This window comes from Saimiri boliviensis (genome assembly GCF_048565385.1).
Source record: "Saimiri boliviensis isolate mSaiBol1 chromosome 1 unlocalized genomic scaffold, mSaiBol1.pri SUPER_1_unloc_1, whole genome shotgun sequence".
In the NCBI taxonomy this organism is placed as follows: Eukaryota; Metazoa; Chordata; class Mammalia; order Primates; family Cebidae; genus Saimiri; species Saimiri boliviensis.
Genome location: NW_027412484.1, coordinates 31,824 through 92,414, shown reverse-complemented (window position 1 = coordinate 92,414; position 60,591 = coordinate 31,824). Strand labels below are relative to the sequence as shown.

At 42.2% G+C, this 60,591-nt stretch overlaps 1 protein-coding gene and 2 long non-coding RNA genes across 4 annotated transcripts; 1 reads left to right on the top strand and 2 right to left on the bottom strand.

Moving 5' to 3' along the window:
• Positions 1–7,226: 7,226 nt before the first annotated feature.
• Positions 7,227–16,086, bottom strand: LOC141583100 (uncharacterized). 2 transcript variants are annotated; one of them, XR_012515853.1, is made up of 4 exons: positions 15,784–16,086; positions 13,365–13,399; positions 9,421–9,521; positions 7,227–7,262 (listed from the first exon to the last, which is right to left on the bottom strand). It is a non-coding gene; the product is annotated as an uncharacterized LOC141583100 (long non-coding RNA). The 2 variants fall into 2 exon arrangements; XR_012515852.1 differs by lacking the exon at positions 7,227–7,262 and having other exon boundaries at positions 9,294–9,521.
• Positions 16,087–24,113: 8,027 nt separating this feature from the next.
• Positions 24,114–55,864, top strand: LOC141583101 (uncharacterized). The gene is made up of 3 exons (XM_074392469.1): positions 24,114–24,839; positions 53,213–53,287; positions 54,604–55,864. The coding sequence occupies exons 1-3, from the start codon at positions 24,774–24,776 to the stop codon at positions 55,246–55,248; spliced, it is 786 nt and encodes a 261-aa protein (XP_074248570.1). The 5' UTR covers positions 24,114–24,773; the 3' UTR covers positions 55,249–55,864.
• Positions 32,948–43,956, bottom strand: LOC141583102 (uncharacterized). Its single transcript, XR_012515854.1, has 4 exons — positions 42,412–43,956; positions 41,699–41,818; positions 37,533–37,699; positions 32,948–32,998 (listed from the first exon to the last, which is right to left on the bottom strand). It is a non-coding gene; the product is annotated as an uncharacterized LOC141583102 (long non-coding RNA).
• Positions 55,865–60,591: the final 4,727 nt, after the last annotated feature.

Genomic DNA, 60,591 nt, shown 5'->3' with positions numbered 1-60,591 from the left:
AATATACACTATATCTTCCATTGTAGACATACACTGAGGTGATTCTGAGTAACCGTCCTATCTGGAGTCACAGGCAAAGATTACAAAACTAACTTGTGCCACTGCCTGGCATTGTCTTTTCTGCTGCTGCTCAACGTAAACAAGAGCTGCTCCTTTGTCTTGCACCAGATGCAGCCGACACAGCTGTCCTCACTGTCCATCGGGCACCCAGGGCAGCTCTGCTGGAAATGCCCCCCTGCTCACCCTGCCTGCCTGATTCAGGGCCCTTCACTTCACAGCAGTCATAAGGCCAAATGGGAAGGGAACCCTGGGAAAGCTGTGTTGCAGTGCCATGTTGGTGCATCTGGAAGGAACCCCATGACCCCGCAAGGCTCCCCGCACTCTCATAAACAACTACTGGCCCCCAGCCTGCTTTTATGAATGTCTGAGTACCCAGGGAGCCTGTGAGTGTGGTGGGCATGGGATGATGCCACAGAAATGCTTCTCACACTGCAGGAGGTGAATGTGGAAGCTTCTAACTCATCAGATCAATTTCCAAACACGTGCAATGTTCCCAATGGGGAGGATCCAGGGCACAGAAATTTGCAGCTACATCACATCTCAAGGTTCCTATAAAAATAGATATTCAGATTAAAGGGGGAGACAAGGACCAGCAAAAGCAAATACAAAATGCGTGACTTAGGTTAAAGCTGTAACTTCTGCATAGTCCAGAGGCTTATGTAAGACCTTAACAGTGGTCAATTATTTCAAAGGTCAGATGTTTGCCCCTTCAAAGGGGACGGAACCTGGCAGGTGGCTTCTAAAAACCTATAAAGATATTTACTGTACTGTGTCTTTCTGACAGCACACTTGTAAGAGGTTTGCCAAAAAACAATCAGAAAAACACTTTTCAGTTTATCAGCCAGTTATTACAACAATAACACATCAAGACTTACCCATTAATGCTGGAAAATATAAACTGTTATACTAAAGCTGGATAGATTGAAGTCTGTGGTCTTATGCCTATTTCCTTTATCTGCACAATGAAACCTATAAAGATATTTCTTACACTGATAACTTGGAGAGCAAATGAGGCATGGAAAATGATGACAAAGTTTGCCAAAACCTTAGAAACTCACATTGTCTCAACTGCAACATCCTTGGGATTCTGGCTGTCATCCGCACTCCAGTGACAATGATTTCCCCAAAACTTTGAGGCCAGAAGCGTGGCTCCGAGGACAATTTGTTTCCAATTAGTAGGACAAAGATCGATGTTAGCATTAGTTAAAAGGCGTTCAATGTACACCTGCCAAAGAGAGCACTTGTCTTTGATTTCAGTTGTTTCAGTGTGGTGATAAGCACATTTAAGAATGAAAGACTTCTGATTTTGGCCAAAAAGTAAGTGCCTTTTATTCTCATGTTCTGCAAAGACTTTGCTCAGACAGAGCAAGAGGCCAAGTCACAGTCATAGTCAGATACCTCTGCAGCATACTCTGCCCACAGAAATTTCCATGCCAATTTCATTCACAGGGATGTGAGCATGAAGAAAGGCACCTTCAGCACCTTCACACTCATGAAAGGCAGCACAAACACAGGCCTGGTGCAGATTAAGGTTGTTCAGGAAACACTACAGTGCCATCCGCGTGCAGCGTCACACCTGGCTGGCAGGTAGATAGGAAATTTACAGGTGTGCCATGCTCGAATGTGTAGCACCCAAGTCATACTGAGAACACTGCTGTCTTCTCCTTTTCACAGCAACTCACCCGCTTTTGGGACACAGGCTTAGGAACTGCGGGTCAAGAGTGCCTCCCAGTGCCTGCTGGGCAGACAGCAGGACAAGGGCAGGTCTCTGTTGCTGAGAAACAGTCCCTGTATTCAGTGCCTTGATGAGAAACACATGTGAATGAATGGAGGGTCCTGCTCACAGCCCCTGTTTTCCATGTCTCTACAATCACGTCACGAAAACTTATTTATTTATTTTTTTTTTGAGACAGAGTTTCGCTCTTGTTACCCAGGCTGGAGTGCAATGGCGAGAACTCAGCTCACCGCAACCTCCGACTCCTGGGTTCAGGCAATTCTCCGGCCTCAGCCTCCTGAGTAGCTGGGATTACAGGCACGCACCACCATGCCCAGCTAATTTTTTGTATTTTTAGTAGAGACGGGGTTTCACCATATTGACCAGGATGGTCTTGATCTCTTGACCTCATGATCCACCCACCTCGGCCTCCCAAAGTGCTGGGATTACAGGCTTGAGCCACCGAGCCCGGCCACTAAAACTTATTTTTTTATACAACAGTATCTGCATTCAGTCAATTCTGGGGGTTTGAAGGCAGAGGGAGCTGCCGGCCTCTGTATCCTTGGGGTGCCTCTAAACCTGTCAAGCAGTTTGTGAGATAATCTCAGAAAGTATTTCAGAAAGTATTCTCTATCTATCCAATCTCTATCCTATAAAGAACTGGGTGACGGACTAGCTGAGGGACAGTTACTGAGATAAGCTGTGAGATGTTGCTACCTCAGAGGGTGCTCTGTAGAAGAGTATGACTCTATGCTACTTGAAATCTTTGTATCAAGGTGAAAGGAAAACAGTTCATTTTTAAGAGAGTTCATTTATTGTATGAACATTATCAGATTGGTGGCTCAGATCTGGCAATGTTCTCCAAAGTCAACTGTGTTTTCCAAATCACATGGCCCTTGAACATGACATGTTCTTATCAGAGATCCTGCTCCCTTTCTCCAAAACCCTGCACTGTCGGGCATCAAAGGAATAACCCTCCCTCCCAGGGTTCAACTCCACAGGACTCATGAGAGAGCACTGAAACAGCACTGGCAAGCCCTCAACTTCCTGTCACCTTTACTGGTAAGCCAGTGACCCGCTGACACTCATCGATACCATTTGCCCTCCTGGGTCAGTGAGAAAGTTTCTCTTTTAACATTGACTCTTCTATCAGCATGATGGATCCTATCCACTTTTGCAGAACACTGTTCCCCAAATCACCTCTTCTTGAAGACTTTCTCCCTCTCTGCCAGAGATTTCCCCCAATACAAATGTGTTGCCTGTTCCCATCCTGCTCTCCCCAGCTCCCCCACGACATCCTCTCATTTGCTCACAGTGTCATGCCCTGGTGCCAGCTCCTTGCCTCCCATCTCACCTTAACCAACCCCCCCAACCCCATCACTCACCTGAGACTCCTCTTGCTGAGGTCCCCAGAGCCTTCACACCCACAAACCAGAGCCCTTCACCCCAAGGCTCCACTCCCCAACCTGGCCCTAATCTTGTCCAGGAAATTGCCATTGGCCCAGCTCCTGGAGACTAATAGTTACATGTGAGTTACCCTCCTCTAATCCGTGCGTAATCCCTCCATGGCTACCTTCACTGGCAGGCTGCCTGCTTCAGGTTCTGGGCCGCCACGTGCCACGGCTCACCTGTAACAGCCTAGTTGTTACTTAGTCCTCTTCTCTGCCCCAACCCCTCTCCCAACTATGGACTACTCTCCCAAAGGCACTTGGGATAACTTTTAAATTAAGAACACTGCACTCCCCTGCTCAAGATCTACCATTAGTCCCCGCTTCAAACTGGAATAATACCTCGACTTCGTCCCCAGTCTGCAAGCCACAGGGCCCTGTGAGCGACGGCTCCGCCTGTGCGGCCGCATCTTTTCCATTCTTTCCTTCATTTCTCTCACAGGCGGGCTCCCTGCTGTCTGTTCCTTGAACACACGTGAAATGTGTTCATGTCTCTGTCTTGGCATTCAGCCCACTGCCTATAATGCCAGCATTCCTTATCATCCTCGCTTTATAGTCAGGTCACTGCTCAGATGTGTCCTCTCTAGAGAGGCTCTTCCTGATCATTCTGTCAGAAACAGCGAGCCCCTCCCATCACTCTCTCTGAATCGTGTTTTATCATTTTGCTATTTGCCATTACCTAAAAAAAGAACTGCTTTCCTCATTAAAACAAATGCCTCATAAAGACAAGGACTGTGCTCGCCCTGTCCTCTTCTCTAACCCAGTATTTAGAAGAGTGACACAGGATTGGCATCCCAGGGGAATCTGTTGAGGGAGAAACCAGAAGTCTCTCCTGCTGCTTTTAGTAGCAGTTATTCTGTGATAAGAAAAGCAATTGCATCATTTTAAAACATGACGATGATTAAACTCTAATATGTGTATTTACTTTGTTTGCATAGGATTCTCTTAAAAGATCTGATGATAACTTTAGGAACTTTTATTTAGAAACATGGCCATACGCTGTGTAGGAGACCAGTTACTAAAGATGCTTCATAAATAAGAAATAGCTTACCAATGCTACGATTGCACCTGGAGCTGTTAGTTTTGTGACTTTAGAAAGATCACAGAAATAACTGAAAATGCAGTTGCGTGTGGGATCATCCTCAAAAGATTTCCCTGGAATATTTTCTTGCTGAAACAAGAAGAAAGTCAATATACATATTCATTCAAGAAAACTTCTTAAGTACTCTTACGATGGGGATGTTAAAATTGGTGCCCACATGTCCCTTAGAATAATCTTGCTGGGATAATATGTCTTTTAGTTCTAAAAATATAAACGGTAGGATCTTAAAATATTTTTGGTTTTGTGTAAACATAGGTGCTAAGGTGGCCCCCTGTGGCTATCATATGTCTGCAGAAGGAAGTTTTTTTTTTTTTTTTCTGTTTTTTTCTTTTTGAGATGGAGTTTCGCTCTTGTTACCCAGGCTGGAGTGCAATGGCGCGATCTTGGCTCACCGCAACCTCCGCCTAGAAGGAAGTTTTTAAGTTTTGATAGCATTTAAACAAATTTAACTTTAAATTCTTTTCTAATTCCATTCACAGAGTTCGTTCATATTTGTTAGGACTACTTACAAATATTCTTATTGTTTGCTGCTATAAAAACTTATCTTTTAAAATGACACATTTTGTTATTTGGATGGTATGTTTATTCCCCTTAGTGCACAAATTAAACAAAGCTGTACGTCAGCTCTTACTCCAGTGTGACCAATTTACAACACTCCTTACATAAGATGATTAGACACAACTTAGTGAAGACTTAATGGTGGATGATTTTGACTTCATCATGAAATCAACACAACTTCATAAGACATAAACAGAACCTCAGAGAAAGTGATACTTACTGAAAGTGGATGTATTGGCTCATCAAAAATAGCCAGAGATCTATTTGCATATCTATAAAAGAAGAATGTGCATTTAAGAGATTAATTCAGGAATGGTTAATATCTTAGTAAAGTATCTGCTGGGAGTAGGGCATGGAGGGTGGAGGGAGATACTTCTTGTTTGCTTTGGTAAAATTTGTTCACCAAAACAGTTGTTGCCAGTTTTTCTCCTGGATCCTGGCCTTCAGAGGGTTTCTTGACCTGTTATTCATCAACACATCACGTTCTGAACTGGGAAGTCTTTTCTACATTGATGAGCCAGACTTGCCTTTAAATACTGACTCCCGCTAACAGGCAATGGTAAGAAGCTATGTCTATTTTTACTCCTCTAACCTCATGGTGGAGTGGAACACAGGAACATTTTAGGAAGCAGTAGTTGTTGGCAATAAGGATTTTAGAACTTTTTAGAATCCATTAAGATTTCCCAAATCTTTCTTTCTATACTTTATGTTTGCTGAAGTAGTTTGAGTTACAGACTTAATTGCCTTTTCATTTTAAAAGAAGGCAGTCTTTAATGGACTTCACAAACTAACACATTATGTGATCATTTAGGAAAGCAGTGGTTCTCCTAATGTGGTCTGTGGACCCCTGAGATTCTGTAGGAGACCCATGATGTCAAAACTCGTTGTTGTTGTTGTTGTTATTACAGGGTTTTGCTCTTTTCCCCAGGATGGAGCACAGTGGTACAAACCTGACTCACTGCAGGCTTGACTCCGTGGGCTCAATCAATCCTCCTGCCTCAGCCTCCCAAGTAGCTGGGACAAAATGTCCATACCACCATGCCCAGCTGATCATTTCTTTTTTGTTTTTTTCTCTTTTTTGATAGATGGGGTCTTGCCACATTGCCCAGGCTGGTCTCAAACACCTGATTCAAAATAATTCTCCCACCTTGGTCTCCTAAATAGCTGGGATTACAGGTGTCAACCACCATGTATGGCCCAAACTGTTCTTACAAGAATACTAATTCAACCTGAGAAGCTGATTGAAAATAAAACACACAAATAATTTATTACTTTTAAAAAGTATTAAGACATTGATTGCTTTCTCTCTGTTCAACACTTGTAATGACTGTTTAAAAGCAAACGTGGGTAAAACTGATGGTTTCTCAGTATGAATAAGGGCAGTGGTACCGAATTATACCAGTATTCGTTCCACTCTTCACGGCCCCTTGCAGTTTGTATCAAAGAGCATGTTTCACTGAAGAATGTCCTTGATGAAACAGTAAAAATTAATGATGTTACTAAATCTTGGCCTCTCTTTTTAGTATCCTCAGTAGAAAGTTCACATAAAGCGCTTCTGCATACTGAAGTATGGTCATGTTAAAGAAAAGCACTTGTGATTAAATTGTGAGCTGAACAAGCCAATTTTTCACAGTACACCATTTTTATCTGAAAGTATAACTGACTGTTATTCATAAAATTAAGTCAAGTGAGTCTGTCATTTCAAGGAAAATAACAAGGATTTGTCTATAATAAAGCTAAAACTTTCAAGCTAAAAATCTGGGCTTTGAAAACTCATACCTACTACTGTAAGTTTGATGGGATCTCCATATTTGAAGATATTTTTATAATGGTGGTGATACTAGTGAAAGTGAGTTTTTGACACTATAAGTAAACCAAGTAGCCAATGCATAATATTGTAACAGCCAGTAAGGGGACAGATCCATTTATTGTACAAGAAAGGTCAGTGACTATTAGTGAACGAATTCATTGATATGTACAATCCTCTTATAACTATTTTAATCAGTTAGCACTTCTGGAGTTTTGGTGGGGTTAAAGAATACCCACAGTAACCTGATAGCTTTATAAATACACCTCTTTCCTACTATATATTTGCATGAGGCTAGGGCAACTTTTTACTGCTTCTTTACAAATGAATTGCAAAGAAAGACATAAACAAATACACTTTGGAACCCTTAATAATTTAAAAGAGTCTTACGAACCAAAAAACCCACAAACGATTTACTGTAGCACTGTAAAATAAGCACTCTACAGCTTATAATATCTAGAGTTATGACCTGAGACCATGTTTCATATGACACAAAGTGATGAGCTGGAATAAGAAGACAGGTTTCAAAGAGCTCACCTGTGCTTTATGTTGTAACATATTGCCATGGTCACACTGTGGAGAAAAAAAAAGGTGCAAGAACTGATTTTATAATTTGTTAGGTCTGAAGATATATTTCCAAAGGCGGGGGAGGGAACCCTCTCAGTGGCCCTGAAATCCTGTATTCAAAACAATATCATGTGAGCACTTTTCTTTTGTTTTAGTCCTCTAGCTTTACAGCAAAAACAGGAGAACCAAAATACTACGCAAAAGGCTGATAGAAGACTTGCGTCTGCAGATGGATCTTAGGTATAAATGATGACATATTCTCCCTGTCATTTGCTCTTCTGCCCATAGAACCTTTCATTCTGTGCAAGTTACTTACATCTATGTGTACATATGCTTACATTTAGGTCAGACAGTAGTGTTTTGCTTTTTAAGTTGCTAGGCCCTGCATTTCAGCTGATTTAGTTCACCATCACCTACTCACCCATTTGTCATTATTTCCCTAAAAGCACAGAAGGAATGTGCTTTATACCAAATAAAGTAATTTAAAATCACCTATGCATGATTAGCAGAAAATTTATTAGTAAACAGCATAACGCATCCAAAAATCGATGACACTTGTAGCTCTCCTAAAATAAGCAGTACTAAACACACAGCGTAACACCACATCATACAATATTAATGACAGGTACTTCCGCATTAGTTTAAAGAAAATATGAATAAACAAATACAACTCTTCGGATGTATGTTACTGTGTTACAAAGACATCCACAGATGTTGTGTGTCAGGAAACAGGGGCTTTTCTTTGATAAGGTCTGTCCTTCCATTCACCCTCAACATTTAAAATGAGGCTCAGAATAATTTGAGAAGGCAAATTGGAGTTGTAAAAAGTAGGCCTTAAAACATTATTAGCATCTAAGAGAGATATTTTTATAGTGCTTCCAACAGTGTCATCTCCAAATTGTAAGATCACAGAATTTGAAGTTACATGCTGACAAGGACCACCGAACCTCACGTGACACTCCATGCACCGCCCATTTTACAGTTAAGAGAACCAAGGTTTAAAACAGATTCACCCAAGGTCCCTGAACAGTGCTCCTGTGAACTGCAGGTGTTCAGAAAACACTACGGTATGGTATAAATTGAAGCATATGCACACATAGATAGAAATGACTCGCACAGATGAAAGGCTTTATGGGTAGAAAGAAGAGCAAATGACAGGGAAAACATGTAATTTTTATGTTAGAACCATCACTTTTTCACACAAAGGAAGCAGTAGCCTCCACATTTGCTGCACACTGGATCACCCGGGGAGCTTTAAACAGGACCTCAATGTCAGCTGGAGACATTCTGATTTAATTGGTGTTGGGTATGCTTTAGGCATCAGGGTGAAGTCCGGTTCTTGCTGAAACAGAATTGGATCTAAATTATTGTTATGCATGAGAGAGGAAAGTCACATTATTAGGAGTATTAATGGCCATTTTTGATTAAAGTAGAAGTTACTAAGAAATTAGCTTAAAACTAGTACATTAGAGACAAATTTAAGCTTGTAACTTAGTCGTGTTTATAGACTGGAAAGTCAAGTTAGGGATAAGGACATTAATATTCTGAGGCACCACTTGTCAAACTGTTTTCTGAAAATCAACACTCATAATGGAAGGACATGTTAATAATATTTTCTGGACATCTCCATTGGAGCTGGCTTTTTAAAACAACTTGAAGCCATCTTTCAAGGGTGTTTTGAAAGGGCATCTCTGATTGTGGTCTATGATGTGCTGGTGCATGATGGGAAAATTAAAATGCAGATACACTATGGTGCCACTGGAGGACAAGCTGTTCCTTCTTCCAAGAGTAGTTTCCAAAGTAGTGCCCATCGTGCTAGGCCTATGGCCCATAAAGAACTACTAATTTTTCCTAGAAACATCCAATAAAAAGCACCTCTCCTGCCCATTAGGTTCAATACTGTCATAACAGAAATGCATCAGATAAATAGCCGTGCTTATTCTGGGATGGCTTATTTGCTAACTGGCTTTCCCTTTTACCACACAGTGTCTAAGATTAAAAAAAATCATCCTTAGGTCCTGAAAAATCCATATATCATTGACATCAGCTTCTTCAACTGCCTGCTGAAAAGGGCAACCAAATGGCTGAGCTAACAGCGGATGGCCCGCATGCTTTTAGCATACGGGGTCTGTCACTCAGCCCTTGGCAACCTCGTTGTACTCACCATCCTAATATTTGGCTGAGATCAGGCTTGCTGACTGTGCTGTTATCCAGGAATATGGTGGAACACGAGCTGTATTTTCTATCAAGATGCCATGGAGGTATCTGAAGAAGAAGGAAGATAGAGAAAGACATCACAGAAGGATAAACTTACCAAAGTTTGGGTTTTTTCCCTTTGTCACAATGTCAAACAATAAGGCATTAAGGTATTTTTTATACCCCGTGACCTGTCCGAGTGTGGTATCATGTGCAGCTCTATGGGAAACTCATTGGAGGCTCTTAATTTTCACAGATGATGTTTGAGAAATGGGTTATAAAATGCTGCCCTTGATATGACACTGATCATCAAACCTGGCAAGCCACTATTATAAATTCCCTTGATAAATAATGGGAAACATTTATAATGGAATTTCATGTTCTTTTTCTGATGCAGGAAAAAGCACTGAGATTTTCTATTTCTGTTATTCATTAACTGCAACAAAATATCATACATTAAATAATATTGACACAAGAGCATTTGATTGCAGTAAATGAAGACCTAATACTACATTTACTCCCTTACTAATCCTAAGTGTGTGCATTTAAGAGAGTGCGACGGAACCAGTGTGTTAGAGTCAGAGAGTGTGCATGCCAGAGCTGCTCAGTCACCAAACAAGTGAGGGGCCATAGGTCTCCCTGGGCCTGTTTCCTTGTGGGAGGATGGAAAAAGTACTGCTTTAAGACTTTCTCACATCCACAAATCAAATGATGAAAACGACTTTTGGAATGTAACTTTCACTTCATGTTTACATAAGATTGCTATGACACTTCTCAAATGAGAACTTCTGAGAATACTCTGCATTCATTTCAAAAGTTAATTGATTTCATTCTTTAAGTTATTTGATGCACATTATGGCACATTCCTGCCTCACTCGTGCTGCTCTCTGTCTGGAATATTTATTCCTTTCCCCCTTGTCCCAGCAAGCTTGACCTCATCCACCTTCTGGAATCCCTTTGCCTGCAGCCACACCACAAAACATTTCTGTTTTTGCGTACTCATCAGTCTAATTCACTGTGTGTTACATGATACAATGGCCTGCAGGGCATCCCCCTCATGAGAAAGTGAGCCTCTCCGGGAGAGGGAGAACCCCTTCTGTCCTACCTGCAGCTGCTGAGCACAGAATGTGGGAGAAATTAAGGAGTTCAATAAGAGCTTGGCCAATATTCAAGTCATTTACAATTTGGAAAGTAAATCTTCCTACAGATACAAATGAGTGAAAATTCATCCACAGTGCTATCAGAGATATGACAGTGAACATTTTGAGCTCTGTAGAAAATCAACTATCTCTAAAACACTTTCAAAATATGTATTCATTTGTTGAGAGTGCGATAGTCAATACGGAAACTGCCTCAATTATGTTAAGTAAATGTTCCTGCTGAGGAGGTGAGGTGGTTTACTCCTGTAATCCCAGCACTTTGGTAGGCTGAGGTGAGTGGATCACATGGTCAGAAGTTCAAGACCAGGCTGGACAAGATGGTGAAACCCCATCTCTACTAAAAATACAAAAATTAGCCAGGCGTGGTGCTGGGTTGTTGTAATCCCAGCTGTTGAGGAGGCTAAGGCAGAGAATTGTTTGAATCCTGAAGGCGGAGGTTGGAGTGAGCTGAGACAGTGCCATTGCACTCCATCCTGGGTGACAGATTAGGACTCCATCTCAAATTAAAAAAAAAGGAAACTGAGAGAGAGAGAGAGAGAGAGAGAGAGAGAGAGAGAGAGAAAGAGAGACAGAGAGAGAGAGAGACAGAGAGAGAGAGAAAGAGAGAGAGAGAGAAAGTGCTCTTGCCTAAAAATAATCCCAGTAGCCAAATGCCAATCACCAAATAGTTGAAAAGATCAACAGCTTTATTTAAAACCACAAAATACTGACTATTTTAACTGGAAAAAAAAATAACTCAGATGAGTTTTCCTTCTTCCTCTTAATATGCTTGTTTGCCTCATGTTATCACACTCTTCCATTAGGGTCTCCGCAAAATCATTAAAGACACAACAGGGTTGGATCTACTGCTAATCAGCCAGTACGAAAAAAAAGGCAGGGTACAGAGAAGATCTAGTGGTTGTTTATAAACCTATGCTGCATTTAAACATTGCTAGTAGCCAATAATCCAAAATATCCATAGAGTCCAACAGCATTTTGCTGCTTCAGATGCTTTGTACTGCAAATTCACTTCTTTCTTAACCAAAATCCAAGATGTTTTTGAACAACATTACTATTTGAAGGACCGAATTACCCTTTAAGATAGAAATGTTTTAACTCCAGCTGAACTCTTATGTTTCTTAAGCTATTCTGTTATAGATTACATTAACAGTGTTACGTGTGTATATGTGTATACTTTTGTTGTCTCAAAAACAAATATCGCATAAAAAATAAAAATGTACTGATTCAGATACTTTCATTCAAAGGGAAAGAAGGTATCCCTTAACGTCACTACTGTTGAGGTAGTGCAGCGTAATACTTTAAAATAACAAAAGTCAATTCTGAGGAAAATTCCATATATGAGAATAAAAATAACAGGAATAAGGCACCAAAACACAGACTAGTTTGTACAGCCTCAGGTGAAATCTGTCCCCGTTTTTTTTTAATTTAAAACTTCCTATCACTCACTGTGACTTCCACCTCCAAGTTCAAGCAAGTCTCCTGGCTCAGCCTCCTGTGTAGTTGGGACTACAGGCATGTGCTACCATGCCTGGCTAGTTTTTGTATTTTTAGTAGAGATGAGGTTTCACAATTTTGGCCAGCGTGATCTTGAACTCCTGGCCTCAAGAGATCCACCTGCCTCAGCCTCCCAAAGTGCTGGGATTACAGACATGAGCCACCACACCTGGCCCTCGAGATCACGGTTTTTCTCCCCACTTTTTATGACATCTTTTAGATGTTTTAAAAATAATTAATGACTTTTAGCTAACTTGAAAATTTCCAATACTTTGTGTGCTAACAAAATCGGCTCCATCTATGTTGCACAGCAATGGGACCACATGGCAGGTATGGAGTTTGAATAGAGTTATTACACAAGGCCTGAGTGGAAAAGTGTAATATGCTTATAATAGGTATAACTAGAAAATTGTCTGAATTAAGGTCATAATTATGTTCCATTAAACTTAGATTTACACTTACATATAGGTTCTAAATGTGGGTTAAATATGATGGATTGACCACAAATTTATTTTCTCTTCCATCTGAAATCTCATGAGAGTTAGTCATAAAATAAACATTATACACAGAATCAGGAGAGAGGATCGACAGCAGATGATTCTGAGTCAATGTTGCAAGGTGGCAAGCAGATAGAGGAGTGGTAACTGACATAAAAGCACAACCCTGGTGCCCACAGGGAGTGACTTGAACAGAAACAAGCAATCCCGTGTATTTTGAAGAACCCAACACAGTCTCCAAAATCATAGCACATGGTACCTGGGAAGGTAGGGTGAAACACAACAGAGCCAGCAAGGTCAATAGTAAGTCTGTGGTTAGAACCGCAGGTCCACCTATCCTCTCATCTTAGAAGGAATGTGGATGTGTATTCCCTGGATATATTACACCTGAAGGTTTCTGAGCTCAGACCCACCAGGGCTGAAACCTGGGAAATGGGAGCAAATGGCACACACAAAGTGAAACTCCACCTTGCTTCCCAACCCTGCTTCCAGAAAACCAGCAGCCATGCTTGCACCGCCCAGGCAATATCACAACCGATTTAAATTTAACTTAAATATCAGACAGCCTTAAAAATGGGCACAGTAAGTTAAAGACTTTCCTGCATAAATCTGACACTTAGGAAAATAGAAAAGAGTTAGAAAATTCACCAAAAAAGGATCATGCTAACAGCACTGGGTCCCTGTTACATTTCTCAGGAATCATGACAGATAGACGTTTAATTTAAACAATTAATTTCTTAACTTTTCGAAAGTTTACTTACAGAATATATGCGAAAGCTTCTCCTCTTTTCTTGCACTAAAAGTAAAAATATAACTAATCAATTTTGGTATAATAAAATACCATAGAATAAAAGTAGTTGCTAATTATCTGATCATCACTATATAAAACAAGATAAATCTGATTATCGCTATATAAAAAATCAATTAAAAATTTTTTAATTTAAACAAAATTTAACATTTAAATAATCTGGCATGATGAATCTCTTAGTGTAAAATTTGAAAACACAGTTTTACTTCTTGACCTAACACATATTCTATTACGTTCAAATGAAAGAATCCCCGTGTAGATAAGGAAAGGCAAAACAAATTAGGGAATGTCTGTGATTACATTTCAACATCGCACGCTGAAATGTAATCCCCAGGGTTTGAGGTGGGGAAGTCTTTGGATCACGGGGGCAGATCCCTCATGAATGCGTTAGTGCCATCCCCTTGGTGATTAGTGAGGTCCTGCTTTGAGTTCATGGAGGATCTTTTTGGGGTTTTGTTGTTGTTACTGTTGTTGTTCTGAGACGGGGTCTCACTCTGATGCTCAGGCTGGAGTACAGTGGCGTAATTATGGTTGACTGCAGCCTTGACTTCCTGGGCTCAAGTGATCCTCCCACCTTCCTCTCCAGAGTAGCTGGGGGTGCAGGCATGCACCACCACATCTGGCTAATTTTTAAATGTTTCATAGACACAGGGTCTCACTCTGTTGGCCCAAGGTGGTCTCAAACTCCAGGCTCAAGTGATCTGCCCATCTTAGCATCCCAAAGTGCTGGGATTGCAAGTGTGAGCCACTGCACCTGGCCTGATCTGCTGATTTAAAAGCCTGCAGCACCTCCCACTCTCTCTTGCTCCTTCTCTCACCATGTGAATGATGACTTCACCTTCCACCAAGATCATTAGATTCTTGAGGCCCTTGCCAGAAGCACATGCTAGCACCACACCTCCTGTACAGCCTGTAGAACCGTGAGCCAGTAAAGCCTCTTTTCTTTATAAATTATCGTGTCTCAAGTATTCCTTCATAAAAATGCCAATATGTGGGGCAGATGAGAAATTTCGCTAATAAAAACGTTTACCTATTGTATTTCTGAACCCCTATGCAGCAGTGTTTTCTTTTCTCATTCTACATTTGCACATAGCTTACTTTCATTACCAGGATCTAATAGCTGACAGCTCTAAGAACCAGTTTCTGGCCAGGAGTCAATCGTGAGATGCACTAGAATATCTGGCAGCATCCCGAATGACTTCTCGGTCATCTAGTCATACATTACTGATAAAATAAATGGGTCTTTACTCAACTGAAAGGTAGCCTACCTTAAACTTAAATGTCAAAATGAGTATGCCAACCTAACTGAACAGGGTATCCTCAGCACACACAATCATTTTGTTCTACCAATGTCCAAAGAATAAAAGCTCCAAAGAGGGACTTGGGCCACACTTTCTTCTCTACAATACCTCCTCCTTTGAAGTTGAACTGGTCTCATTGACACACATTTCTAACCACTGAAGTGACAGGGGCAGGGGATTGGTTTTCTTCTACTTCTGTGCATTCTAAGTGTGAGAAGCCCATGGCTCTTGGCAGAAACTGAGAAATTTAACAATCCTAACTAGAAATTACTAGCTCAAGTCAGACAAAGTCCTAACAAACTATGAAAATGTAGGTGAACGACCTCTTTCTCTTGTGCTGCATTAGTTCTGATGTTATTCTAGAACCCACAGTTCTTGTATTCTTGTTGTTAAAATTAACTGAAAAACACGGTGTATGGCTTTTTGAAAATAGAGTAAGATAACAGAACATTATGAAACATAAGCAACAGTACAGAAAAATCCTACAGTTCTAATTCTCATCCTAAAACAGGCAGGATATGGAAACTTTACACTAGTTTCACACACTAAGGCTAATATGGAAAACAGCACAGGGCATGTTACGTTTCTATTACATTGCAATGAAAAAGTTGTAGCATCCACTTGGATGTGACTGTGGTTAGAGCACTGTGAAAAAGGAGGCCAAAATCACAGATCCAATCTAGAACAATGGATTCTTTTGATTTGCTGCAGTGAAATCCAAGCTGTGGCCTAAATCCTATCAGTCATTATTAAAACATACTCTTTAGAGCAAGGGAAAAATGTCAAAGACGTATGAAGAAAATGGCATAAATCCGTGACTACTACACTAGATCATGTGGCCAATTAATTGTGTTGGTGAAAATGTCACCAAATGTGTAAACACAAAGTCTGTATGTTTCCAAAAACAGTGACAACTAAAGGAAATTATATCACATGTGAAAATAAGACAAGTAAATCTATGAAAAGTTGAACATTTTTAACTAATATCTGAGTTTCTCTAAATACTCTCTGTAATATACAAGACAGAAAATGTTTAGGTTTTCCTTGAAAGCAGAAATAATATTGTCTTACCACTCATTTGATACTTTCTCAGGAAGAGTGTGCTTGCCCTTGGACGGTCAGAAGGAAGACCTGTAGAGGAAGAAGAGGAAACAATGTCATAAGTGAGGTGAGTACAAAAGATTCTTTTTAAAGCGACATAGCCATTTTAATCACTTTTACAGTCTTGAGAAAAGCTTTTAGTAATAAATGTCAAGAAAATAAAGGCACCAATGTCCGAATTCTACTGGAGAATACAAAAATCACAGAATCTCTCCATGTATGTGGAGTAAAACTGGGCTGGGACTGGAACTTCTTTTTCAAACTTGCACCTAAATAAACGGATGCAACGTTCAGATGAATCACATATATGCCCTCCTCCCTCTGCTTATCAAATATAACCACCTTCCTCTAGGCTGCTATTACCAGCACATTTCAGGGAAAGTCTCAAGCACGAAGAGATGCTGTGGTCAATTCCTGTGGTCAGACACCAGCTCAATATTTCATATGTCTTAAAACAAAGAGCTGTCTTGGGCAAAAACAATTTTTTAAACAGACAAAGTCTTACTCAGTTGCCCAGGCTGGAGTGGTGCAATGGTGAGATGGAGCCAGCATAACTCACTGAAGGCTCAAACTCCCGGGCTCCAGAGATTCTCTTGCAGCTGGGACTGTGGGTGTAAGCCACCATACCTGGGTATTTTTTAACCATTTTTTTTTGTGGAGACAGGGTCAAATGAGACCTACCTGTAAATGTGTAATAAATCCTCAAAAATGAAATGAAGAGTCTATTTTGGGCTGTCATCAAACACTACCCATCTTCTACCTGGTGTGTGAAAGCACTCAGAGGCTTACTTTACGTCACCAAAGGACTTTGAAAAGTCCTTTCATGCTTTGTGTATAAAGGCAGAATTCATTCATATACTATCTTTGTTCATTCTTTCACCATTTTTTTAATATTCTGAGAGAACGATATCTTTCAGCTACAAAGTCACATTCACCATGAAGCTTAATTATTCTAACGTTTAAATAAATTAAGAGACCAACCAAAGTAAACAGAAGAGCTGTAAGACACTTGCTCTACAGCAATGAAATCTGTAGCATGCGTTTTCTACATGGAAAACTTAGCTTTCATCGAGCCTGGGGCTGAGAAAGGGGCCACAACTGGGCATTGGGGTAGGGAGGAAGAAAGAAACCACCAGACGCAGCAGGGAAAAAGCATGAAGGGTGGGGGCAGGGACGAGGCAGGGCCAGTCCTCCTGCCTGGTACATGGGTCTGGGAAAGCTGGCTAGGGGCAGGACGGAGGAGCCCGAGGCCATGGATACCTCGGGGGTAGGGGGAGGAATGAGACCTGGTATGAGTGTCAGCCAGAGGCGTGCCTGAGGGCAAACAGCATCATTCATTGCCTTACCTTTGGGCATCTCCTGGTCTCTCATGTGCTGCAGGTCATGGCCGTCGCCGGCTCCCAAATCCCGCAGGGCAGGCTCCACAGCAGTACGGTCTGGCGCTTTCGCCACCTCCCTCTCATTGATGTTATGGCTGCAGATCGGTTCTGCCCAGTGCACCCTGTGCTGGCTCTGCTTGTGTCTGGCATTGGGGAGCACCGTGATCTCTCTTCCCGGGCTCTGCTTCTCTCTGCCTTGGTCTGCACTTCTGCTCGACACTGCCTCATCGAGGTCATAGCTGCCGGACACCGCCCCACACAGCCAGCACGGGCACCAAATGGGTCTGGCACCGGTGTTGGACTTTTTCCTTCTCTGTTGGCCTGGACCTTTCCTTGCCACCGCCCCATTGATGTCAGAGCTGAAGAACAGATCCTCAGGCCACCTACGCAGACCTCGCCTGCGTCTGCCTTTGGGGCACAAACAACAACTCAGCGTGTTCCCCATGGGGCACCTTGGGTGCGCTCCAGCAACTTGGACCTTCCCTTGCTTCCCGGTCCGCACAGTTCAGCACTTCACCTCTTTGAAACACAGGCACGCTGGCAGGGCCAGCCCCTGGCTAGGGGGCCGCACCCCACTGACAGCTCACTCCCCGCCTCAGCTGCCTCCCCTGAGATGACTGGTCTGAAGGGAACCTGCTTGATTTAAAATGGGTCTAGATACAACAAGCCTGAGAGCGGAGATTTCGGAGAAGACAGCGCAGAGGGAGTACCTCCTTCCAGTGTTTTCTACCAACTGAAGGAGGTTGCCCTACCAACCACCAGAGTTCCAACCTGATGCCCAGGAACCAATCAGGCACAGTCTCCTCCACGAGGCGCCCTACCCACATTGTGATGGGGGATCCCAGGCACGTGGCTCACCAGGCCCCACCCTGTTGGCAGCCCCGCCCCTACCTTTCATTCATTGCTGGCTGCTGGGAGCTTTCAGGTTGCTCCACTGTGATGACGTTCCTAGAGATCATCACCTTACGATGAATTATATTAAAATGACTGTAACCCTAGTGAATGTTTACTGAGTGAATAAATTCTGTATTGTTTCCACAGCATGAACCAAGACCTTGGGCTGCCATGGGGTCCTGGGGCTGAATTGAACTCTGGTAGGGGCAGTCCCCTCACTCTCGATTGATCAGAAGGCTGCATGTGCTCTACATATTAGAAGTAACCCTGTGAACTGGGACGTCCAGACTCCAAATGATTAGTAACATTTGCTTTGAGTTTTTAAAAAAGCTTTATTCGTCTAACAGTTGGGTTATTAAAAGGTATCTCCGTAAAATAAGGCACTTTGGCTTTACTTTCTATAAACAGTTTCATCGAACACTGACTGTCACATCAGAAATCAATGTGTTCTGACTTGTCTGTGTTATCTGCAGAATCAGTTTTTTTTATCTTCAATTAGTCTTAGTGTGGTATGTAACAGAATCAAACGTTTCTATTATCTCAAAAACATGTTCCCTATTTGATTATTTTTTCATAGAACCCAGGTCTCGCCCTGTTGCCTAAGCTGGTCTCAAACTCCTGGCCTCAAGCAATCCTCCTGCCTCAGCCTCCCAAAGTGTTGGGATTATGGGCGTGAGCCAGCACACCAGGTCTGAAAATCTGTTTCCTAAGGAGTAATGTAGAATACATAACATCCTTAAATATACCACAGCCTTCTCCAACTAAGCCAAATTCTTTAAAAGTTCTATAATATTTAAGATTCAGTTTACTGTATTTCAACCTCCCCTAGAAACAATGTATTAAATCTTAGAACGCACGTGCCATAACCTCACTTTTATGACAATTAGCGAAATATTTCATGAGCTTGGTAGAATAACTTGAAATGAAGTGGTAAATAAAAAAAATTAAAATACATATCCTGCATTTTATTCAATGATGTATGTCAAAGATAGTAACCTAGACTAAAATATCGAATTCAATTAGAAGATATCTCAAGCCACAAGATTTAACAATAAACAACATTGGGTCTAGGTAACAATCCCCAGCTGGTTCTGGGAAGCTCTGGCCCTGTGTGGTACTATGCAATAAAAATAGCGTCTCTTTTCACATTCAGGGTTGGCTTATCCCTGAAGGTAGGATGGAGTCAATGTCACTGCACCTTCATGACCCATCGTATTTACCACACTTTACATTTCTTTCCTAAGTTAAATACACATCTTTTTGGGAGAAGACAGAGCACTACGTGATATGAAATACTAACCAAATAAGCACACAAAGAAAAACACAGATAAATAATAAAAACATTCAACTGCTGAAACACAGAAACATTAAGATATCTCAGTTTTCTTTTCCCAATGCTTGCAACACCCCCATCCATCACCGTATGAAAACATGGGAAACAGCACATAGTATGACATGGGAAAGACAAATCTCAACACAATGGAAAACAGTTTTAGAGCTAAACCTTAATTTTCTACAGTTTCAAGCCTCGTAGCCAGTAGGTATTTTTCCCGATCCTCTCCCTCCTTCCAATCTCTACCCTCCAGTAAGGACTAGAGTGTGTTTTTCTTCTATATGTCTTCACATCATTTAGCTCCCACTTACAATTGAGAACATGTGGTGTTTGGTTTTCTGTTCCTGTGTTAGTTTGCTAAGGATAAAGACCTTAGGCTCCATCTAGGTTTTTGCAAAGGACATAGTATTATTCTTTTTCCTAACTGCATACTATTCCATAATATATACATACCAAATATTCTTTATTCAGTCTACCATTGAGAGGCATTTAGATTGATTTCACCTTTCCTATTGTGAATAGTGCTGTAATGAATATACACGGGCATGTGTCTTTACCACAGAATGATTTCTATTCCGTGGGGTATATACCCAGCAATGTGATTCCTAAGTCGAATGGTAGTTCTGCTTTTAGGTCTTTGAGAAATTGTCACACAGTTTTCATCAATGGTTGAACTAATTTATCCTTCCACCAACAGGACATAGGTATTCCTTTTTCTCTAAAATATTGCAGCATCTGTTATTTTTTGACTTTTTAGTAATAGCCATTCTAACTGGTGTGAGATAGCATCTCATTGTGATTTTGATTTGCATTTCTCTAATGATCACTGACATTGGGCTTTTTCTCCTATGCTTGTTGGCCACAAATATGTCTTCTCTTGAAAAGCGTCTGTTCATGACCTCTTTTCACTTTATAATGTTTGTTTTTTCTTATAAATTTGTTTAAGTTTCTTATAGATGCTGAACATTAGACTTTTGTCAGCTGTGGTTTGCAAAAAATTTTCTCTTATTCTGTAGGCTGTCTGTTTATTCTGTTAATAGTTTCTTTTGCTGTACCGAGGCTTTTAGTTTAATTAGATCCCATTTGTCAATTTTCCCTTTGGTATCTTCATCATAAAATCTTTGTCTATGTCTATGTTGAGAATGGTATCGCCTACATTGTATTTCAGGAGTTTAATAGTTTTGAGTTTTACATTTAAGTCTTTATTCCATCTTGAGTTAATTTTTGTAAATGCTGTAAGGAAGGGGTCCACTTTGAATCTTCTGCATATGGCTAGCCACTTATCCCAGCACTCTTTATTGAATAGTAAATCATTTCTCCATTGCTTGTTTCATCAGTTTTGTCAAAGATCAGATGTTTGTAGGTATGCAGCCTGATTTCTGGGCTCTGAACTCTTTTCTATTGGCCTATGTGTCTGGTTTTGTACTAGTACCATGCTGTTTTGGTTACTGTAGTATAATCTGAAGTCGGGTAATGTGATGCCCCCACTTTTGTTCTTTTTGACTATAATTGCCTTAACTGTCCAGTCTCCTTTTGAAATTGAGATGTTACAAACCATTCAAAATATCAAGGAATCCAAGAGCTTGTTTTTGAAAAAATTAATAAAATAGATTACTAGCTAGCGTAATAAAGAAAAGAGAGAAGATCCAAGTAAATACAATTAAAAACAATAAAAGGTATATCGCCACTAACCCCAAAGAAATACAAACAACATCAGAGTATATTATGAACACCTGTATTCACATAAAATCGAGAAAAATTTGATAAATACCGAGGACATATGCACCCTACCAAGACACAATGAAAAAGAGATTGAATCCCAAAAAAGACCAATAATGAGCTCTGAAATCAAGGCAGTAACAGTTTATGAACCAAAAAAATTCCAGAGCTAAATGGGTTCACATCTGAATTTTACCAGATGTATAAAAAAGAGTTGATACCATTTCTGCTGGAACTGTTCAAAAAGTGAGAAGAAACTCTTCCCTAACTCCTTCTACAAGGCCAGCATGATCCTGATACCGAAACCTGGCAAAGATACAATGAAGAAAGAAGATCTCAGGCCATTATCCTAATGAACATAGATGAAAAAAATCTCAACAAAGGCCAGACGGGTTGGCTCACAGCTGTCATCCCAGCACTTTGGGAGGCCAACGCAGGTGGATCACGAGGTCAGAAGATCAAGACCACCCTGGCCAACATGGTGAAACCCCATCTCTACTAAAACACCAGAAAATTAGCTGGGTGTGGTGGCGCACACCTGTAGTCCCAGCTACTCGGGAGGCTGAGGCAGGAGAATTACTTGACCCTGGGAGGGGGAGGTTGCAGTGAACAGAGATTGTGCCACTGCCCTCCAATCTAACGACAAGACTGAGACTCTGTCTCAAAAAAAGAAAAGAAATACCTCGACAATATACTGAGAAATGAAATCAGCAACACATCAAAAAGTTAATCTACCATGATCAAGGAAGCTTTATTCCTGCAAGGCTGGTTCAGCATATGCAAATCAATAAACGTGATTCTTCACATAAAGAGAACTGAAACCAAAATCCACATGGTCATGTCAAAGGATGTAGAAAGGCTTTCCATAAAATTCAGAATCTATCATGTTAAAAATCCTCAAAACACTAGGCATTGAAGAAACATATCAGAAAATAGTAAGAGCCATCTATAACAAACCCACAGCCACCATCAGAGTGAATGGGCAAAAGCTGGAACCATTCCCCAGAGAACCAGAATAAGACTAGGATGTCAACTGTCATCCTATTCAACACAGTACCAGAAGTCCTGGCCAGAGCAAGCAGGCAAGAGAAAGAAAGAAAAGCCATCCAACCAGGAGAGAGGAAGTGAAATATCTATTTTCACAAACTATGTAACAACATGATTCCATACCTAGAAATCCCTTCAGTCCCTGCCCAAAGGCTCCTAGAACAGATACATAACTTCAGTTGATTATCAAGTCTCAGGATACAAAAGCATTGTACAAAAAGTGGCATTTTTTCTCTCCAAGGTTATGGAGAAAAAGGAACGTGTATATCCCGCAGGTGGGAGTGTAAATTAGTTCAACCACTGTCAAAAACTAGGTGGCAATTCTTAAATGGTATTCCTCAGTGGCATTTCTATACACCAACAATGTCCAAGCTGAGAGCCAAATCCATTCTGCACCCCCATTCGTAACAGCCACAAGAAGAACGAAATACCTAGGAATACAACTAACCATGGAGGTGAAAGATCTCTACAGTGAGAATCATAAAACACTGCCGTAAGAAATCGGAGATGATGGCTGGGCACCGTAACTCTTGTCTGTAATCCCAGCACTCTAGGAAGCCGAGGCAGGCAGATCACCTGAGGTCAGGAGTTCGAGACCAGCCTGGCCAACCTGGAGAAACGCCATGTCTACTAAAAATACAAAGTTAGCCAGGTGTGGTGGTGCATACCTGTAATCCCAGCCACTCGAGAGGCTGAGGCAGGAGAATCACTTGAACCTGGGAGGTGAACGTTGCAGTGAGTTGAGATCATGCCATTGCACTCCATCCAGCCTGGGGAAAAAGAGTGAAACTCCATCAGAAAGAAAGAAACAGAAAAGAAAGAAGGAAAGAAGAAAGAAAAGAAAGAAGGAAAGAAGTAAGAAAAGAAAGAAGGAAAGAAGAAATAAAGAAAGAAGGAAAGAAAGAGAAAAAAGAAAGGAAAGAAGGAAGAAAGAAAGAGGGAGGAAGGAAGGAAAGTTGAACGAAGGAAGGAAGGAAGGAAGGAAAGAACGAACGAAAGAGAAAGAGACCAGAGATGATACAAACCAATGGAAAAACATTCTATGCTCGTGAATGGGAAGAAATAACGTCAAAATGGCCTCACTGTCCAAAGTAATTTACAGATTCAATACTATTATATCAAACTACCAATTCATTTGTCACAGAATGAGAAAAGAAAGTATTTTAAAACTTATGTAAATCCGAAAAACAGTCCGAATAGCCAAAGATATCTTAAACAAAAAGAATACAGCTAGAGGCAACACACTACCCAACTTTTCAAACTATGCTGGCTAGCCATATGCAGAAGATTCAAACTGGACCACTTCCTTTTATCATAGAAAAAATCAATTTAAGATGAATTAAGGACCTACATTACAAAATCTAAAACTATGAAAATCCTAAACAAAAACCCTCCAGGACATACCATTCTGGACATAAACCATAGCAAATTTTTCCAGACTAAGTCTCCAAAAGCTATCGCAACGAAAACATAGACGCATGGGACCTAAGGAAGCGAAAGAGATTATGCTCAGCAAAAGAAACTGTCAACAGAGTAAGCAGACAACCTGCAGAATGGGAGAAAAATTTTACAAACGATGCACCTGACAAAAGTGTCATCCAGAATCTATAAAGAAATTAACACAATTTTAATCAGAAAACAAACAACTCCATTAAAAAATGGACAAAAGACAAGAACGGACACTTGTCAAAAGACATTCATGGGGTCCGCGGCGGCCGGGCAGGCAGGAGCCCACAGGGCGAGGCGAAGGCCGCGGCGGGGGTCGGGGGCGGGAATCGAGCACGGGGAGGGAGAGGTAGGCTGGGTGGGTGGGCGCGAGGTCCGGGCCGGGCGGGGCGATGCAGGAGGCGCCGCTCTCCATCCCCATCAACCCCAACAACTTCCCCGCCGAACGGTGGCGTCTGGTGAACAGCCCGTGGTAACGGTCCACCCGCTGGGACGGCCGCGGCGAGGGGCTGCTCATCCACCAGCCGCTCTTCGAGGTGGAGCTGCTCAGCCCGCCCGGGCCGCGGGGCGGCGGCGGGGCCGCGGGGCCGGGGCCGAGCCTGGGCTCTTCACAACCACCAACTTCACCAGCTTCGTCCGCCAGCTCAACGTCTCCGGCTTCCACAAGGTGGTGCAGGGTGGGCCGAGGCCGGGTCGGGGTCGGGGCCGGGGGGGAGGCGGGACGGCGGGACCGGCCCCTCCACCACTTCCGCAGCCCGCACTTCCGCCGCGGCCAGCCGCAGCTGCTCGTGCACCTCGAGCGCCGGACCGGCGCCAACAAGGCCAAGCTGGCGGCCGGCCTGGAGGTGCCCTGCCGCCCGCCCAGCGGCTTCCAGCGGTTTCCAGCGGTTTCCAGCGGCTGCGCATCACCTCGGCCTCCGCCTCCGCCGCCTCGGCCGCCGCCCCGACCCCGCTGCAGCACCAGGAGCCGCCACCTGCGCCGCAGATTCCCGGCCCGAGCCGCACGGACCAGGGGCTGTAGGACAGTTTCACCGGTCACTTCGGCGACGTGGTTTTCCCCCTTACTCCTACGTAACTTCATCCCAGGACCGCAGTACTTTTCCCATGAAAAGTTTAGATCGGACCCCAGTTCCTCGCAGAATATGGCAGAACTCCCTTGGAATGCACCCCGGACAAGTGGAGACATCGCCCACGTTTTCAGAGAAACGGTAAGGTTACAGAGCCATTTACTTGGCCTGTTCTCTGTGGAGAGGATATTTCCTGTTACAGCCCAAGTGTGAGATCGACTTTATGTTCCCCGCCTCCAGATCCTGTTTTGCTGCCTCAGTGGTGCGTGCCTGTTGTCCCGTCTGCTTGGGATGCTGAGGTGGGAAGACTGCTTGAGCCTGGGAAGCGGAGGCTGCAGTGAGCAGTGACCTCGCCAGTCACCAGGCGTGGTGACTCATGCCTGTAATCCCAGCACTTTGACAGGCTGAGGCAGGTGGATCACTTGAGGTCAGGAGTTCAGGTCCAGCCTGGCCAACATGGTGAAACCCCATCTCTACTATAAATTTAGAAAAATAAAAAATTTGAAAAATAAATTTTTAATAATAAAAACTATAAAAGCGAAAGTGAATTTCTAAATGACATAGTAGTTCATAAAATGTATAATTTAAAATTTAATAATATTTAAAATGTAGAGTTCCTGTAAAGGTAAAAAACAATAGTTGAGACAATAGGAAATTATAATTGCTTATTAGTATTTTAACTTATAATTTTCAGTGACTATAAGGTTTTGGTAAGTATAGTCAAATAACAACCTCCCCATTTTTTATTGGGAGAAGGAAACAAGAAAAAAGGGAAAGAAATCTTAGTTTTCAAATTGTTCTTTTTTTTTTTCTTGAGACGGAGTCTCACTCTGTCGCCCAGGCTGGAGTGCAGTGGCGTGACCTTGGTTCACTGCAACCTCGGCCTTCCCGGTTCAAGCAATTCTCCTGCCCCAGCCTCCTGAGTAGCTGGGATTACAGGCACGCGCCACCATGCCCTGCTCATTTTTTGTATTTTTAGTAGAAACGGAGTTTCATCATGTTGATCAGGCTGGTCGCAAACTCCCAACCTCGTGATCCACCCCTGTTCGGTCTTCCAAAGTGCTAGGATTACAAGCGTGAGGCACTGTGCGTAGCCCAGATTATTCTTTAATATAAGTTAATAGGCAAAGGCTGATAAGAAAATAAATTCATAAATGACAGGTTCGATTTTAGTTAAGGAAAAAAATAAGGAGACATGATTATCACCTGTACCTTTCATAAATCTAAAGTGATTGTTAATTCGGTAGTGTAAGTGGTCCTCAACTCTGAATTAACTGTGGGAGGTTTCCTTGTGTTACTCAGAAAGCTTGTTCTTTACTTGCCAGCCAGGTGCGGTGACTCACACCTGTAATCCTAGCACTTTGTGAGGCTGAGGCAGGTGGATCACTTGAGGTCAGGAGTTCAGAACCAACCCGGCCAACATGGTGAAAGCTTATCTATACTAAAAATACAAAAATTATAAGAAGAAAAGCAAGCATCATGCATCATTTCTTACATGCTAATTGTGTAAAAGTGCTATACGTTCCTTTATGGAACATGGCTTTTATATAGTTGATTTTTGTGGGTTATTTTTGCCTTTTGTTTAAAAATATGCATTGCTTTATGTCAGAGCTTGAACTTTTAAGTTTTAAACCACATAGTTTATGGTATCTACATTTGTCTTTAAAATAGTTTTCATAGAGTTCTCTGACGTCTAATGAAAACTGATTGCTTTTAGGTCTGCTGTATAGCTGTGGTATTAGGGTTTCTTTCCATTGTACTCCCAGGATAATCCCACTGTTTCTTTCCTTAATTTTAATTTTTTTTGAGACAGAGTCTTGCTCTGTCACCCAGTCTGAAGTGCAGTGGCACCATCTTGACTCACTGCGACCTCCGCTTCCGCGTTGAAGCACTTCTCTGCCTAGCCTTCCAAGTAGTTGGGATTACAGGCGCCTGCCACCACACCCAGCTAATTTTTGTATTTTTAGTAGAGATGGGGTTTCACCATGTTGGCCAGTCTGGTCTTGAACTCCTGAACTTGTGATCCACCCTCTTGGCCTCCCAAAGTGCTGGGATTACAGGCCTGAGCCACCATGCCTGGCCCTCGAATAACTTTCAATGCTTCTGTTTCTCCCTGGGCACATACTTTAGGCAGAGGGACTTCCCATTTTCCCTCCTTCTCTTTTCGTTTCTGTTTAATCATACTGGAAAGTGCTTTAGCTTGAGGTTGCCCCGCTCTGTCCAGCAGGTAGGCAGATACTGCTCCCTGTGGAGTCTTTTCATCATTCTTCTGTTTGGTGTTTCTCTTTTCATGCCTCTTGATAGTCTTTTTCATTTGTATTTTCTCAGCACGGCACTGTTTATGGTAAAGCTTAGCTTTCAGACCAATCATTTTCTTTGCCTTCTTTGAACGTTCATGAGCCTCAGGACTTTCCTTCTTTCTCTTTTTCTCATTGTCATCCAAATAGTATCCATAGCGTTACGAGTTTAATTCAATATATTCATTCTGTGGCATGGTGACAGCTGCAGAGCTGCCAGAGGAAGCCCCTGGGGTGTGAAAACACTCAATTTTCAGGTCTCAGAGACCCACGAGCCCACAGTGTGCAGGCCACGACAAGAAAGCTATTTTTTATTTATTTTTCTTATTTTTTTGCTATTTTTAATTTTTAAAAATATTTATTTGAGGTGGAGTCTCACTCTGTGGCTCCCTCCCGAGTTCAAGAGATTCTGCTGCCTCAGCCTCTTCAGTAGCTGGGATTACAGGCGCCGGCCATCATACCTGGCTAAGATTTTTTTATATTTTTAGTAGAGATGGGATTTCTCCATGTTGGCTAGGCTGGTGTTGAACTCCTGACCGCAAGTGATTCGGCCACCTTGGCCTCCCAAAGTGCTGGGATTGCAAGGGTGAGCCACCTCACCTGATTCTTCTGTATTTTTAGTAAGCTCCCAGGTGAGGTGAGTGCTGGCTAGTGGAGCACATTTTGAGTGTCATGGATCTGGTTCATGCCCTCGTTGGCGGTGGTGGCTCATGTCTGTAATCCCAGCACTTTGGGAGACTGAGGTGGGTGGATCACCTGAGGTCAGGAGTTTGAGACCAGCCTGGCCAACATGGTGAAACCCGTGTCTACTAAAAATACAAACAATAAAAATAAAGATAAAAAATAACTGGAGGGTGTTGGCATGTGCTTGTAATCTCAGCTACTTGGGAGGCTGAGGCAGGAGAATCTATTGAACCCGGCAGATGGAGGTTGCAGTGAGCTGAGATCCTGCCACTGCACTCCAGCCTGGGCAACGGAACAAGAGCTAAACTTCATCTCTAAATAAATAAATAAATGAATAAATAAATAAATAAATAAATAAAGTCTGGTTCATGTCCTACCAGCCATTTATAGATGTTATACTGAGTCCTGATACAGGAAACTCATGTTCCAAACTCCAGATTTCCCACAAAATATATAGGAAATATGAGGCCCAAAGAGGGAAATGTTGCTGAAGATCACACAGCAAAATGGAGTTTGAGACTAGAAACAAAAGCGCAGATGAAGCCTGTATTCCCATGTCACTTTCAACATCAAATATAAATATCTAAGAGGACCCCTTGATCTGGGCCCAGCCCTGAGCCGCTTCTGTGGCCTGTCAGGGAATGCCAGGAGCCATGGCACTTCCCGAAGGTTGTTTGCCAAGCAGCAACCAGGCGGTGGGGAGGAAGAAGCCAGTTTCATTTCCTTGCTCCAGGACCTGGAAAGGTCTGACCCTGGAAAACACCCCACCCAGGGTATCGGTGACTTCAGGAGCCCCAGAGATCCATCTCTCAGACACCCTGCAGAAGGGCCCTGCAAGACAGGACCTGTTTAGGCCCCTTCCTTCCACCCCAACGCTTGTGGGGCCCATTACTCTCCTGAGAGCTTCCCTAGGTTATTTCCACCCACCCCGCATTGACCTCCAGCCTTGGAGCACCCTCACACTTTCCCCGCCTGTGGAGACTCCACAATTATTCCCCTCCAAAGACCTCTCCCCAAACTGCCTCCTGGCATCAGCGATGCTGTCACACCTTGGTGACTGCCTTGGCTACCCCTTTCCCTGCCCCAAGCACCTCTGAGTCTCCATCATGACTTCCCCAGGTCTAGGGCTGTACTGAGACTGCACAGCGACCACGACACACAGGGCTTTCCTCCAGCACTCCCTCAGACATCCTGCCCACCCTACAGGGGAGATGAGGCTCCACCGCCCCAAAAACGCGGCTTTCTGGACCCGCACAAGGCACCTCCGTCACACAGGGGTGACCCTAGGAATCCCTCTCCAGATATTCTCGGGCCTTCCCCCAAGGGAGACACCAAAGGTGGAGGAATCCCCTGGAGAGGATCCTCAGAAACCATCCTCAAAGCCACCATCACAACCAGAAAGACCCGAGGAAGAAACGTGACCACGAAACCCATCTCCACATACACACTCCTCCCAGCGGCAGTTCTAGGGACGCCATTCATGGTCACCTCACCCCATGGTGACCTGAAGACGCTGCCCCCAGGTTAAAGGGAAAAGAAAGGAAGAGTCCAGCAGAATTCCTGAAGGAAAATCCATTTTCCTTTATTCATTATGCATTGAAGCTAAAGCGCAGGGCACGAAGGGTTTTATAGACAATTTTAAGTTCTTAGTACAGTTTTCCACGGAAACTTTAAAAATTAACAATGAAAGAGATCATAGATAATAAACCCATCATAAGTACATTATCACTAGGTTTCAGCAATTCTCATTTTGCTGTTTAATTTCAAGTATCAATTCCAAATATTCTAGGAGTTTTTTACATCAAATATCAGATACAATATCATTAATCATGAAAGAACATACGTAACTATCTAACAAGTGAAGCTGAGAAAAAAAATATCATTATCACATCTAATACAAATGTTAATATTTAAAATAGATGAATTTGTGTATTCACCAAAGAGTATACTCTACAAGCACCGAAGGCTTTGCATGAAACATTTTAACATGTTTCATTTAATATTTCATCTTCAGACACAAAATATCGATACATGAAAATATTCAGTTATGTATACAGAGCCACAGACTATGTTTGGAGGAGGAAATCACAAATCAACAGTGGGATATTCCAAACCACTTTATTGTGAACGTAAATGCAAGAGGCCGGGCACGGTGACTCCCACCTGTAATCCCAGCAGTTTGGGAGGCTGAGGCAGGCAGATCACGAGGTCAAGGGATCAAAACTATCCTGGCCACCATGATGAAACCCTGTCTCTACTAAGAATATATAAATTAGCTGGGTTGGTGGTTCATGCCAGTAGTCCAAGCCACTTGGGAGGCTGAGGCAGGAGAGTCATTTGAACCCGGGAGGTAGAGGTTGCAGGGACTGGAGATCTCGCCACTGTGCTCCAGCCTGGCAACACAGCAAGACTCTGTGTTTTGGTATGACCAGTATGGGCCTGGGGGAAGATGAGCTGATTTCATCTCTCCCTTTATTACCATGAGGTGGGAGCCTCATTTCACATGTACAGATTCCTTTCAAAGACGAGATGAACAGGCCTGAGCCCCCATGGAACTTGGAGTAATGACAGCCTTGTCCCCATGCATTTTATCTTCCCACAATTGTTGTTTCGGGCCATCGTGCATTCAGTGCCTCTGTGGACAGAGATCCAAACCCAGGCACTCTCACAAATCTGGGGCCAATTCTATAGTTTTTTGAATTCCAGCTCAGTTCAGATTGTCACCTGCTTGGGACTGTGGGTGACTGTTGACTCTGCACTGGGATGTGGTGTGTCCATGTGACAGTAGTCTTCCCCAAGAGTTGTTCAAGAAGGTAGTGCCCTAGGAATGCCATCTGGACTCAGTGGAACAAGAAGTTCAGGTAGCACCTGGCACCCACTCTTCATGCCACCATCACCGAGCTTCACAGTATGGTTATCTGAAGAAATCTGTGCTCTATGAAAATCCTAATCAACAACAACAAAATCAACAATAGCAACAACGACAACAAAAAAAATTAAAAAAAAAAAACATAAAAAAAGAAGATCCTAATTTTCCTGGACTTTTTCAGCAATAGAAGTGATATTTTGTAGTCTTTACAGTTGACGAGTCCAGGATCTTATAATGCTAATTTCTGTCTTTAAGGTAAGATGGCATTAGAATGCCGAATAGCGATGAAATCCATGCTGGCGGCCCTTCTCATAGTGGCGACATCTTTGTGCAAGTCTTTGTATTCACATGGTGGTGACATAGCCTAGGAAAGTCAATTAAAGAGAAAATGGGTACAATTTTTAAAAAGGCTCCAACATTTTTAAAAAGGCATCATTGATGAGAAGCCACACATACAGATTCCTTTGGAGGGTTCCCTTGTAGCTGCTTTGGCTGAGTTTTACAGTGCCAGGTTCTGAGGATGCAACTCCCTGCCCATTCACTAAGGTAGTCTCCTTTAAGAGCTATGAAAAGATTGCCAGAGGCAAGACAAACTTACTTTATAGGTTGAAAGTTGGGCTCATTGCTTGGTGATACTGTCACATAAAAAATAAAATAGGGCTCCAAAATATTTTCAGAGTATTGTGACAAGCTTATAACAATATTATCTGTTACCTGTGCACTTGTTCCTTCAGCATAATCAACATAAACTTGTGCCAAACAATCAACTTACTCAGTGATTCAAATTCTACCGAATCCTTAGTAGTTACTACACACTCCAAGCAGATTTTAATGAGGCAGGTGCGTGCTGGGCTGCTTGAGAACACCCAAGAAGTCTAATGATTGAAGCACCACAAGGTGCTACTTTACTTGCACATTGTGGTAGAGAAATGTATTATTCCAAAGTACCACCGAGACACCAGAGACAATGCCAGTTTTAAATGTGTCTGTCTCAGTTGGAATTTCCCTGTGTACTCACCAGGAGTCATAAACCATAAATCTTACATTGTCCCATGAAGCCATTTTCACTGAAAGCTCATGTCATTCCTACATCTAGTACTTGAAACACTGGCACCTTATACAGTTTAAGCACAAGTCTCTCAGCCACTACTGCTTTGTCTGATAAACTCCTGGGACTGCACCGAGATATACAGAATAGACAAGGACACGACATTGCAAATTGCTGAAGTAAAAGACAGCCAAGAGCAGTAAGTGCATTGTCTATTTAGATATAATTAGGAATACAACTGCATTTATTCATGAAATAAAAAGAAACTCACTAAGAACAGATTAAAATAAAAAGAAAAATGCAGGTAGAAAATAAAAAGAAACTCATTAAGAACAGATTAAATTTAACAAAAATTATTCTGAATTATGGTCAAAGCAGTGAGAATATCAATAACGTTTTAAAATACAGATCCATGGCGTGGTGCAGGGGCTCATCCCTGTAATCCCAGCACTTTGGGAGGCCAAGGTGGACAGATCAGCTGAGGTCAGGGATCGAGACCTGCCTGACCAACATGGAGAAATCCTGTCTTTTTTTTTTTTTTTTTTTTTTTTTTTTTTTTGAGACGGAGTTTCACTCTTGTTACCCAGGCTGGAGTGCAATGGCGCGATCTCGGCTCACCGCAACCTCCGCCTCCTGGGTTCAGGTAATTCTCCTGCCTCAGCCTCCTGAGTAGCTGGGATTACAGGCACGTGCCACCATGCCCAGCTAATTTTTTGTAGTTTTAGTAGAGACGGGGTTTCACCATGTTGACCAGGATGGTCTCGATCTCTCGACCTCGTGATCCACCCGCCTCAGCCTCCCAAAGTGCTGGGATTACAGGCTTGAGCCACCGCGCCCGGCTAGAAATCCTGTCTTTAATGAGAATACAAAATATCCGGGCATCATGGTGCCTGCACATAATCCCAGCTACTCAGGAGGCAAAGTAGGGGAATCCCTTGGACCCAGGATGCAGAGGTTGCAATGAGCTGAGATCGCACCATTGCACTCCAGCCTGGGCAACAAGAGCGAAACTCCTTCTCCTAAAAGAATAATAATAATAATAATAATAATAATAATAATAATAATGATGATTCTTGTATAATGTGTAAAAGACTTGAAATATGATGCCAAAAAAATAAGCACTTTGGTCTGTTAATTTTAAGGCTTTCATTTTCCTAATCACTACTTAATATGATTTTGTCACAGATGTTGGCTTTTGTGGCCAATGGGAAACTCCACTAAGTGACTTCACAGCCTTACCTTCAATCTCTCGGCTTTATCTTTGCGAAGAAAACTAAATAGAAAACACAGGTCATGGTCGTATGCCAAGGCACGCAGGTCAAAGTAATATTTCGTATAAACACTGGCAGACACATGAATATTAAATTCAAGTAGCTCCAAAAAACTCTTCTCCATCTTACTCCTGTGGGAGGAGAAACACAATAAAGCGAACACAGGGCAATTTTAGTCAAGTGGGTTATCTTTAAAAATATTCTGAGCTACTAGGATGCTCAAAGTTCTGTTTTGAAACAAATAAAGGCTGAGTGGTTGGGTCCTTACACTAATGTCCAAACAAGGCACAGCTGCTTGGGGTCTCCTCTGCATCCCAGCAGCCCAAGTTTGGGATGAGGGAGAGGTGGAAGCCTCTTCTGCACTCCTGCTGCTGCCTCGGGGCTTATTCTTCACAGTTCCCTTAGGGCAGCTGCGCAACTCAGACTCCAAGCTCACTCACAAACCCCGCAATAGTGATGAGATGACAGGAATGATGGGTACCATTTATTAGCTCTGAAGGAGCTCCAGGCATATTTCCCAGGACAATAACAGGAAGGGAGTTGCTGAAGTAGAGAAGCACCAACAGGAAGATGGGGCGCATCACCATGGCAACAAGGGGACCCATGGAGAGCCACCCTATTACCTCGGAGGAGGAAAAACTGTAAGGCTACAAGGAGAATTGATCCCAAATAAATACATAAGCAAGATACATTTTATGGCAAAAAGAATCCCCTTCCCTCTGCTCCAGCACACCAGGCTGTGTCAAGGAGGCATAATGCAAGTTTCTGCTCACCTTAATATTAGGAAGAGACTGGGGAAGAATAACATTTCCAATTTGAAAGGCAGAAAAGTCAAGGAGAGTCATTTTGGCTAAACTCATATTATAATGTGATTTATAGTAGGGCCCTGGCCTTAACACATGCAGTGTTGCTCTTGAGTTGGGAATGCAACCCTGAAGAACTTGGCATCTGTCACCCCTGGACAGAACAGAATGTGGGGGAGTTGGAGGCAATGGGAGAGGAAAGCCCTGGGAGCCGTCCTCTGCCTCACGGTCATCCAGCTGCCCTCACCAAAGCTAAATTAATAGGTACACAGTTAGAGTCATTCTGGCTGCTTTCAGAGTAAGCCCTGTAATGAGTTAATTGCTTAAAAATGATCAATATCTGAACAATACATTTGGTTTCTTGGTTTGAAGGTTTTTAACATTTTACCCATTGGCCAAGTAAGCAAATGCTTGAAAGTGGAGGGCAGTTAGACTCTAAGTCAAGATGTGGGGATCTCATTTGCTGAACGTAAAATCCAACTGAACCTCCTTCTAAAATTAATATCCTGTTCACGTATCCATAGGTCTATAGAAATGTAAATGAAACAATATTTGAATAGACAGGTAATCAGGTCGTGACTTACTACAGAAATTAATGGCACTTCCCAGAATTAACGTAGCTATTCATAGAGGTTTAATCACTGAAGAAAAGTATTCTGTGAACAGCCGATTCATCTTCTAAGATTTCTGTTTTTTTTTTTTTTCTTTTTATGTGGAGTTTCTCTCTTGTTACCCAGGCTGGAGTGTAATGGCGCAATCAGCTCACCGCAACTTCTGCCTCCCGGGTTCAGGCAAATCTCCTGCCTCAGCCTCCTGAGTAGCTGGGATCACAGGCACGCGTCACTATGCCCAGCTAATTTTTTGTATTTTTAGTAGAGACGGGGTTTCACCTTGTTGACCAGGATGGTCTTGATCTCTTGACCTCGGGATCCACCCGAGGGGGATCCATCCGCCTCGGCCTCCCAAAGTGCTGTGATTACAGGCTTGAGCCACCGCACCCGGCCGATTTCTGGGTTTTTAAACAGCTAGTTGACTGAACAGCATACCCTTTACAACACAGCATTTCTGCATAGTGGCTACTCAGTTTAACTCTCTAGAAAAGATATATATTCCGGGGAGACACATTGATGTTGGAACGTTTTAAGAAAAATCTGAGGGACAGCAGTTATTTATCTGTTAAACTGACACTCAAAATGGGATCATTGCAAATAGTCAAGAGGAGTAGGGTGAGACACATGTCTATTAAATGCTTGGACGTAATGCTTTTCAGCTTCCCAAGATCACAAACAGAAGCAGCCTGTTCAGACTATAGCTCCCGGTATATCTCCGTTCACACACAAACAGCTCTGTTTGGAACCTGTCTTCTTGGGGCTGGCCTCTGCCTCCACTGCTTCTGGAGCTCACTTCTGTGGAAACCTGCACTTATCCCTGCATGCTCTCTGATCTTGTGACTGGAAATCAGAGCCTCAACCAGCTTAGCTGCAGGTTTTGAGAACAATTCAGCTGCCAAAATGGCAGAACTAACTGTTCATGATTACAAATTTGAAACCACCTTTGCAAAAATTGTAACTGAGAAAATGATGACAGTGAAAGAGGATTGATGTGACTTCATCTCACTTCTAACCTCCAAGCTGTCCTTGTTCTTTCCTACACAGAGGCCAAACTAACTTTGGAAGGAATGTAGTTTGTAGTTTAACTTTGTAACCAAAGATGGTAACAACCCTTTCCCAAAACAAACCCCTTTCCCACCTGGGAACTAGATAGATGACCTTTCCACAATGAATAAATTAGCCACAAGATTAGAAATTGTGGCTTAGGAGTCATGAGGCTGAAGGCTGCAAGAATTTGAACCTGCCCATATTGATCCTGGGAATAACATCACTATTGTAAAACCTAAATTGAGTGCTTGAGATATTTTGCAGACGTTGTACTGGGATCAGGTGACACCACCCTAACAAATCAACGTGGCTCATCTGGTTTTTTGGCCCCAACCCAGCAGCCAACTCAATGCAGGAGGACAGCTTCAACGTTGCCCTATGATTTCATCGCTGACCTGATCTGTCAGCACTCCCCACTTTCTGACACCCTACACACCAAATTACTTTTTTCGAAAACCATCCCAGAGTTTTCAGAGAGACTAATTTCAGTAATAGTCAAACTCTGGTCTCCTGTACATCTATCTCTGCATGAATTAAACACTTTCTCTATTGCAATTATCCTGTACTGATAAATCAGCTCTGGCTAGGCAGCAGAGAAGGAGAAATCAGGCAGTCACAAATCTTGCTTCCTTTTAGGGAACAGTTTGCAGTGGATGACTATGATTAAACTCCCTTTAGCATTTGCAGCTTTCAAAGTACTTCCATTTGTTTCAAATTCATTTGCTGTCATACTCTTTGGTAAAATGGCTACCCCAAATATCACAATTATCACTTGGTTTATACTATTAGCAAAGTGGTGACAAAAATGTTTGTTTGTTTGTTTCTTAGAGAGAGTCTGGTTCCCTCACCCAGGACTGAAGTGCAGTCACGTGATCACAGCTCACTACAGCCTAAAGTTACCAGGCTCAGGCAATTCTTCCACGTCAGACTCCCAAGTAGCTGGGACTACTACAGAACCTGCCAACACACTTGGCTAATTTTTAAAAATATTTTTGTACGGACAGGCTTCACTGTGTTACCCAGCAGGTCTGAACTCCTGTGCACAAGTGATTGAATGTAGATACATACACACTGCAGTGTATCTACAATATAAACTGTATCTTCAATTGCAGCCATACACTGAGGTGATTCTGAATAGCAGTCCCCCTATGTGGAGTCACGGGCAAAGATGGATCACAAAACTAACTTGTTCCACTGCCTGGCATTGTCTTTTCTGCTGGTCAACGTAAACAAGAGCTGCTCCATTGTCTTGCACCAGATGCGGCTGACACAGCTGTCCTCACTGTCCAGCGGGCACCCAGGGCAGCTCTGCTGGAAATGCCCCCTTGCTCACCCTGCCTGCCTGCTTCAGGGCCCTTCACTTCACAGCAGTCATAAGGCCAAATGGGAAGGGAACCCTGGGGAAGCTGTGTTGCAGTGCCATGTTGGTGCATCTGGGAGGAACTCCATGACCCTGCACAGCTCCCACACTCTCATAAACAACTACTGGCCCCGAGCCTGCTTCTGTGAATGTCTGAGTACCCAGGGAGCCTGTGAGTGTGGTGGGCATGGCGTGATGCCCCAGAAATGCTTCTCACACTGCGGGAGGTGAACGTGCAAGCTTCTAACTCATCAGACCAATTTCCAAACACATGCAAGGTTAATGGGGAGGAGCCAGGGCAGAGAAATCTGTAGCTATTTAACATCATATCTCAAGGTTCCTATAAAAGCAGATCTTCAGATTAAAGGGGGAGACAAGGACCAGCAAAAGCAAATACACAATGGGTGACTTAGGTTAAAGCTGTAAGTTCTGCATAGTCCCGAGGCCTTAACACCTGAAAAGTGGCCAGTTATTTCAAAGGCCTGATGTTTACCCCTTCAAAGGGGACTGAAACTGGCAGGTGGCTTCTAAAAAGCTATAAAGATATTTACTGCACTGTGTCATTCTGACAGCACACTTGTAAGAGGTTTTCCAAAAAACAATCAGAAAAACACTTCAGTTTATCAGCCAGTTATTACAACAACAACACTTCAAGACTTACCCATTAATGCTGGAAATTATAAACTGTTATACTAAAGCTGGATAGATTGAAGTCTGTGGTCTTATGCCTACTTCCTTTATCTGCACAAGGAAACCTATAAAGATATTTCTTACACTGATAACTTGGAGAGCAAATGAGGCATGGAAAATAATGACAAAGTTTGCCAAAACCTTAGAAACTCACATTGTCTCAGCTGCAACATCCTTGGGATTCTGGCTGTCATCCGCACTCCAGTGACGACGATTTCCCCAAAACTTGGAGGCCAGAAGCATGGCTCCGTAGACAATTTGTTTCCAATTAGTAGGACAAAGATCGATGTTAGCATTCGTTAAAAGGCGTTCAATGTACACCTGCAAAAGAGAGCACTTGTCTTTGATTTCAGTTCTGTTTCAGTGTGCTGATAACATTTAAGAATGAAAGACTTCTGGTTTTGGCCAGAACGTTAAGTGCCTTTTATTCTCATGTTCTGCAGAGAGTTTGCTCAGACAAAGCAAGAGGCCCAGTCCCCGTCATAGTCAGATACTTCTGCAGCATACTCTGCCCACAGAAATTTTCATGCCAATTTCATTCACAGGGATGTGAGCATGAAGAAAGGCACCTTCAGCACCTTCACACTCATGAAAGGCAGCACAAACACAGGCCTGGTGCAGATTAAGGTTGTTCAGGAAACACTACAGTGCCATCCGCGTGCAGCGTCACACCTGGCTGGCAGGTAGATAGGAATTTTACAGGTGTGCCATGCTAGAACGTGTAGAACCCAAGTCATAATGAGAACACTGCTGTCTTCTCCTTTTCACAACAACTCACCCGCTTTTGGGACACAGGCTTAGGAACTGCAGGTCAAGAGTGCCTCCCAGTGCTGCCGGGCAGACAGCATGACAAGGGCAGGTCTCTGTTGCTGAGAAACAGTCCCTGTATCCAGAGCCTTGATGAGGAACGCATGTGAAGGAATGGAGGGTCCTGCTCACAGCCCCTACTTTCCATGTCTCCACAATCACTTCACAAAAACTTATTTCTTGTCCTCCAGTATCTGCATTCAGTCAATTCTGGCGGTTTGAAGGCAGAGAGAGCTGCCAGCCTCTCTATCCTTGGGGTGGCTGTAAACCCGCCAAGCAGTTTGTGAGATAATCTCAGAAATGATTGTCTATCTGTCCAATCTCTATCCTATAAAGAACTAGCAGAAGGACCAGCTGAGGGAAGGTTACAGAGGTAAGCTGTGAGATGTTGCTACCTCAGAGGGTGCTCTTTAGAAGAGTATGACTCTATGCTACTTGAGGTCTTCGAATCAAGGTGAAAGAAAAACAGTTTATTTTAAGAGAGTTCATTTATTGTTGAACATTATCAGATTGGTGGCTCAGATCTGGCAATGTTCTCCAAAGTCAACTGTGTTTTCCAAATCACATGACCCTTGAACATGACATGTTCTTATGAGAGATCGTGCTCCCTTTCTCTAAAACCCTGCACTGTCGGTTTTCCAAGGAATAACCCTCCCTCCTAGTGTTCAACTCCACAGGACTCATGAGAGAGCACTGAAACAGCACTGGCAAGCCCTCAACTTCCTGTCACCTTTACTGGTAAGCCAGTGACCCGCTGACACTCATCGATACCACTTGCCCTCCTGGGTCAGTGAGAAAGTTTCTCTTTTAACATTGACTCTTCTATCAGCATGATGGATCCTATCCACTTTTGCAGAACACTGTTCCCCAAATCACCTCTTCTTGAAGACTTTCTCTCTCTCTGCCAGAGATTTTCCCCAATACAAATGTGTTACCTGTTCCCATCCTGCTCTCCCCAGCTCCCCCATGACATCCTCTCATTTGCTCACAGTGTCATGCCCTGGTGCCAGCTCCTTGCCTCCCATCTCACCTTAACCACCCCCCCAACCCCATCACTCACCTGAGACTCCTCTTGCTGAGGTCCCCGGAGCCTTCACACCCACAAACCAGAGCCCTTCACCCCAAGGCTCCACTCCCCAACCTGGCCCTAAATCTTGTCCAGGAAATTGCCATTGGCCCAGCTCCTGGAGACTAATAGTTACATGTGAGTTACCCTCCTCTAATCCGTGCATAATCCCTCCATGGCTACCTTCACTGGCAGGCTGCCTGCTTCAGGTTCTGGGCCGCCACGTGCCACGGCTCACCTGTAACAGCCTAGTTGCTACTTAGTCCTCTTCTCTGCCCCAACCCCCCTCCCAACTATGGACTGCTCTCTCCCAAGCACTTGGGATAACCTCTAAATAAAGAACGCTGCACTCCCCTGCTCAAGATCTACCATTAGTCCCCGCTTCAAACTGGAATAATACCTCGACTTCGTCCCCGGTCTGCAAGCCAAAGGGCCCTGTGAGCGACGGCTCCGCCTCTGCGGCCGCATCTTTTCCATTCTTTCCTTCATTTCTCTCACAGGCGGGCTCCCTGCTGTCTGTTCCTTGAACACACGTGAAATGTGTTCCTGTCTCAGTCTTGGCACTCAGCCCACTGCCTATAATGCCAGCATTCCTTAGCATCCTCGCTTTATAGTCAGGTCACTGCTCAGATGTGTCCTCTCTAGAGAGGCTCTTCCTGATCATTCTATCAGAAACAGCGAGCCCCTCCCATCACTGTCTCTGAATCGTGCTTTATCATTTTGCTATTTGCCATTACCTAAAAAAAGAACTGCTTTCCTCATTAAAACAAATGCCTCATAAAGACAAGGTACTGTGCTCGACCTGTCCTCTTCTCTACCCCAGCATTTAGAAGAGTGACACAGGGTTGGCATCCCAGGGGTGTTTATGGAAATGGGGACCTTCTTGGCAGCCTGTAGCACTGTGACCCCAGCCTTTCCTATCGCGAACCCTTTGTTCTTATCACATTTTCCTGCTCTTCCTCCTCGTACTCTGGCTCTTTTCTGGGGGCTTGCCCCTCACATGCTGGTGGTCTTTACAGAGTTATCTTTTGTCCATCTTCTCTTTTTTCCCTTTTCCTGAGTAGCTGTGACTATAGGTGTGTCCCACCATGTCCGGCTTGTCCACTTTCATTCTAAACAGTTTCTTTGCATTTGAGCAACTACTCTTTTTCTCTTTTTTTTTTCCCCAAAATGTTGCTGTTGTTGTGCAGGGTGGAGGGCAGTGGTGCAATCTTGGCTCACTGCAAGCTCTGCCTCCCAGGTTCCAAAGATTCTCCTGCCTCAGCCTCCCAAGTAGCTGGGATTACAGGTGTCCACCACCATGCTCAGGTAATTTTTTGTATTTTTTAGAAGAGACAGGGTTTCACAGTGTTGGCCAGGCTGACCTCGAACTCCTGACCTCAGGTGATGGCCTGACTTGGTCTCCCAAAGAGCTGGGATGACAGGTGTAAGCCATTGTGCCTCGCCTTGAGCAGCTACTCTTACTCTTCATTCCTTACCGCCAGCTCAGATTCATGCTCCAGTCCCATACATCCAAATGATGACTGCACTGCTCAGATTCATGTTCCAGTTCCGTTGATTCAAATAATGACTGCACACGTCACTCTGCTATCTCACAGGCACTCCAAATTTAGCCTGTATACAGTGAAGTCCCCCTTCTTTCAATCCAGCTTTCCCTCCTGCCTCAGCTCTCTCTCTCTCTCCATCTGGAAGTACCACTCCTGCTTCCCCCCAGCATGTGCTGGGCATTCCCAATGGCTGCAGCTCCATGAAATGGCCTGCATCTGATCCAGTGCTCATGGAGAGGTTTCTATGCAGGTGCCCAGCGGAGGCCTTCACCCCTAAGCTCTAGCTGGATGCTGAAGGAGAGGGTACTGCTCTAAGTATCCTTTCTCTCCAGGCCATGTAGTTGACATTCCTCTACCACATGGTTAGTGTGGGGAGGGTCAAACCATCCCAGCCATCTGAACAGGACTTTATATTCTGAATGAGTCTCACCACAGGAATTCTGGGAGAACCATGTAGAGGTAAGGACACAGCTATGGCTTGGCAGGCTAACTAGCAAAGCCCACGTCCAAGTCTTAGTAGTTCCACATTCCTGGGCAATTTCCCGAACAGGCACAAGAGGTCAACAGGAACAACAAAGCATTCAGAGCAGCAGCTCCAGGTCAGAACTGTGGGGAAATACAGCCTGGAACTCAGCTTAGACCTACATTGGAATCTGTTGAGGGAGAAACCAGAAGTCTCTCCTGCTGCTTTCAGTAGCAATTATTCTGTGATAAGAAAAGCAATGGCATCATTTTAAAACATGACGATGATTAAAGTCTAATATGTGTATTTACTTTGTTTGCATAGGTTTCTCTTAAAAGATCTGATGATAACTTTAGGAACTTTTATTTAGAAACACGGTCATACGCTGTGTAGGAGACCAGTTATTAAAGATGCTTTATAAATAAGAAATAGCTTACCAATGCTACGATTGCTCCTGGAGCTGTTAGTTTTGTGACTTTAGAAAGAGCACAGAAATAACTGAAAATGCAGTTGCGTGTGGGATCATCCTCAAAGGATTTCCCTGGAATATTTTCTTGCTGAAAGAAGAAGAAAGTCAATATACATATTCATTCAAGAAAACTTCTTAAGTACTCTTAAGATGGGGATGTTAAAATTGGTGCCCACATGTCCCTTAGAATAATCTTGCTGGGATAATATGTCTTTTAGTTCTAAAAATATAAACGGCAGGATCTTAAAATATTTTTGGTTTTGTGTAACCATAGGTGCTAAGGTGGCCCTGTGGCTATCATATGCCTGAAGCAGCAAGTTTTTAAGTTTTGATAGCATTTAAACAAATTTAACTTTAAATTCTTTTCTAATTCCATTCACAGAGTTCGTTCATATTTGTTAGGACTACTTACAAATATTCTTATTGTTTGCTGCTATAAAAACTTATCTTTTAAAATGACACATTTTGTTATTTGGATGGTATGTTTATTCCCCTTAGTGCACAAATTAAACAAAGCTGTACGTCAGCTCTTACTCCAGTGTGACCAATTTACAACACTCCTTACATAAGATGATTAGACACAACTTAGTGAAGACTTAATGGTGGATGATTTTGACTTCATCATGAAATCAACACAACTTCATAAGACATAAACAGAACCTCAGAGAAAGTGACACTTACTGAAAGTGGATGTATTGGCTCATCAAAAACAGCCAGAGATCTATTTGCATATCTATAAAAGAAGAATGTGCATTTAAGAGATTAATTCAGGAATGGTTAATATCTTAGTAAAGTATCTGCTGGGAGTAGGGCATGGAGGGTGGAGGGAGATACTTCTTGTTTGCTTTGGTAAAATTTGTTCACCAAAACAGTTGTTGCCAGTTTTTCTCCTGGATCCTGGCCTTCAGAGGGTTTCTTGACCTGTTATTCATCAACACATCACGTTCTGAACTGGGAAGTCTTTTCTACATTGATGAGCCAGACTTGCCTTTAAATACTGACTCCCGCTAACAGGCAATGGTAAGAAGCTATGTCTATTTTTACTCCTCTAACCTCATGGTGGAGTGGAACACAGGAACATTTTAGGAAGCAGTAGTTGTTGGCAATAAGGATTTTAGAACTTTTTAGAATCCATTAAGATTTCCCAAATCTTTCTTTATTATACTATATGTTTGCTGAAGTAGTTTGAGCTACACACTTAATTGCCTTTTCATTTTAAAAGAAGGCAGTCTTTAATGAACTTTACAAACTAACACATTATGTGATTATTTAGGAAACCAGTGGTTTTCCTAATGTGGTCGGTGGACCCCTGAGATTCCCTAGGAGACCCATGATGTCAGAACTGGTTGTTGTTGTTGTTATTATAGGGTTTTGCTCTTTCCCCCAGGATGGAGCACAGTGGTACAAACCTGACTCACTGCAGGCTTGACTCCGTGGGCTCAAGCAATCCTCCTGCCTCAGCCTCCCAAGTAGCTGGGACAAAATGTCCATACCACCATGCCCAGCTGATCTTTTCTTTTTTGTTTTTTGTCTTTTTTGATAGATGGGGTCTTGCCACATTGCCCCGGCTGGTCTCAAACACCCAATTCAAAATAATTCTCCCACCTTGGCCTCCTAAATAGCTGGGATTACAGGTGTCAACCACCATGTATGGCCCAAACTGTTCTTACAAGAATACTAATTTAACCTGAGAAGCTGATTGAAAATAAAACACACAAATAATTTATTACTTTTAAAAAGTATTAAGACATTGATTGCTTTCTTCCTGTTCAACACTTGTAATGACTGTTTAAAAGCAAACGTGGGTAAAACTGATGGTTTCTCAGTATGAATAAGGGCAGTGCTACCGAATTATACCAGTATTCGTTCCACTCTTCACGGCCCCTTGCAGTTTGTATCAAAGAGCATGTTTCACTGAAGAATGTCCTTGATGAAACAGTAAAAATTAATGATGTTACTAAATCTTGGCCTCTCTTTTTAGTATCCTCAGTAGAAAGTTCACATAAAGCGCTTCTGCATACTGAAGTATGGTCATGTTAAAGAAAAGCACTTGTGATTAAATTGTGAGCTGAACAAGCCAATTTTTCACAGTACACCATTTGTATCTGAAAGTATAACTGACTGTTATCCATAAAATTAAGTCAAGTGAGTCTGTCATTTCAAGGAAAATAACAAGTATTTCTCTATAATAAAGCTAAAACTTTCAAGCTGAAAATCTCAACTTTGAAAACTCATACATACTACTGTGAGCTTGATGGCATCTCCATATTTGAAGACATTTTTATAATGGTGGTGATACTAATGAAAGTGAGTTTTTGACACTCTAAGTAAACCAAGTAGCCAATGCATAATATTGTAACAGCCAGTAAGGGGACAGATCCATTTATTGTACAAGAAAGCTCAGTGACTATTAGTGAACGAATTCATTGATATGTACAATCCTCTTATTACTGTTTTAATCAGTTAGCACTTCTGGAGTTTTGGTGGGGTTAAAGAATACCCACAGTAACCTGATAGCTTTATAAATACGGCTCTTTCCTACTGTATATTTGCATGAGGCTAGGGCATCTTTTTACTGCTTCTTTCCAAATGAATTGCAAACAAAGACATAAACAAATACACTTTGGAACCCTTAATAATTTAAAAGATTTTTACGAACCAAAAAACCCACAAACGATTTACTGTAGCACTGTAAAATAAGCACTCTACAGCTTATAATGTCTAGAGTTAGGACCTGACAGCGTGTTGCATATGACACAAAGTGATGAGCTGGAATAAGAAGACAGGTTTCAAAGAGCTCACCTGTGCTTTATGTTGTAACATATTGCCATGGTCACACTGTGGAGAAAAACAAAAGTTGTAAGAACTGATTTTATCATTTGTTAGGTCTGAAGATATATTTCCAAAGGCGGGGGAGGGAACCCTCTCAGTGGCCCTGGAATCGTGTATTCAAAACAATATCATGTGAGCACTTTTCTTTTGTTTTAGTCCTCTGGCTCTACAGCAAAAACAGGAGAACCAAAATACTACGCAAAAGGCTGATAGAAGACTTGCGTCTGCAGATGGTTCTTAGGTATAAATGATGACATATTCTCCCTGTCATTTGCTCTTCTGCCCATAGAACCTTTCATTCTGTGCAAGTTACTTATATCTATGTGTTCATATGCTTACATTTAGGCCAGACAGTAGTGTTTTGCTTTTTAAGTTGCTAGGCCCTGCATTTCAGCTGATTTAGTACTCACCCATTTGTCATTATTTCCCTAAAAGCACAGAATGAATGTGCTTTATACCAAATAAAGTAATTTAAAATCGCCTATGCATGATTAGTAGAAAATTTATTAGTAAACAGCATAACGCATCCAAAAATCGATGACACTTGTAGCTCTCCTAAAATAAGCAGTACTAAACACACAGCATAACACCACATCACACAATATTAATGACAGGTACTTCCACATTAGTTTAAAGAAAGTATGAATGAACAAATACAACTCTTTGGATGTATGTTACTGTGTTACAAAGACATCCACAGATGTTGTGTGTCAGGAAACAGGGGCTTTTCTTTGATAAGGTCTGTCCTTCCATTCACCCTCAACATTTAAAATGAGGCTGAGAATAATTTGAGAAGGCAAACTGGAGTTGTAAAAAGTAGGCCTTACAATATTATTAGCATCTAAGAGAGATATTTCTATAGTGCTTCCAACAGTGTCATCTCCAAATTATAAGATCACAGAATTTGAAGTTACATGCTGACAAGGACCACCGAACCTCACGTGACACTCCATGCACCGCCCACTTTACAGTTAAGAGAACCAAGGCTTAAAACGGATTCACCCAAGGTCCCTGAACAGTGCTCCTGTGAACTGCAGGTGTTCAGAAAACACTACGGTATGGTATAAATTGAAGCATATGCACACATAGATAGAAATGACTCGCACAGATGAAAGGCTTTATGGGTAGAAAGAAGAGCAAATGACAGGGAAAACATGTAATTTTTATGTTAGAACCATCACTTTTTCACACAAAGGAAGCAGTAGCCTCCACATTTGCTGCACACTGGATCACCGGGGGAGCTTTAAACAGGACCTCAATGTCAGCTGGAGACATTCTGATTTAATTGGTGTTGGGCATGCTTTAGGCATCAGGGTTGTCGGTAAAGTTCCCCAGGTCATTCCAATGTGTAGCAAAGTTGGGAATGACTGAATTAGGGTGAAGATCAGAATCATCTGGGATGCTTTTATCCATATAATGATGTCTCACATACTTCCTCATTTTCCTAAAAGGCTTGTGAGTGTCCAGAGCCGGAGGGAAGGTGGAGCTGGGAAGATGCATGTGTTTGCAGACATATGTTTTGAAGAAACAGTATAAGTGATTCTAATATGGCTCACTTCTTCCATTGAGAACAATGCTCTACTAACCATGAAATACGTTTTTCAAAATCTTTCCTAAAAGCCAATTTTCTATATTAACTTGCTCAGTAAACCTTTCTTTCATCAAAAGCAAATATACCAAATAATCCCTTCTAAAACTGGAGAGTAAATTAAAACTTACTATGCTTCAAAAATAGACTTCTAGTCCAGGCACGGAAGCTTATGCCTATAATCACAGCATTTTGGGAGGCTGACTTGGGTGTATTGCTTGAGCCCAGGAGGTTGAATCCAGCCTGGCGAACACGGCAAAACCCCTTCTCCAAAAATATATATTATTTTGTATATATATTTCAATTTTTAAAAAAATCTTGTAAAATTTAGACCACACTGAAAGAAAAAGTAGGACTTTCACTTGTTTGAACAAGGGCAAGCTTAAAAACTACTTTTGAATTGCATACTGAGACATTAGAATCTTTTGAAATCAGAAGAAGTCAGGGACTCTAGCCAAGAAAGAGTGGCTTTTTACTTAGGACTGAATACAAACATTAAGTGATGCCACCATACAGATCAAAGCTCAGGGCTTTAGACACAGGTGAAGTCCAGTTCTTGCTGAAACAGAATTGGATCTCAATTATTGTTATACATGAGAGAGGAAAGTCACATTATTAGGAGTATTAATGGCCATTTTTGATTAAAGTAGAAGTTACTAACAAATTAGCTTAAAACTAGTACATTAGAGACAAACTTAAGCTTGTAACTTAGTCGTGTTTATAGACTGGAAAGTGAAGTTAGGGATAAGGACATTAACATTCTGAGGTACCACTTGTCAAACTGTTTTCTGAATATCAACACTCATAATGGAAGGACATGTTAATAATATTTTTTGGACATCTCCATTGGAGCTGGCTTTTTAAAACAACTTGAAGCCATCTGTCAAGGGTGTTGTGAAAGGGCATCTCTGATTGTGGCCTATGATGTGCTGGTGCATGATGGGAAAATTTAAATGCAGATACACTATGGTGCCACTGGAGGACAAGCTGTTCCTTCTTCCAAGAGTAGTTCCCAAAGTAGTGCCCATCGTGCTAGGCCTATGGCCCATAAAGAACTACTAATTTTTCCTAGAAACATCCAATAAAAAGCACCTCTCCTGCCCATTAGGTTCAATACTGTCATAACAGAAATGCATCAGATAAAGAGCTGTGATTATTCTGGGATGGCTTATTTGCTAACTGGCTTTCCCTTTTACCACACAGTGTCTAAGATTAAAAAAATTCATCCTTAGGTCCTGAAAAATCCATATATCATTGACATCAGCTTCTTCAACTGCCTGCTGAAAAGGGCAACCAAATGGCTGAACTAACAGCGGATGGCCCGCATGCTTTTAGCATACGGGGGTCTGTCACTCAGCCCTTGGCAACCTCGTTGTACTCACCATCCTAATATTTGGCTGAGATCAGGCTTGCTGACTGTGCTGTTATCCAGGAGTATGGTGGAACACGAGCTGTATTTTCTATCAAGATGCCATGGAGGTATCTGAAGAAGAAGGAAGATAGAGAAAGACATCACAGTAGGATAAACTTACCAAAGTTTGGGTTTTTTCCCTTTGTCACAATGTCAAACAATAAGGCATTAAGGTATTTTTTATACCCCGTGACCTGTCCGAGTGTGGTATCATGTGCAGCTCTATGGGAAACTCATTGGAGGCTCTCGTCACAGATGATGTTTGAAAAATGGGTTATAAAATGCTGCCCTTGATATGACACTGATCATCAAACCTGGCAAGCCACTATTATAAATTCCCTTGATAAATAATGGGAAACATTTATAATGGAATTTCATGTTCTTTTTCTGATGCAGGAAAAAGCACTGAGATTTTCTATTTCTGTTATTCATTAACTGCAACAAAATATCATACATTAAATAATATTGACACAAGAGCATTTGATTGCAGTAAATGAAGACCTAATACTACATTTACTCCCTTACTAATCCTTAATGTGTGCATTCAAGAGAGAGTGCCATGGAACCAGTGTGTTAGAGCCAGAGAGTGTGCGTGCCAGAGCTGCTCAGTCACCAAACAAGTGAGGGGCCATAGGTCTCCCTGGGCCTGTTTCCTTGTGGGAGGATGGAAAAAGTACTGCTTTTAAGACTCTCTCACATCCAAAAATCAGATGATGAAAACGACTTTTGGAATGTAACTTTCACTTCATGTTTACATAAGACTGCTATGACACTACTCAAATGAGAACTTCTGAGAATACTCTGCATTCGTTTCAAAAGTTAATTGATTTCATTCTTTAAGTTATTTGATGCACATTATGGCACATTCCTGCCTCACTCGTGCTGCTCTCTGTCTGGAATATTTATTCCTTTCCCCCTTGTCCCAGCAAGCTTGACCTCATCCACCTTCTGGGATCCCTTTGCCTGCAGCCACACCACAAAACACTTCTGTTTTTGCGTACACATCAGTCTAATTCACTGTGTGTTACATGCTACAATTGCCTGCAGGGCATCCCCCTCATGAGAAAGTGAGCCTCTCCAGGAGAGGGAGAACCCCTTCTCTCCTACCTGCAGCTGCTTAGCACAGAATGTGGGAGAAATTAAGGAGTTCAATAAGAGCTTGACCAATATTCAAGTCAGTTACAGTTTGGAAAGTAAATCTTCCTACAGATACAAATGAGTGAAAATTCATCCACAGTGCTATCAGAGATATGACAGTGAACCTTTTGAACCCTGTAGAAAATCAACTATCTCTAAAACACTTTCAAAATATCTATTCTTTGTTGAGAGTGCGATAGTCAATACGGAAACTGCCTCCATTATATTAAGTAAATGTTCCTGCTGGGCAGGTGAGGTGGTTTACTCCTGTAATCCCAACACTTTCATAGGCTGAGGTGAGTGGATCACATGGTCAGAAGTTCAAGACCAGGCTGGACAAGATGATGAAACCCCATCTCTACTAAAAATACAAAAATTAGGCAGGTGTGGTGCTGGGTGGCTGTAATCCCAGCTGTTGAGGAGGCTAAGGCAGAGAATTGCTTGATTCCTGAAGGCGGAGGTTGGAGTCAGCTGAGACTGTGCCATTGCACTCCATCCTGTGTGACAGATGAGGACTCCATCTCAAATTTACAAAAGGGAAGTGAGAGAGAGAGAGAGAGAGAGAGAGAGAGAGCGAGAGCGAGAGAGAGAGAGACAGAGAGACAGAGACAGAGAGAGAGAGAGAGAGAGAGAAAGAGAGAGAGAGAAAGTGCTCTTGGCTAAAAATAATCCCAGTAGCCAAATGCCAATCACCAAATAGTTGAAAAGATCAACAGCTTTATTTAAAACCACAAAATACTGATTATTTTAACTGGAAAAAAAAATAACTCAGATGAGTTTTCTTTCCTCCTCTTAATATGCTTGTTTGCATCATATTATCACACTCTTCCATTAGGGTCTCTCGCAAACTCATTAAAGACACAACAGGGTTGGATCTACTACTAATCAGTCAGTATGAAAAAAAAGGCAGGGTACAGAGAAGATCTCGTGGTTGTTTATAAACCTAAGCTGCATTTAAACATTGCTAGTAGCCAACAATCCGAAATGTCCATAGCGTCCAACAGCATTTTGCTGCTTTAGATGCTTTGTACTGCAAATTCACTTCGTTCTTAACCAAAATCCAAGATGTTTTTGAACAACATTACTATTTGAAGGACCAAATTACCCTTTAAGATAGAAATGTTTTAACTCCAGCAGAACTCTTATGTTTCTTAAGCTATTCTGTGATAGATTACATTAACAGTGTTATGTGATTATATGTGTATACTTTTGTTGTCTCAAAAACAAATATGGCATAAAAAATAAAAATGGACTGATTCCGATACTTTCATTCAAAGGGAAAGAAGGTATCCCTTAATGTCACTACTGTTGAGGTAGTGCAGCTTAATACTTTAAAATAAGAAAAGTCAATTCTGAGGAAAATTCCATACATGAGAATAAAAATAACAGGAATAACGCACCAAAACACAGACTAATTGGTACAGCCTCAGGTGAAATCTGTCCCGGTTTTTTTAAATTAAAATTTCCTATCACTCACTGTGACCTCCACCTTCAAGTTCAAGCAAGTCTCCTGGCTCAGCCTCCCGTGTAGCTGAGACTACAGGCATGTGCTACCATGCCTGGCTAGTTTTTGTATTTTTAGTAGAGATGAGGTTTCACAATGTTGGCCAGTGTGGTCTTGAACTCCGGGCCTCAAGAGATCCACCTGCCTCAGCCTCCCAAAGTGCTGGGATTACAGACATGAGCCACCACACCCGGCCCTGGAGATCACGGTTTTCTCCCCACTTTTTATGACATGTTTTAGATGTTTTTAAAATAATTAAAGACTTTTAGCTCACTTGAAAATTTCCAACACTTTGTGTGCTAACAAAATCGGCTCCATCTATGTTGCACAGCAATGGGATCACATGGCAGGTACGGAGTTTGAATAGAGTTATTACACAAGGCCTGAGTGGAAAAGTGTAATGTGCTTATAATAGATATAACTAGAAAATTGTCTGAATTAAGGTCATAATTATGTTCCATTAAACTTAGATTTACACTTACATATAGGTTCTAAATGTGGGTTAAATATGATGGATTGACCACAAATTTATTTTCTCTTCCTTCTGAAATGTCACGAGAGTTAGTCGTAAAATAAACATTATACACAGAATCAGGAGACAGGATTGACAGCAGATGATTCTGAGTCAATGTTGCAAGGTGGCAAGCAGATAGAGGAGTGGTAACTGACATAAAAGCACAACCCTGGTGCCCACAGGGAGTGACCTGAACAGAAACAAGCAATGCCGTGTATTTTGAAGAACCCAACACAGTCACCGAAATCATAGCACATGGTACCTGGGAAGGTAGGGTGAAACACAACAGAGCCGGCAAGGTCAATAGTAAATCTGTGGTTAGAACCGTAGGTCCACCTATCCTCCCATCTTAGAAGGAATGTGGATGTGTATTCCCTGGATATATTACACCTGAAGGTTTCTGAGCTCAGACCCACCAGGGATGAAACCTGGGAAATGGGAGAAAATGGCACACACAAAGGGAAACTCAACCTTGCTTCCCAACCCTGCTTCCAGAAAACCAGCAGCCATGCTTGCACCGCCCAGGCAATATCACAACCAATTTAAATTTAACTTAAAAGTCACACAGCCTTAAAAATGGGCACAGTAAGTTAAAGACTTTCCTGCATAAATCTAACACTTAGGAAAATAGAAAAGAGTTAGAAAATTCACCTAAAAAGGATCATGCTAACAGCACTGGGTCCCTGTTACATTTCTAAGGAATCATGACAGATCGACTTTTAATTTAAACAATTAATTTCTTAACTTTTTGAAAGTTTACTCACAGAATATATGCGAAAGCTTCTCCTCTTTTCTTGCACTAAAAGTAAAAATATAACTAATCAATTTTGGTATAATAAAATACCATAGAATAAAAGTAGTTGCTAGTTATCATCACTATATAAAACAAGATACATCTGATTATCGCTATATAAAAAATCAATTAAAAATTTTAATTTAAACAAAATTTAACATTTAAATAATCTGGCATGATGAATCTCTGAGTGTAAAATCTGAAAACACAGTTTTACTTCTTAACACATATTCTTTTACGTTCAAATGAAAGAATCCCCGTGTAGATAAGGAAAGGCAAAACAAATTAGGGAATGTCTGTGATTACATTTCAACATCGGCCGTTGAAATGTAATCCCCAGGGTTTGAGGTGGGGAAGTCTTTGGATCACGGGGGCAGATCCCTCATGAATGCGTTAGTGCCATCCCCTTGGTGATTAGTGCGGTCCTGCTTTGAGTTCATGGAGGAACTTTTTGGGGTTTTGTTGTTGTTACTGTTGTTGGTTTTCTTCTACTTCCGTACATTCTATGTGTGAGAAGCCCATGGCTCTTGGAAGAAACTGAGAAATTTAAGAATCCTAACCAGAAATTACTAGCTCAAGTCAGACAAAGTCCTCGCAAACTATGAAAATGTAGGTGAACGACCCCTTTTTCTTGTGCTGCATTAGTTCTGATGTTATTCTAGAACCCACAGTTCTTGTATTCTTGTCGTTAAAATTAACTGAAAAACACGGGGTAGCCGGGCACGGTGGCTCAAGCCTGTAATCCCAGCACTTTGGGAGGCCGAGGCGGGTGGATCACGAGGTCGAGAGATCGAGACCATCCTGGTCAACATGGTGAAACCCCGTCTCTACTAAAAATACAAAAAATTAGCTGGGCATGGTGGCGCGTGCCTGTAGTCCCAGCTACTCAGGAGGCTGAGGCAGGAGAATTGCTTGAACCCAGGAGGCGGAGGTTGCGGTGAGCCAAGATCGCGCCATTGCACTACAGCCTGGGTAACAAGAGTGAAACTCCGTCTCAAAAAAACAAACAAACAAAAAAAAAAAAAAACACGGGGTATGGCTTTTTGAAAATAGAGTAAGATAACAGAACATTATGAAACATAAGCAACAGTACAGAAAAATCCTACAGTTCTAATTCTCATCCTAAAACAGGCAGGATATGGAAACTTTACACTAGTTTCACACACTAAGGCTAATATGGAAAACAGCACAGGGCATGTTACGTTTCTATTACATTGCAATGAAAAAGTTGTAGCATCCACTTGGATGTGACTGTGGTTAGAGCACTGTGAAAAAGGAGGCCAACATCACAGATCCAATCTAGAACAATGGATTCTTTTGATTTGCTCAAGTGAAATCCAAGCTGTGGCCTAAATCCTATCAGTCATTATTAAAACATACTCTTTAGAGCAAGGGAAAAATGTCAAAGACGTATGAAGAAAAAGGCATAAATCCGTGACTACTACACTAAATCATGTGGCCAATTGTGTTGGTGAAAATGTCACCAAATGTGTAAACACAAAGTCTGTATGTTTCCAAAACAGTGACAACTAAAGGAAATTATATCACATGTGAAAATAAGTAAATCTATGAAAAGTTGAACATTTTTAACTAATATCTGAGTTTCTCTAAATACTCTCTGTAATATACAAGACAGAAAATGTTTAGGTTTTCCTTGAAAGCAGAAATAATATTGTCTTACCACTCATTTGATACTTTCTCAGGAAGAGTGTGCTTGCCCTTGGACGGACAGAAGCAAGACCTGTAGAGGAAGAAGAGGAAACACTGTCCTAAGTGAGGTGAGTACAAAAGATTCTTTTTAAAGCGACATAGCCATTTTAATCACTTTTACAGTCTTGAGAAAAGCTTTTAGTAATAAATGTCAAGAAAATAAAGGCACCAATGTCCCAATTCCACTGGAGAATACAAAAATCACAGAATCTCTGCATGCATGTGGAGTAAAACCGGGCTGGGGCTGGAACTTCTTTTTCAACCTTGCACCTAAATAAACGGATGCAACTTTCAGATGAATCACATATATGCCCTCCTCCCTCTACTTATCAAATATAACCACCTTCCTCTAGGCTGCTATTACCAGCACATTTCAGGGAAAGTCTCAAGCAGGAAGAGATGCTGTGGTCAATTCCTGTGGTCAGACACCAGCTCAGTATTTCAAATGTCTTAAAACAAAGAGCTGTCTTGGGCAAAAACAATTTTTTAAACAGACAAAGTCTCACTCTGTTGCCCAGGCTGGAGTGGTGCAATGGTGAGATGGAGCCAGCATAACTCCCTGAAGGCTCAAACTCCCGGGCTCCAGAGATTCTCTTGCAGCTGGGACTGTGGGTGTAAGCCACCATACCCGGCTATTTTTTAACCATTTTTTTGTGGAGACAGGGTCAAATGAGACATACTTGTAAATGTGTAATAAATCCTCAAAAATGAAATGAAGAGTCTATTTTGGGCTGTCATCAAACACTGCCCATCTTCTACCTGGTGTGTGAAAGCACTCAGAGGCTTACTTTACGCCACCAAACAAGGACTTTCAAAAGTCCTTTCATGCTTTGTGTATAAAGGCAGAATTCATTCATATACTATCTTTGTTCATTCTTTCACCATTTTTTTTAATATTCTGAGAGAACGATATCTTTCAGCTACAAAGTCACATTCATCATGAAACTTAATTATTCTAACGTTTAAAAATTTAAGAGACCAACCAAAGTAAACAGAAGAGCTGTAAGACACTTGCTCTACAGCAATGAAATCTGTAGCATGCGTTTTCTATTTGGAAAACTTAGCTTTCATCCAGCCTGGGGCTGAGAAAGGGGCCACAACTGGGCATTGGGGTAGGGAGGAAGAAAGAAACCACCAGATGCAGCAGGGAAAAAGCATGAAGGGTGGGGGCAGGCACGAGGCAGGGCCAGTCCTCCTACCTGGTGCATGGGCCTGGGAAAGCTGGCTAGGGCCAGGACGGAGGAGCCCGAGGCTGTGGATGCCTCGGGGGGTTCGGGGGAGGAATGAGAGCTGGTATGAGTGTCAGCCAGAGGCGTGCCTGAGGGCAAACAGCATCATTCATTGCCTTACCTTTGGGCATCTCCTGGTCTCTCATGTGCTGCAGGTCATGGCCGTCACCGGCTCCCAAATCCCGCAGGGCAGGCTCCACAGCAGTACGGTCTGGCGCTTTCGCCACCTCCCTCTCATTGATGTTATGGCTGCAGATCGGTTCTGCCCAGTGCACCCTGTGCTGGCTCTGCTTGGGTCTGGCATTGGGGAGCACCGTGATCTCTCTGCCCGGCCTCTGCTCCTCTCTGCCTTGGTCTGCACTTGTGCTCGACACTGCCTCATCGAGGTCATAACTGCCGGACACCGCCCCACACAGCCAGCACGGGCACCAAATGGGTCTGGCACCGGTGTTGGACTTGTTCCTTCTGTGTTGGCCTGGACCTTTCCTTGCCACCGCCCCATTGATGTCAGAGCTGAAGGACAGATCCTCAGGGCACCTACGCAGACCTCGCCTGCGTCTGCCTCTGGGGCACAAACAACAACTCAGTGTGTTCCCCATGGGGCACCTTGGGTGCGCTCCAGCAACTTGGACCTTCCCTTGCCTCCCGGTCCGCACAGTTCAGCACTTCACCTCTTTGAAACACAGGCACGCTGGCAGGGCCAGCCCCTGGCTAGGGGGCCGCACCCCACTGACAGCTCACTCCCCGCCTCAGCTGCCTCCCCTGAGATGACTGGTCTGAAGGGAACCTGCTTGATTTAAAATGGGTCTAGATACAACAAGCCTGAGAGCGGAGATTTCGGAGAAGACAGCGCAGAGGGAGTTCCTCCTTCCAGTGTTTTCTACCAACTGAAGGAGGTTGCCCTACCAACCTGGTGCCCAGGAACCAATCAGGCACAGTCTCCTCCACGAGGCGCCCTACCCACATTGTGATGTGGGAGCCCAGGCACGTGGCTCACCAGGCCCCACCCTGTTGGCAGCCCCGCCCCTACCTTTCATTCATTGCTGGCTGCTGGGAGCTTTCAGGTTGCTCCACTGTGATGACGTTCCTAGAGATCATCACCTTACGATGAATTATATTAAAATGACTGTAACCCTAGTGAATGTTTACTGAGTGAATAAATTCCGTATTGTTTCCACAGCATGAACCAAGACCTTGGGCTGCCATGGGGTCCTGGGGCTGAATTGAACTCTGGCAGGGGCAGTCCCCTCACTCTCGATTGATCAGAAGGCTGCATGTGCTCTACATGTTAGAAGTAACCCTGTGAACTGGGACGTCCAGACTCCAAATGATTAGTAACATTTGCTTTGAGTTTTTAAAAAAGCTTTATTCGTCTAACAGTTGGGTTATTAAAAGGTATCTCCGTAAAATAAGGCACTTTGGCTTTACTTTCTATAAACAGTTTCATCGAACAGTGACTGTCACATCAGAAATCAATGTGTTCTGACTTGTCTGTGTTATCTGCAGAATCAGATTTTTTTATCTTCAATTAGTCTTAGTGTGGTATGTAACAGAATCAAATGTTTCTAGTATCTCAAAAGCATGTTCCCTATTTGATTATTTTTTCATAGAACCCAGGTCTCGCCCTGTTGCCTGAGCTGGTCTCAAACTCCTGGCCTCAAGCAATCCTCCTACCACAGCCTCCCAAAGTGTTGGGATTATGGGCGTGAGCCAGCACACCAGGTCTGAAAATCTGTTTCCTAAGGAGTAATGTAGAATACATAACATCCTTAAATATACCACAGCCTTCTCCAACTAAGCCAAATTCTTTAAAAGTTCTATAATATTTAAGATTCAGTTTACTGTATTGCAACCTCCCCTAGAAACAATGTATTAAATCTTAGAACGCACGTGCCATAACCTCACTTTTATGACAATTAGCGAAATATTTCATGAGCTTGGTAGAATAACTTGAAATGAAGTGGTAAATTAAAGAAATTAAAATACATATCCTGCATTTTATTCAATGATGTATGTCAAAGATAGTAACCTAGACTAAAATATCGAATTCAATTAGAAGATATCTCAAGCCACAAGATTTAACAATAAACAACATTGGGTCTAGGTAAGAATCCCCAGCTGGTTCTGGGAAGCTCTAGCCCTGTGTGGTACTATGCAATAAAAATAGCGTCTCTTTTCACATTCAGGGTTGGCTTATCCCTGAAGGTAGGATGGAGTCAGTGTCACTGCACCTTCATGACCCATCGTATTTACCACACTTTACATTTCTTTCCTAAGATAAATACACATGTTTTTTGGAGAAGACAGAGCACTACGTGATATGAAATACTAACCAAATAAGCACACAAAGAAAAACACAGATAAATAATAAAAACATTCAACTGCTGAAACACAGAAACATTAAGACATCTCAGTTTTCTTTTCCCAATGCTTGCAACACCCCCATCCATCACCGTATGAAAACATGGGAAACAGCACGTAGTATGACATGGGAAAGTTACATCTCGACACCATGGAAAACAGTTTTGGAGCTCAACCTTAATTTTCTACAGTTTCTAGCCTAGTAGCCAGTAGGTATTTTTCCCGATCCTCTCCCTCCTTCCAGTCTCTACCCTCCAGTAAGGACTAGAGTGTGTTTTTCTTCTATATGTCTTCACATCATTTAGCTCCCACTTATAATTGAGAACATGTGCTGTTTGGTTTTCTGTTTCTGTGTTAGTTTGCTAAGGATAAAGACCTTCAGCTCCATCTAGGTTTTTGCAAAGGACATAGTATTAATTCTTTTTCCTAACTGCATACTATTCCATAATATATACATACCAAATATTCTTTATTCAGTCTACCATTGAGAGGCATTTAGATTGATTTCACCTTTCCTATTGTGAATAGTGCTGTAATGAATATACACGTGCATGTGTCTTTACCACAGAATGATTTCTATTCCGTGGGGTATATACCCAGCAAGGCGATTCCTAAGTCGAATGGTAGTTCTGCTTTTAGGTCTGTGAGAAATTGTCACACGGTTTTCATCAATGGTTGAACTAATTTATCCTCCCACCAACAGGACATAGGTATTCCTTTTTCTCTAAAATATTGCAGCATCTGTTATTTTTTGACTTTTTAGTAATAGGCATTCTAACTGGTGTGAGATAGCATCTCATTGTGATTTTGATTTGCATTTCTCTAATGGTCACTGACATTGGGCTTTTTCTCCTATGCTTGTTGGCCACAAGTATGTCTTCTCTTGAAAAGTGTCTGTTCATGACCTCTTTTCACTTTATAATGTTTGTTTTTTCTTATAAATTTGTTTAAGTTTCTTATAGATGCTGAACATTAGACTTTTGTCATCTGTGGTTTGCAAAAAATTTTCTCTTATTCTGTAGGCTGTCTGTTTATTCTGTGAATAGTTTCTTTTGCTGTACCGAGGTTTTTAGTTTAATTAGATCCCATTTGTCAATTTTTCCTTTTGGTATTTTTATCATAAAATCTTTGCCTCTGTCTATGTTGAGAATGGTATCGCCTACATTGTATTCCAGGATTTTTACAGTTTTGAGTTTTACATTTAAGTCTTTATTCCCTCTTGAGTTAATTTTTGTAAATGCTGTAAGGAAGGGGTCCACTTTGAATCTTCTGCATATGGCTAGCCACTTATCCCAGCACTCTCTATTGAATAGAAAAGAATTTCTCCATTGCTTGTTTCATCAGTTTTGTCAAAGATCAGATGTTTGTAGGTATGCAGCCTGATTTCTGGGCTCTGAATTCTTTTCTATTGGCCTATGTGTCTGTTTTTGTACCAGTACCATGCTGTTTTGGTTACTGTAGTATAATCTGAAGTCAGGTAATGTGATGCCCCCACTTTTGTTCTTTTTGATTATAATTGCCTTAACTTTTCAGTCTCCTTTTGAAATTGAGATGTTACAAACCATTCAAAATATCAAGGAATCCAGGAGCTTGTTTTTCAAAAAATTAATAAAATAGACTACTAACTAACCTAATAAAGAAAAGAGAGAGGATCCAAATAAATACAATTAAAAACAATAAAAGGGATATCGCCACTAACCCCAAAGAAATACAAACAACATCAGAGTATATTATGAACACCTGTATGCACATAAAATGGAGAAAAATTTAATAAATTCCTAGGACATATGCACCCTACCAAGATACAATGAAAAAGAGATTGAATCCCAAAAAAGACCAATAATGAGCTCTGAAATCAAGGCAGTAACCGTTTATCAACCAAAAAAAAAAAAAAAGTCCCAGGGCTAAATAGGTTCACATCTGAATTTTACCAGATGTATAAAAAAGAGTTGATATCATTTCTGCTGGAACTGTTCAAACAGTGAGAAGAAACTCTTCCCTAACTCCTTCTATAAGGCCAACATTATACTGATACCAAAACCTGGCAAATATACAATGAAGAAAGAAGATCTCAGGCCATTATCCTAATGAACATCGATGATAAAATCTCAACAAAGGCCAGACGGGTTGGCTCACAGCTGTCATCCCAGCACTTTGGGAGGCCAACGCAGGTGGATCACGAGGTCAGAAGATCAAGACCATCCTGGCCAACATGGTGAAACCCCATCTCTACTAAAACACCAGAAAATTAGCTGGGTGTGGTGGCGCACACCTGTAGTCCCATCTACTCGGGAGGCCGAGGCAGGAGAATTACTTGACCCTGGGAGGTGGAGGTTGCAGTGAGCAGAGATTGTGCCACTGCACTCCAGTCTAACGACAAGACTGAGACTCTGTCTCAAAAACAGAAAAGAAAAACCTCGACGATATACTGAGAAACGAAATCCAGCAACACATCAAAAAGTTAATCTACCATGATCAAGGAAGCTTTATTCCTGCAAGGCTGGTTCAGCATATGCAAATCAATAAATGTGATTCTCCACATAAAGAGAACTAAAAGCAAAATCCAGATGGTCATTTCAAAGGATGCAGAAAGGCTTTCCATAAAATTCAGCATCTATCATGTTAAAAATCCTCAAAACACTAGGCATTGAAGAAACATAGCACCAAATAGTAAGAGCCATCTATAACAAACACACAGCCACCATCATAGTGAATGGGCAAAAGCTGGAACCATTCCCCAGAGAACCAGAACAAGACTAGGATGTCGATTGTCATCCTATTCAACACAGTACCAGAAGTCCTGGCCAGAGCAAGCAGGCAAGAGAAAGAAAGAAAAGCCATCCAACCAGGAGAGAGGAAGTGAAATATCTGTTTTCACAAACAGTGTAACAATATGATTCCATACCTAGAAATCCCTTCAGTCCCTGCCCAAAGGCTCCTAGAACAGATACATAATTTCAGTTGATTATCAAGTCTCAGGATACAAAAGCATTGTACAAAAAGTGGCATTTTTTCTCTCCAAGGTTATGGAGAAAAAGGAACATGTATATCCTGCAGGTGGGAGTGTAAATTAGTTCAACCACTGTCAAAAACTAGGTGGCAATTCTTAAATGGTATTCCTCAGTGGCATTTCTATACACCAACAATGTCCAAGCTGAGAGCCAAATCCATTCTGCACCCCCACTCGTAACAGCCACAAGAAGAACGAAATACCTAGGAATACAACTAACCATGGAGGTGAAAGATCTCTACAGTGAGAATCATAAAACACTGCCGTAAGAAATCGGAGATGATGGCTGGGCACCGTAGCTCTTGTCTGTAATCCCAGCACTCTGGGAGGCCGAGGCAGGCAGATCACCTGAGGTCAGGAGTTCGAGACCAGCCTGGCCAACCTGGAGAAACGCCATCTCTACTAAAAATACAAAGTTAGCCAGGTGTGGTGGTGCATACCTGTAATCCCAGCCACGCGAGAGGCTGAGGCAGGAGAATCACTTGAACCTGGGAGGTGAACGTTGCAGTGAGTTGAGATCATGCCATTGCACCCCATGCAGCCTGGGGAAAAAGAGTGAAACTCCATCAGAAAGAAAGAAACAGAAAAGAAAGAAGGAAAGAAGAAAGAAAAGAAAGAAGGAAAGAAGAAATAAAGAACGAAGGAAAGAAAGAGAAAAAAGAAAGGAAAGAAGGAAGAAAGAGAGAGGGAGGAAGGAAGGAAAGTTGAATGAAGGAAGGAAGGAAGAAAGGAAAGAAAGAACGAAAGAGAAAGAGACCAGAGATGATACAAA

Bases quoted from the DNA above. Each gene is read 5' to 3' on its own strand.
- LOC141583101 (XM_074392469.1), top strand. From the start codon at position 24,774: ATGGCAGAACTCCCTTGGAATGCACCCCGGACAAGTGGAGACATCGCC. The intron at 24,840-53,212 runs GTAAGGTTACAG...ATACTTTCTCAG, and splicing joins CCCACGTTTTCAGAGAAACG to GAAGAGTGTGCTTGCCCTTG. The intron at 53,288-54,603 runs GTGAGTACAAAA...CATGTGCTGCAG, and splicing joins GAAACACTGTCCTAAGTGAG to GTCATGGCCGTCACCGGCTC.